Genomic DNA, 72,089 nt, shown 5'->3' on the forward strand with positions numbered 1-72,089 from the left:
ACATGAAGCCGCGAGGAAGGTGCCAAGAGGTGACAGGACGGTGTGAGAGGTGCCACTGGTGTGAGAGGTGCCACTGGCAGCACAGCCCGGGGTGAAGGAGGAGCGGGCGTGCCTTCATGATACCCGCGCCGAGGGCCTTTCACGCCAGATTTATATTTATACTTATATTTATGTTTATATTTCTATTTATGTTTATATTTATTACTTGTGTGTTTACTCGTGCCCCCACACCCCGGCAGCGCTCTCCAGAGCGACTGCGCAGGCACAGCCCCGGCCCCAGCCCGGCTGCCCGGCCGGCACCGCGCCGGTTCCTGCGCCGCGGAGTTTCCGCCGCCGTGTCCTCCGCTGCCCCCGCGCCGCGCCCCGGTCACCAGGCGCGTTTCCATGAGCCGCCTATAAACAACATGGCGGCGGCGGCGGTGGCCCCTCTTCCCGCCCGCGGTCTGTAGGTGGCGCGGCCGCCGAGGGGACGCCCGGGCGGTGGGTCCGGCGCCGCCGCCTCAGCTGCGCCGCGTTCCGCGCTCCCCCTCCTCGGCGGGGCCGCGGCGGGGGCGGCCGGCCTGCGCTCCGCTCCGCCCCGCCGTGCGGGGGTGTCTGGGCGCTCGGGAGCAGCTCGGCTGCTGCAGTGCCGCGGCGGCGCTGAGGGTGCCCGGGGGGGCTCCTCGGAGGAGCAGAGGAGGGCGCGGAGTTTCGGGTGCCGGCGGCAGCTGAGGGGCGGCCGGGATCGGGACCATGTCGCTGCAGAGCCCGCCAGCGGCCACGGCCGCCGCAGAGCTGCCCCCCGGCCCCGGCAAGGGGCTCCCGCCGGGCGCGGAGCTGAGCCAGGGCAGCACCGCGCCCCCGTCAGCCCAGGAGGGCGGCGAGGAGGAGGAAGGAGAGGAAGAAGGGGAGAAGGAAAAGGAGCGAGAGAAATTGCCGCCCATCCCGTCGGCGTCCACCGCGGCTGCCGGGGTAGGTCCCGTCAGCGCCCGGGCAGCCGCCCCCGGGACCGGACCGGGGACCAGGACCGGCTGTACCGCTCCATGTTCGTTTGCTGTGTTTGCCGCTTTATTTGGGAAGGGAGAGGGAAGGGAGGAAGCATCGTGTTCGTTTTCTTTCATGTTCTTTTCCGTTGAGAGGCTTTCATTCAAGTTTCTTAAAAATAACAAGTGCATCTGTAAGCAGTGACATAATGAAGCTATAAATTCTCCATCCGCTTATAGTTCTTTAACATTTTACAACGGTCTGCTCCGGGGGGTTAGTCATGACTGAGGGTTTGCAGCACTGGTGAGTGTTCATTAAGGGTTCTCGGGGGTGGAGGGTTTGAGCGCAATACACTTAATGGCAAGAGAGTTAGATGAGAAATAGTTCTGTATTTTTAACTTTTTCTTAAGAAGTCTTCCGGTTTTTACTTTGTGTTGAAGCAACGATGACAGAACAGAACGTTTTGATGAAATCATGAATGAGTTAGCGCGGGTAAAAAACTGGGAGAAGGGTATTTGCCAGAAAAATTTCATTTCAGAAGCCTCCTTTGAGATTTTTAATTAAAATGAAGTTGTCATTTTCTTTATGTTTTGTAACATTGTATGGTCAGCAGAAAATTTTCCTGGCATGAGTTGAATATCTTACGTAGCTTGATGTTAAAACTTGGGACAAGTTACTTCAGTCCAACAGCAGAGCAAAAACATTACTAATCCTCTAGTTAAGTAATACACTTATGAGATTTTAGTTCAACAGTTTTGATAAGTATCCGACTTACTAGAAATTAGCATTTTACATGATTGAATGTTAAAAGATTGAGCATATAATATTTATGAATGTCAGGAAATAGTTGTAATGTTGAACTAAGTAATCATATGCAAACTACAAACTCCTTGGAGCAATTCTGCCAATTTTTTGTTTTGTCTAAATGTTCCAATCTTCTGAAAGACTTTCAGCTTTGCAAATTTGTCAGAATGTGGAAGACTGTGTTTGTTCTTGTGATTCAAATACCAGTGTGGTGGGACAAGTCTGTAATGGACAAGTGCCCAGGAGTTATTTTTACCTTTGAAAATCTCCAGACTTTGTATGGCAAATACCAGTCCTTTCGAATAAAGATACAAGTGATGGCGTAAAATGTGTCAGGCTCAGCTCAGCCAATGAAAAATGTGTGCACCTGGACAGCCATGGAGAATCCCAACTGCCTTAAAGAATCAGAAGAACTTCCTTGTGGTGAACGTCCTTCATGTACCTCTGAACCGCTGCCCACAGGCACAAGTTCTCTAAGTTGACCTGCTGCAGAGGAGCTCAGATCTGGCTGGATGTCACTGCTTCTCAAATGCAGGGCAGGGCTTGAATTTACAAAGAGCTGTATATGGGGTTCGATAGTATGTTACAGAGAGGGAGAGAGTTTTGTGGAGAGATGTTAGAGACAATTCCATAGGCCTGGGTTTCTCTGTAGCAGAATGCCAGTTTTGATTGAAATACACCAAACAGGGGATGCTGGTATGGTTTTGCAAGATCTTTGAGTTGCTGTAAAGAGGGTATTGGACCCTTGATCTGCTAAGTCCCAGTTGTGACCAGCTGACGCATCTAATTCCAGGGGTTAGTGAAGTATGTTGTGACATTCATCTTACATAACATGATTTTAATACAAATTCTTGAATTAAAAATTCTAATGGAATAGCTGAAAATGAGTTGCTTAATGCTTGTTTGATTTCTTTCTTTTATTTCTAAGGAACATTGTGGAGATTAAATTAGTCCATGAATAAATTAACTTAATCTTGCAAGGAGTTCAGGCTTTTCTTATGGTCCAAATGGTGATTAGAAATAATGCACAAGGGGTGATGGTTTGGATATCAGTATTCAGATTCTGAAAAGAAACTCGTGGGAAGGTAAATATCTTGCTCCCTAGTAAGCTGGAACAAACAGAGATTTCTTGGAGCAAAACCAGTCCAAAGTTACACCTTTCAAGCTATGAATGGAAGGGGAAATCCTGCTTCTTGTGTAGGCTGTTGCATTGTCAGTTGCCTTTTGGTAATGAGTGTCCTCCATGTCTTCTTGCACAGGGAATAAAATCTTTTAGTTTTCACTAGTCTTTGCTTGCCACATACATATGGCTTTTAGGTAAGCAATGTTAGGGCTAACATAGGATTTTCAAGAAACATCTCTAGATGATCTTTTGCCTCTTCCCAGAGGGCGGTCTGTATGTGCTCTTCGCAAACAGTTTGACTTGTTTTCACCATTTAATTTCACTTCAATAATGAAAATCACAGATTTATAAAATATAATGCTAGTACCTCTCCAGTCTTACGAAGGGTGTAATGTTTTGGAAAACTTCCACTAAGAAGCCAACAGAGTTGTGGATTATTAATATGCTCTTAAAACAGGACTAAAGATGACTTTGATCCACTTACTCCCTCTAATCATACTCAGTCCTTATGGTGGGGAGGGGGTAGGGGAGTGCATGTTCAGTTTTCTGATGGCAGTATGTGTGTAGGCTCAGAAGCTCAGTGACCTCCTACAAAATTTTGTAAGTATGACATGGTGCTGTGCTCCTGTCCTAGATTACGCCCCAGGAGTTGTTAGAGTTCCTCATTAATGAGCATGAAGTTGCCCAGTATTCCTCCAGAGCCTTCCAATGAAGCTTTTGTCCATTTGTTTGTCCATATGTTTGTCTTTGTTAGAACTGCACTTGAAGCAGGATGATGGAGTTACAGCATGTGCAATTTTTGTTCTTTATGATCACTTCTGAGGGAGGTGGCATTAAGAAGAAAGTTTTAAAATAACTGTTCACCTGTAGTATTTTAGTGGCATTGCTGGAGTAAAACCTAGAAAGCTAAGTTGGTCAAGAAGGGTGTCACAATAATTTATTTCATAAATCTCCTTTTCTCAATTATCTGTGCTATCTATTCCCTATTCATCATAATTTGGCTAGTCTGAGCTTCAGAGGTTTTCTGCCTGGAACATACATTTTGTGACAGAGCAGATTGACCTCAGATCTGGATTTGTTTAAAAGTTCTTTTTCAGTCAATGATCTTTGTTCAGGGTCTGCTTTTCTCCAGTCACGTGCCAGGTGATTTTTTAAGAAGCGTCTTTGTGATATTTCAAAGATTGTAGAACAAAAGAAAAAGTTAATGCGAAAATTACTGTGGTAGTTACATTTTAGTTTTGAATGTTTGTTTCGTACAAGGAATTTGGAACTAGAAATTGAAACTTGGAATTTTTAAAGCTAGATGTCCTGCTGATTGTTCAAGTTTGTTATGTACTGAGTTATAAGCCATGGAAAAATAGCTGTTTGTGCCACAGTTATTTAAAATTCCTGGCAGTGTTCTGGGTTGTGCACACTGTGGTGTGGTAGGTTTATGGGCTGTTATTACCCTCCTGGTGGTATTTCAGGATGTTGTGGTGGAAGTGAAGTTCTTTCCTCAGAACTCTGGCTACGTGTTGTAGCGGAAAGGGAAATGTACTGGCTTAAAAATTTTGATAGGATGCTAATTATTCTAGGGGTTTTATTCTCATTATGGGAATTAAAGTTTTGATTTTCATGGAAACATTTTTTTCCAGCTGAGAGCAGAGATGCCAGATATCAAACAAATGAGTCTTTAGGTTCGGTGAGGCTGAAAATCATGATGTGCAGGAAGAGTGTGTATCTTTTTTTAGGTTGACCTACCTTTTCCTGATATCAACTGATGACTTGGAGCTGATATGAAAATTAAAATCTTCATCATTTGACTTCTATCATCTTAGGCAAACCCCTTAACACATCCATACTTGGCAAATTCAAGAGTAAATAACTATATCTAATAGCACCGAGTGTAAAACAGACTAACTAGCGCAGTCTTTTGGAAGTCTGTTGTGTGATTTCACTTCTGTTCATTGTTAAAACACATTAGTACACAACACTTCTTAGCAGAGACTTGTGGTACTCAAGTAGAGTTCCTTTTAGTGTTCCTTTTAGCATTTGTGTTAACAAATGTTTGTTGGTTAGCCTTTCTTATGTAGCAGCAGATGCTGACAATTGGAATCATTTGGGAGTTTTACCCAGGTAGTCAGTATTTAAGTTTTATTAGCAAGTTAGAATTTTTGGCTCTGCATTTCAAGTCTTGGGAAATTTTTCAAGAATACTTCAGTATATTAGGGTTATTTGGAAAAAGGAGTATGTGGCACTTTCATCTGTTTAAACTGAGTTGGATGTAGGGAGGAATATAAGAGGAGTTAGACATTTGGATACAGACAGTTTGAATATTGTCAGCATTCTAATTGTGTTGTGTTTTCCTCACAGTAATCCAAGGATATCTTCACATCCTGCAAATTAATACTTGAGGTTTTTTAATGTAATGAAAAGGAATTTGATGGTGTATCTCCTGATTTAATTTGAAACAAAATTGCAGAATCATTACTTATGTCTCATTTAGTTTTTACCTCTCTGATTTCAAGATAAAAGGTATTTAAGAGAATTCTGTGTAATACCTCACTAGTAAGATTACTCTTGCAGTAATGTATTAGCCCTTTATAGCATATTGTCATCTTAATTACAGGGGTTGGAGGGAGGAGCCAAAAATCAGTTTTCCACTTTCAGCAATTTCATCACAACTATCAACCAAAAGAAAGAAGGCATCGGAAACAGAAATTCACCTACACAACTTGTTATACCCAACATCAAAACCGGTAAGAGAATAAAAGCTCTGTGTTACTTGGTTACCAAGGTAAGAAGGTGCTCAGTTTTCTGCCAATATTTGTATTGGCAGAAACTAGAAATCTAGTTTTCATTAAATTATGCTGTGTTGTACATTGTACAGGCAGGCGGTGATATATATGATAGTCCATCCTCAGTAGAGGTTGTGTCATAGAGACAAGTTGGAGAAGAGAAAAACAAATAGACCTGGAGGATGAAATAATCATCTGAAGTTAAAGAAAGTTACCGATTCAGTAGTCTATCTGCAGAGACTCTTTGTCTAACTGCAATCAGGCAGTGTCTCTAGAAATTGTGTCAGAATTTTGGAGAACATTTTTCAGTTGCCATCTGAATATTTTGCCTTTCTCGGATAACGTTATTTTCCTCAGAAACTAAAAGTGACCTCCTATCAATATTAACTACTCAGCTGCTAGCCTCTATACCAGAAACATGCATGCTGTTCATTCAGACTCCAAGCTGCTGTCTTTCATTATTTAAGCCTTAATTGTTTCCTGTCCAGCTTCTCTCTGAATAGTTACTTAGTACAATCTTAGGTTACAATATAAAAGCCTGATGCTTAATAAAATTTAGAACAAAGTAAAATTAATATTGGGTCAAGCAATGTGAAAAATGCAGTACCCTCTTGCAGAATTCATTTCACTAAGCAGAGGAAATATGCTCCTCTCCTGCCCGCCTGCCTTTTTTTTTTTTTTTTTTTTGTACCTGGCAAAAATGGTGAACTGTAAACACCTTTCTGTTGAAGTGCCCTCAGTTTTGCTGCACATAATACTGTCCCAGTTTTAATTATTGCCTCATAAGTACTTAGTTGTTAATTTTCACCCCACTAATGCATGGCAGTATAGTCAAGGATATATTCTTGAAACAGAGCTCAGTGTGTAAAATTGAACAGATATTCTGGTAGTTTCAGGATCAGAGTAACTTGCTTATATAAAAACAGATTATTTTTAGCAACAGTGCAAGGTGACTATTTTGAGTCAGTATTGTATAGAATAAGTAACAATTGAAACAGATGTCTCAGTTAAAAATGCTGCTTTTTCTCTGGTAATCAGGAATAATGCTTAGTTGGTGTTTTGGCATGTGTTTGTTTATAAATATATATATATATATATTTTTATCTATACATGTACTCTCTCTCTGAGCACATGTAGATATATATATATGGGCATATACTGGTAATACTTTAGTCTTTAGTTAAAGGATGTTAATTGCACTGAAAACAAAAGTATGGAAGAGGTAACACATGAAATACAACATGAAAGCCAGGGAGATGTTTGCTACATAGCTGGCCCATGTAACAGGTCTTCTAATGTAACAATGGTCTGGTATGAAATTTATATATTAAATAGATTTATATAGTTTTTTTCTAATGTTACAAGTACAAGTAAGTTTTGTTTGCTTTAACTTGAAAATTTTTATCTGCCAGCAGCTGTGTTGATCACCGTGAAATTAACTGCTGTTCTAAATTCATTTACTCTGAGCTTCCCTGTGCTACTCAATTCTGCTTTGTATCAATGAGATTTTCTTCCCCAGAGTTTTTGATCATTCCTTAACCAGCCATGCATTGCTGAATCTTTTTACTTGACGTAACTGGGCAAGAAGCCAGAATGATTGTTTTTTCTCATAATATTGTGTTATTACTGCTTATCAACTAAATAAGTAAAGTTTCAAGTTTCTCCTGGATGACACTTGTGACGGATCTTAATTAGTACTCTTGACTGGCAAATGAGCAAATAAATCTATTTACAAATCAACTTGAATGATGACAAAACATATTGAAGTTAACCCTATTTGTTAAACATATTATTAAAAATCAATTTTAGCATATCTAAATTAAACTGCATATATTTCAAAGAAAACTGCATGGATTGCAGGGTGCAGCTTAGCACCTGCAGCCTCAGTTTGCTGAAATGAGAAACAGTTTCTGTCAGCAAATGTGAAAAGAATATTTTCCTCATTTCAGTGTATTCAGCTGGTTATAAATCAGTAGGTTATAATTCAGCAGGTTATAACTCAATTTTAAAATCCATTTAAAATTGAGAAGATAGAATGAGACAAATGAAAATGGCTTGTTATTCTCAGCATATAAAAATAAGACAAAGTCTTAGTTTCTTTGAAGTCAGTCCATCCTGCCTTCAGGAAATGATGCACAATAGCAGAGCACTTACGTGGCGGGATTGTTTGGCAGCTTGGCTTGAATTACTTTAGTATGTTTGTCCACATGGGTTTTTTTTTAATTACTACTTTTCTTTTCAAATAGCTTTAAATTCCAGCTGTGAATATCCATATCTGTAGTTGATGCCATACTCAGGGGATTGAGGGCAGTTCTGATCTGTTATCCCATGAATGGTGACTGAGTTAAGTCACAATGACAGTTTCTCTGTCATTAGCATGAGTGAAAAGAATCTGCTTTTGGGATGTGGGGATTTTGTTAGCATCTGTTTCCCTGCTGTGATAAATGGAGTAGGGAGCAGAGTAGTGATACTACTTTGATGTGTAGTTAATTTTTTAAAAAAACACCTCTTGGAAAAGGCTTAGAGAGCTCTTAGACATAAGGATCCTTCATAGAGGATTTCTGTTAAATATGTTTGACTTTTGAGGACAGTTTTATTTTATGTAGTGTCTTTTATCCCAAACATATGTCACAATTCATATAAATGCTTTTAAAAATGTGCAGTATAAATCAGATTAAAAAAGCACTTTGAGGATATTTGTCATAAAATGAGTGTTGGAAATGCCCTGGAAATTTTTTTTCATGTTTTGGATGGATTTACCTTAGCTGGCTACCAGACGCACCCTGAGCTGCTGCTCCCCATCCTCAACAGGACATGGGGAGAAAATAAGATAAAAAAGCTCATGGGTTGAGATAAAGACAGGGAATCCACTTTCCAATTAGTGTCATAAGCAGAGCAGATTTGAGGATATTAATTTACTGTCAGTTAAACAAAACAAACCCAAAACTCAAAATACCTTCCTCTGCCCTGACCACCCATGCCTCCTTGTTCCCAGTCTCAACTTCCCTCCTTTTTTCCCCGCTCTACTGCCTTCTTTCCTCCAAGTGGCACAGAGGAGTGAGGAATGGGAATTGCAGTCAGCTCATAACTTGAACTCTGCTACCCTTTCCTCCTCACTCTGCTCCCCTGCTCCAGCATGGGGACTCTCCCATGGGATACAGTCTTTCACAGACTTCTCCAACATGAGTCCTTTCCATGAGTTGCAGTTTTTGAAGAACTGCTCAAATGTGGGCCATTTCCATTAGGAATTACGTGTTCCAGCGTGGGTCCCCAATGGGCCAGAATTCCTGCCAGCAGCTGCTCAGGCATGGGCTCTCCATAGGCTGCAGGGGGATCTCTGCTCCACAGTGGTGCGGCAGAGAGATAACCTGCTTCACTGTGGTCTTCACTGGCTGCAGAGGAATCTCTGCTCCAGACCCTGGAGCATCTCCTCCTCCTCCTCCTCCTTTTCTGCTCATCTGCGTGTCTGAAGGGGAGTTTGTTTGTTTGTTTGTTTTTAATCCCTCCTCTCTCAGCTGCTGTGCAGTGTTTTTTATCCTTTCTTAAATATATTATCATAGGGATGCTACCAGTGTCAATGATGGGCTCAGTCAGCTTTGGCCCATGGTAGGTATGTTTTGGAACTGATTGTGTCTGATATACAAGCAGCCCGATTTCTCCTCTAACAGCAGCTGCACTGTTGCCTAATCTTGCCTCGCTAACTCGATACTATGTTCTCAGATCGAATAGAAAGTATGGAGTAAAATAGAAAGACCTTGGTAAAGCACTGCTAGTGCTAGAATGGCAGCCAAATTTTTTGAGGAAATGTTTAAAGATGCTACTGTTTCACGAATTCTCTGTAAGACAAAAAAGTTTGCCTTTCCCATTTAATTTATTGGAGGAGTTCTTTAAGGAGGCAGTAGATGATCCGCAGTCAGCTCTAGATAAAATTATATGTCACGGTGTAGAAAAATGGACTGAAGTCTTGTCCTTGTATGACAGTTGGACTTTGGTGTGGTTGTGCTTGAGATTTTTCATAGCTGTAGGAAACACCATTGTTGCAGTTTGTATATTACAGTATTTAAAATCTATATTGTAAATACAATAGGGGGCAACATTGCTATTTCTTTCAATTAGTCAAAGTTTCCATCATGTCTGGGAGGTGCAAATGGTAAGAAAAATCCTTGTTTAAAGATGTAGGATCAAACACTGTGTTTTCTTTTTTTTTCCTAGTTCCTATACATCTGCATTTTACTAACTAAATATTTATGGATATGATTGCATTGTATTTATTCTTCTTTACCTTTTTTTAGTGAGAGACCTACCACCTATTTGCCTCGACGTACGGCAAAAGCAGCGCATGTCTATAGATTCGTTACCCCAAGAACCGAAAGCACCATTTCCTCCTGAACCTTCCCTTCCCATTCGAACCAAAACTGTGAAAGATTTTCAGTAAGTTATACTGGTGTTCTTAAAAGTGTACTTTCTTTCTTTCTTTGGACTTTTTTTTCATTTTGACCTAGTTCATACATTTGATTTTGTTAATGTCAAATGAGGAAGCAGTTGAGTAAGACTGACAGGAGTTTGGTTGTGATGGTGGAATCAATAACTCTGTAGCTGTGAAAATTATCAATTTTTTTTTTTTTACCTTGAAGTGTTGTTCCATGCAGAAAATGGCAAAACATATACTTTAGAGTTAGAAGTTCAATGGGTGTTTAGTTTTGGAAAAAAATATGTGTGGCTTATTGTAGGCTGTAAAATCCCTTGCATTCTTAGGTATTTTGTTTATACTACCAATTATTTCTCTTTTCCACGTTTGAAATTTTGTGCATTCAGTGAAGAAAAGGAATGCTTTTTGATTGTCCGGTGTGTATTTTGGTGGGAAAGGCAAGCGGTGTAAAGGAGAATTTGAAAAGTCGAGGAACTTGTCACTGACAACTGAGCCACTTTTCTCTGGTCTCCACTTGAGCATTGAGTCATTGACCACAGGTCTTTGACTGCGACCATCCAGCCAATTCCTTAGCCACCAAGTGGTCCACCCATCAAATCCATGTCTGTCCAGTTTAGAGACAAGGATATCATGCAGGACAGTGTTAAATCATAGAATCAAAATCACAGAATAAACTAGGTTGGAAAAGACCTGAGATCATTGCGTCCAACCTAATATAGGTTTGTGTTGGAGGAGACCTTTAAAGTTCATCTAGTCCAACCTTCTTGCAATAAGCAGGGACATCTTCAACTAAATCAGGTTGCTCAGAGCCCTCTCCCAGCTGATTTTGAATGTTTCCAGGGGTGGGGCATCCAGCTCCTCTCTGGGTAACTTGTGGAAGTGTTTCACCGCCCTCATTGTAAAAAACTACTTCTTATACCTAATCTAAATTGACCCTCCTGCATTTTAAAACCGTTACCCCTTGTCCTGTCCCTTTTAATCCTCTGCTGTGAGCCCCTACTACCCTTCCATTGCCCCTCTCCCATGACTGCCATCCACCAGGAACGTCTAGGTTCTTCTTTATTGGATCTGACAGCTGCTCCCTACACTGAGCTGGGTTTTGGTTTCCCCATGCTGAGACTTTCTTGGACAGTCTACTGCAAAGCAAGAGGAAGGGGCTTCCAGGGGAAGGCCTTGAACAAGCCCAGGTAGATGATATCAGTCATACTTCCATCATCCACCACCACTGTAACCCTATTGTAGAAGGCAACCACATTTGTCAGGCACAATTTGCCTGTAGTGAAGCCATGTGGGCTGTCACCAGTGACCACTTTGTCATGTGCCTAAGATAGTTTTATTTGAAATATTTGAAGAGAAATAAAATTTTGCAGAAATGGTAATGAATGTAATTGGTTTAGGAGCCTTTATACTTAAATAAATTAGTCTGAGAAATTTTATCTCGTGTTAGTGTAGCTTCAGCATAATTTTGTTCTGCTAATTATTTGTCTTAACATACTGAACTGTGACATTGTGAATTAACATTTTGAATAAAAGACATTGCTCAGGTGTATCAAACACAAACTATGCTTTTGTTCTCTTATAATACCATGATCTTTAAATGACAAGGAAGATGTTAGAAAGATACTGATATTATACTTGTCTGTCTTCTAAGTGTGCTTAGTGAGAAAAGCTTAGAGTTTCAGTGCATTCTAGAGTCTTAAGTGGCTGAAAAGATCAGACTCTTATATTACCAGTATTTTAATGTATTTAATTTTCTTTCTAGGGATGATGTGGAAAAGTCTAAGGCATCGGGAGATTGGAAAGCTGTACATTATTTTTATTCTACAACATTTGATTCTTTTCTGGAGATAAATGCTGCATTTAAGGTAGAAAATAAATCATAATACTATTTAGTAATTACAGTGCTTTGCATCTTCAAAATGATCATTTTGTCACAATCTCGCTTGCCTTTGATAGACAATCTGTTACTGTATTTCTTCATTGATTCCAGTTTAAGCAACTATATTTCAAGTTTATGTGGAGCTTTAAAATTCCAGTATGTAATTTGTTTTGTGACACTATGACTGTGTAGATACTTTCTACACAAATTACAGTTTTAAAACACCCAAACTAATGCAGCTAATGTGGAGACCCAGGCAAATCTGGAAACAGAAATTCTCTGTCCCTAAAAAAGGGTGTGATATGGGCTCTAGTAGAGCTGTTCATGTGTTATGATGGCATGCTTGGTTTTCCTTGAGAAATAGCTATATTTGTGTTTCTTAATTCATGCTAAATTATTATTTCCTGCCTATTATAGAGCAAACTATGCTTATGATATTTCATATGGACAATAGGGCCTGAACCTAGACAAATAACCTGTGACTTTTAATTACTTGACAAATATATTGAATGCTTAAAAGGTCATTGCTTTTGTCTGATGATGGATCCACAACAAAGATAAAAGATGAAAGTTCGATGTAATTCATTATTTGAAGCCCTCTTACATTTTTAAAATAGAATGGCAAGGTAATGGAATTACCTGAATATTACCAATGTGTCAGAGTACTGTTGTTTTGCTTCGTTTTTCACGTATTAATTACAGAAACCTGTATTCTTTTGTTTTGATAAGGAAAATAGTTATATATGTTTTCTTAAACTGTTAGAATTATCTTTTTCAAGGATAGATAAAATATTTGAAATATTTCAAACCCAAAATGCTTCATGTATTACCTAACTTACAGAAAGATACCAGTTCTCCATTTAATACCATTGAGGACTCTGGAATCGATGCAAAATTTGTGGATGTTGTCTATGATGCCTTATTAAATACTGTAAGTAGAAGAAAATAATTCATGTTTTAAAACTTAACAATTATTTCAGTGAAGAAATATGCTAAGAAGCAATTTATACCAAAAGTTTTTCTCAGATATGCATGATTTCTGAAGAATCTCTCAAAACACACTTAAAACAATCCCATGAGAATTTGCCATAGACTCATGAAAGCTGCTCTAATAAAAGAGGAGGAAATTTTTCCTACTTGTAAAGCACAATTTATATTGTGGTAGATCTTAAAGGCCACTTTCAAGTTATAACATGACTTGTGGTAGGACACTGCATGGTGGGAAATAAAGAAAATGTGAGGATGGGGATAGCAAAAAGTAAATACTGTGCCTAGTAAACAAAAGGCAGAAGTAATTTAGACATTATATTTACAGTTTTTACGTTAAAGTGTTGAAAGCCACAATTGGCACAACCTCAGGCCTCAGCTAGTAATCTGTGAGGAAGATACTTAGGACCTCAGCATCATAACACAAAAGATTTCTTCGCTGTCTTGAATCACAAGCAAAACAAACTAATTTTTTCTTACGCTATCTTGTATTGAACATGTATAGTTACTTCAGATTTGATTTTTCCTCTCCTTTTTCCATAGCCTCAAGATGTTCAGAAGTCAGTCTTAAAAGGAATAATTAATGGTCTGCTACAAGAATGGACAGGGTAATTATAACAAATGTTTGCATTAGTGCTGTGTCAGCACTTAAAACTGATGTTTTGTCTTCATCGTTTTAGACAAAGAAAGAAAATGTTGTCATGCAACTTATTTGATGCATAAGAACTTAATTCTTTTTGCATGGCAAATCTGCCGACATACATCTTTAACTCTGTCAGCTGACATTTAACCTTTGGGAGGCAGATCTAGACGCAGCCATACGTTCCTTCACCAAATCTCAGCTGCTTGTTCCCAGGGCATTCCTTTGGACATCTGATTTGGGAGATGAGTTAAGGAATTTATTTAGGGTAAAACTTGTTGTCCACCCCCCAACAGCAACTAGGGTAACTCCCTGATTTGAAGTTTACTTCACAATACCGTTTTTGTGTGGCAGCAGCATAGGAAGAGCAGTGCAGGATGCAGAAGGGGATAGCCCAAAAGTAGTTTTTCTGGGAGATGACAACATGATGATGAGTTCTTAGCATGAAGTAATAGAAGTGAGAATGCAAAGTTAATTCATAAAAAGATACAGCAAGAGACAGTGCCTTGTTGTGACTCACTTGTGATGCAAGTCTTGGCTATTCCTTTCTCCATTTTATGCCACTTTTTCTGTGCTGTTGCTGCATGGGTGCTTTTGGTTATGTGAAAGCCTTGATAAATGGCAAGACATACAGAGGCTGCAGTGGTAGAAGTGTATGGAGAATTCTTGCAGGAGACATCAAAGATGGGGCAAATAAACTCATCTGTGGTGTGACTCAAGATAGACAATAGCATGGAATTACCTCTTTGATCAGAATTGAAGAATAATAGGTTCTCCACTTTTTGGCCTTCTCTCGTGTTATGCTACAAAAAACAGATGATAAAACAGTCTACTGCCTTTAGGGAGTTGTCAGAATCTGTAAATGTCCTTTTCAATTACTGAGAGCAGTGAAGATTCTTAAATATGGTATTCTGTACTTATTGACCAAGCAAAATAAAATTGTGCTGGATTTTATGACTCTTAGTGTGTGTAAATGATGCATACATATGGTTCTGTTTGTTATTTTATTCATTCATAGGCCACGAACAAAAGATGATCTTAGAGCATACTGTATACTTTTACAGGTAAGAAAAATAGTCTTTTTGTTTAAAAATGTCTCTGCTTAATTTATAATCTATAAACCAGTATACTATGCAAACAAGATAATTTGTATAGCTGACATACTTCACATCTATGGAAGAAGTGTAGGGAATGCATGATGGGAGTGGGACCTTGATGGAAGATAGTTGATGGGGAAAGGTTGCATAGACTAAAACTATGAACTAACAGTTAGACAGGTAATTGTTTCCTGTTATTTTGTGGGTTGAAAGAACAAATGTTTTACCATGTTATTTGTTCTTATTTCATCCTTATTCCCAGATTTGCTTTATTGGTATGCTGTAACTGAAAGTTTCAGTAGATATACTTTCTGATATTGCTGTAACTTTCTCCAGTGTTGCATTTTAAGCAGACTTTCTTCAGTTTATCTAACTGGCTGCATTGTCTGATTTTTGTCTGAGTTCACCTATTATCTTTGTTACTGTAGGTGATTTGCGTTTGCAGCAGATTTCCCCTTTAAATTTTGCCAATGTAGGTAACACCTCTCCACACAAGGAGCGGTTTCTACTGTTATTTGACAATATCAGATAGTAATTTAATTTTTTGAGACAATGGTTTTCTTCTTCGGGGTGGTATACTAGCTGTGAATTACAAGGGCTATCTCCTGCTGAAATGTGGGAATGTGTGAACTCAGACAAGAGGGACTGACATGCAGAGAGACAGAAGCTACAAGAATCATTTTACTGAGATGAAAAGCCCATCACTCAGAGAAGTGTAATTTATGTGCTACAATGTAAAGGATAATCCAGAAAAATACATTGGTTACTGCCTTTGGGCTACCTATGGGCTTTCTTTTGAAAAAAAAAAAATCATACTTTTACAATATAGCAATTATATATTTCTTATTGGGCTAGAAATTGCAAGTCAATTTTTCCCATAGTTTTACCTCTGTCACAGCTATTTTTGTGAATTCCTTTCCTGTGTAATTGAATTGTATTGGCAACAACAAACATAAGAAAAAATCCTAATGACTTTTCTTCTTTTATGCAGTTTATTAACCTAACACATTTTTTTAATCTTTTTCAGAATCCTCAATTTAGTAACACTTCTACTTATGTCATCTATGCTCACTTGCTAAGACAGATAGCAGCCTTAACAGAAGCTGACCATCATTTCCTAGTGCACTGGTCTAAAAAGTAAAAAAAAAAAAAAAAAAAGAATTTTAAAAAAAATTAAAAATTCCATTTTTAGGATTACAATTGTTATTGTATTTCCATTGATGTTGACTGTTTATAAATTATATGAAATTTAATTTAATTGACTAAAAAGATTGTTTTTGTTGTTTTCAAAGTACATATGGACATAGTCCACTAAGTGATACTGATTTATAGATGCAATATGTATGTAATGTATAAAAATTAATATCTTTCTGCAAAAAAGCCATAATTGGAAAAAAACTTGCCTAAGTTATTCTTCCATAAGACATGCAAAATAACTTGTGTGTAAATTTTTAGTTACATGTTTATATGGTATTATTAAAACAAACATATTTATGATCTTTGTTTAAATAAAGTTTTATCTTGCATAATTTGCAAAAGATATTGTAATGTTACTGTATTGTGTGAAAACTACAAATGAATTAGAGTCCTTGCTTCATAGTGTAATAGAGGTGGTGAGAGAGTGTGGTTAGGGCATTAGATTTGTAATTAATTGAAATAACTCTAATAGCACCTCACTAATAAAGTCATATGGGAGTTACTGCCCAAAGAGCAGCTTCCAAGTTGGTATGCAGATTGCTCTCCTTGTACTGACTGTGCAAAAAGTTCAGTTTGGGGTAAAAAAAAAAAGTTCAACCATATTTGCAATTCCCTTATCTCCTAGGGAACCTGTTAGTAAAAGGTTTTATTTTCTGCAAGGATGGAAATTTGGTAAAATATGATTTAATTTGAACTGGTGTTTACAAATAAGGTTTGCACTCTTGGTTAAGGATGCAATAGGCATATCAAAACATCTCTTAGAAATGGAAACCATTAAAATACGAGAGATCTTGTTTAGAAAAGGATATTTTAACATACCTACACATGTATTGTTGTGCTATTATGGAAGTGGTGCAACATGTAATTTAAAATGTGCACTTGTCACAAGCACTTGAAGTACTTTTCCTCTTTTTTCAATAGGACCAAGTATCTCAAAATAAAAAAATCAGAATTCCTCAGTATTCAGAGTATGGAGTGAAATAGATAAGGCATTTTGTTTACTAGAAGTCAAGAAGAGATAATGATTCTATTGCTCTTTTTTGTTTGTTTTTTTTTTTTACAGAGCAATAGTTAGGGGCACACTGAAGAGAATTACCGTGTGTCAATATTTAAAAGCACTCTTCTTCAAACTTTGTATTTCAAATTGTGTTTTTATGTATAGGACAAAAGCATGTTTTTGAAAAAATAACACTGAAATCTGATAGCGTAAACTCTAGTGTAGACAGTGATCACATGAGAGTAAGTGCAGCATGTCTATTTTAGGATTTCACAGAGGAGGTTCAAGCAGGTGGTGGACAGGTTACTGCAATTCATTTCTTTACGTCTGTTTCCTGCAAAACCTGAAGAGTTTCCGCCTATGGTGAAATGTAACTGGTGGATTCCATCAGCAACAAAAGTCCTGGCTTTATTTAGTAGGTATTTTTCTTGAACTCTGTATGCATATGTATGTTTATATATGTATGTTTGTGTGCATATATAATGTTTGAATATATATATATATATAGATGTCGAAATATATTTAGAGAGAGAGGGAGAGAGAGCGGATAGTTTATGCTGCTCCTCTTCTGGGGGAGACTGACATTGATGGTGGCACAGTACAAACTACAATAAAGGTAGTAAGCAACAAAGAAAGTCTTCTGTTGCTTTCCAGTAGATGATAATTGCTATGCATCATTTTCCTGTGACAAAAACTGAAGATCATTCAAACAGAAATCCACAGAAGTAACCAATGGTTAAGGTTTCCCTTAGATTTGTAAAAGAAATGTCTAAAATTTGTAATTGCCAGAATTTCATCTGTAACTGGCCTACCCCCACAGAACTATTTAGCATCCAAAGGAATTTAGGCAATGCATGTGCTTCTTAAATCCAAAACAACAGCGTAAAAAAAGTAAATTTGTGCTCAGTTCAACATAAAGCACAGCATATTTGACCACTGCAAATTCAAACCTTCTCCTCAACTCATGCCAAATAGTTTGGTGATTAGAGCATATACTTTCTCCTTTCTAGGAGAAAATAAAGACACCAAATTAAAATTAAGATTGGAATTAAGATGCTTTCACTCTCAACACTTTTACTTAAAAGCATTCTGCACAATCCCACCTGTCCAGAATTAGGCACATAAGCACACCAAGATGCGTGTTTTCTAGTCATCTATGAAAGAATTGCCAGTTCCTTAGTTCTGGAAAAAGAACTACTTAGTAAATCAAAAAACACTACTTTGTGTCTGACTGACCAAAATTAAACTATGTTGAAGTGCAAATAGAGAAAACTTACTAGCTGTTTGACATTATATGAATGTTACACAGTGAGATAGCTTAAATGTGAATTAGTTCTCTTCATTTAGTCGAGTACTTAATTTATGTACACGTGAATCCAGATGGTATAGTAGTTCCCTGAGGAAATATGTATATCTCTGCATACTATGTTTTATGCCTCTCCCTTTCCATGCCTTTTGCAAAAGGCATCGAGCACAAACAGGTAATTTTTAACTGGAAAGCATGTAGATGTTCTAGCCATAGCTGCATTTGAAATTAGGTGGCTTTCTTAAACATTTTCATTTAACAAACTGTGTTTTCATCGATTTCAGCAGAACATAATGTCCTTTATCTGTGAAACCTCAATTTAGTGTATGTCAGTAAGGGAGCTCGAGTCAAACTGAGGTTCCCTTGTCATAAGTGGGCTGACCTAAGGATTTACTATTTTCTACAGCAATTAATATGCTGTCATAACATGTTATGTTATAGTGTAATTCTGTAGCTAAGACTGAGCTAAGTTCTGCTGCTAAATTATTTGTTTGTTAGTATTAGTTTATTACTATTATTTTAGACTTAGCCTAAAGTTTCTGACTTCACTGGTGCCCATGATGCCGAGAAATGAGTGCTGAATCCAGGCACTGTTTTAAAAGACTATTATGTTTTCTTTGTAGATGCTGCAAATAGTCTGATCAGTCCTCCTATTATTTCATATACGGATTTCTATAATTCTACACTTGATCATATTGATCTTATGGAAGAATATCATAACTGGCAATGCTATGGGAATTCTCACAGGTAAGAGGAATAGCTGGTTGTTTCTTTTTAAGTAGTATTTCAAAACACTGTATCTAACGCTATGCGTATCAATATTAAATATAGTGGAGATATATATATATTGTGTGTGTGTGTATATGGTATACATACCATTTATGTGTATATATATCCACATTAAATACTGTATTTTATTGGACAAGCATAGCATAGCTATTACTTGTTATACTTCCTACTGCATGGATGTTAGATTGACTGGAATAAATCTCATTCTGCCTTTGCAAACTGGAGAAAAGATCTAAAATATAGATGATAATAAAATAACTTTATTAATTATGGGCATAGACTTTTAATTGTGTCTTACTACAAACATGTTTTAGCCTCCAATACATTCATAGACAGTGATAATGTGTGCATACTTACCACTTAATGATGAAAATTTATGTAATTATATGTATATATGTGGCTCCAATCATGTTTGTTCCAGTGAAATCAATTGTACTATTTTTGTTGCCTGAAAATAAACACACAAGTTAAATCTTTGGACTCAAAGCTTGCAAAGGTATTTCTCCCCTCGTGAGAGGCAGCCCAGAAGTATGATTTAGAATCATCCAGAGAAATAGACATTTCATCTTTTTGCTGAAGTTCAAAATCTTATTAACATTTTCTTAATAAAAATGGTTTTTTGCCTAGCTGTATTTTTCAGCATATCACTGTGTATCACTCAGTCTTTACAGCTTGAATCACAAGATCAATTAAAATTTCCCCATATCTTGAGACTTTTCAGTAAGCTAATTTAAGACATCAGCCCTCTAAATGTAGCTTTTTGTTTATTGTGTATGCACTTTTCCGTGCCTTTAGCAGCAGTTGGGGAAAACTTGGAGACCATAATGTGTTCCACTAAAGCAGCTATTTCAGGTTAGGCTTCTGTCTGATACCTGATACTCTGCTTGGGAAGATAAAAAATCAGCTATTTCATGAAAGGCTTCCACACAAAACCCTCTAAATAAATGGGAACATATTGCTCAAACAAATGAAACAAACCACACAAAACCCAAATAAATAAATGAAACAATTGCTCCAAATCCCATGATACATGATAACAAAACGTGCAGTATGCTTTGCACAGTCTCAGTCAAAGCATTGGTATATGAATACTGCTGAGCTTCAAATGATTTTTTGATATATTTTTTTTTCCATTGGAACCATCTGGCTGTTTTGGCACCCACAACCAATCTTATAAAAGGGCTGTGAGATTTCCACCTGCTCCAGTTCTTTTCAGTTAGCTGGGTCACTGGGAATTATGTCAAAACAAAGTTTACTTGACACATAATTGTTGGAGTAGCTGAAGTTAAGACTAGCTGCTTTATTCTTAAAGTATAAATAATTCTGTTAATTTGTTACAAGGACTTTTTTTTTTTTCAATTTTACATCTTTTGACTCCTTGTTGTTCCACTTAAAACCAAACGGGAAAAAAAACCCAACCTGACAACAGAGGCCGAGTAGGAACAAGTCCTCATCTACCTTCCATGTGGAATATTTTGAAATACATACTTCTTTTAACTAAGTCAACACACTTTGGTAAAATATTTTGGATTAAGATTTACAAGAGACCAGGTGGGCTCTGGTTATTTCGATGTGAACTTCTGCTAGGTGATGTATGAGCTAAATGAACAAAAAAACTTACCAAAATAACCAGTAATTAAAAAATCTTTTACATGGTGAATTCTGAAGTTTTTCAAAATAGTTTTTATTATCTGATTGCAGTGGAATGTGGCTGTGATCTGGTATTTCAGAAGTCTTAAACACATGTAACCCCAGGATAAATCTGAAGGGCCTGTGGAAAACCAGTTCCTTTGAAAATGAGTTCTGTACCTAAGAATGCTGCACTGAGATAGATGTTTTTCTTTTATTTAATAAGAAGATGTTGTTGTTTGCTTTAATTCAATGTAGTAATTAAAATTTTGGTATTTAAAGCAGATGATGACTGTTTTTAGTAGGTCTGTTGATGTTAATAACAAACAATTAAAAATGATCTTTATTTAGGATAAGCATTATTGCAGTTTCTAGCAGTAAATGCAAGTTACAGTTTGTTCTGCTGAATTGAGTATCTATATATACAACACAAAAACCACCAGCAGCTATTTGCAAATTACTGTCAGTGGAGGGAAGGTAGTTACTGAATGGTAATGTAATAATTCACTCCTGTATTCTTAAAAATATATGCTATATGCTAAAAAGGAAATATTTTATATTCTTTTCTCTTGTTGTTAGGTTTTCTTTCTGTCAATACCCATTTATTATTTCTATAGCAGCAAAAAAAGTTATTATTCAAAGGGACTCTGAACAACAGATGATAAGTATTGCACGGGTAAGTCAGCGATAAATGTTTGTGTCTTGTGCCTTGGTATTTTAGTAAGTTTTTTTAGATTTTTGTCATTACAACTTCTAGTATTTTTGTCATTACAACTTCTAGTATTTCAGACTACCCCAAAAAAGAACTTAAGCTATTTTACTATGACTAGTATACAAATGTCCACGCTGGATTTTTTAGTTATTTTATTTTTTTATTTTTATGTGCTTAGTTTCAGGATGCTTATATATACTAGTGTTGTGGAGAAAGTTATAGTAATTTACTTATTCTTTTCCTCTTTTGAGAAACCAGCATGTGCTAGCATGCTAGTTTAACAAGATAAGTAAGGAAGATTAATTCTATGAGAATTTTAGACTGTTTCCTGTTTTATCCTGTGAAGATATGTTGTCATGGAAGACCAAGATTCAGCTGTATACTTTCAAGTCATGGAAGAGGTACTGCTTCTGGGCAGCCTCCTCTGTTTTGAAAGAGGCATTGTCTGCCTCCTTCAGTGTTAATTTTCTACAGGTGCTAGGTGAGACTTTTCCTCAGTGCTCTATGTAGCAGAACTATCCATTCTTGTCTTGCTGGATACACTTTGTGAATAGCTGATTAAAGCACAAACCATTTCCAGAATCTATATTTTCAACAGTTTGGAAGGTTGAAAAAGTTGCTGCACAATTGCCACGTTCTTGTTAAACCTCCTGATAAGTTAGTTCAAATATAGGGAAAATGCTATCTGCAGTAGGAAAGAAATTGCTCTCCATCTCTTAGACGATACTGAAGCAGATATGATGTTAGGGAAATGTCTTTAATGCAAGATACTGAGAACTTCTTACATTTAATAAGTGTGGCACTTGGGTTTTTTAAATGAAGATACTGCATGTATGATGTTTCTTTTTCATTCAAATAGCAAAGCCTTGTGGATAAAGTCTCTCGCCGACAGAAACCTGACATGAATATGTTATTCCTAAATGTGAAAGTGAGGAGGACACACCTTGTTAGTGATTCACTTGATGAGGTAACAAAAAAATGTAAATGATGTGTTGCTGCAGAATAGCTGTTGAACTTAAATTTCAATTTGATAATTCATATTTAAATCTTTCTGCACTAAGAGATTGGGACTATAACTGCATAATACTAAATAAAAAGAACCTAATTACTGTCACAATTGCAGTGCTGCACTATAGATTGTGTTAGACATTCTGAAATTAATTTTCTGTGCTCATACTGCTCCGTGGATAAGCCCATAATGAATATACATGCTTGCATGTGGTATTTTTTTGTGTTTGCAATTTTTGTTTTAAAAATACAGTGCATAATTAGCAGAGTATGTAGGACTTGAGTCCATGATAGGAGCGTGAATAGTAAGTGACTAATCCCTAATGAGTTTGTTCTGTTCTAATTCTCAGAATATTTTTGTTCTTTTCCTTTGCTAACTTCTCCATCCTATAAGAATTATTTTGGGCTTTTTTTTCTTAAATTCTTTTAACAAATTCTTCACATTCTTGAATGAAATTTCTCCTTTTTTAGAAATGAAACAGATGTGTCCATTAAAGTAGGCAATTCTTCAGTATCCTCTGAACCTTGATAATTAACATTATTTAATGAAATCTAGTTCCCTACTTGGCATTGAGAATGGCCTAATCATATTGAAAAATAAGTCCAAGTAGTGAAAACAAGATCAAATAAATTCTGATTACTCATGTCAGAAAATGTCTATTTTGGCCTTGTCTCGTAAGACATAAGAAATATGAGTGGTAATACTGCTTTCTCTCAGACATCAGAGATTTTTTTTTACCGCCCTAATATAACCAAGAGCAACTTCAAAAGTTCTGACAGTCAAAATATTCTCCTATTTATTTTTATTGTTTTCTTCTGCCCATTTCAGAGATGAATAAGAATGTATTATATTATTCATATTCTGAAAAGTATGGGGAGTGGCAGGTGGAGGGGGAAGATGTCTTATTTGTATTTCAGATTTTTAAAAATAATTTGGAAAGGAAGATCACTTCTAATAACTAACTTGTTTCAAATAACATACCTGTAGTTGTAAAATGTTGCAACAGAAATTTACTTGAGCAGCTAATAACATGGAAATTATTTTGGCACATGCGTCTTCCTGACTGATTTAAAAACTTTCTCTGGAGCTGGCCAGTAGTTAATGATTTAAAGAAAAATTGTATAGGGACTTGATCTGAAAGATCACTGTTAATTATGAAAGGCCGTAATCTAATTCTTTGCAGATTTTTGCACCCCTGGATGAAATACTGTCTCCTAGGACAAAGCAATGAAAAGAGCTTTTACCATTGTCTAAAAAAGAGTTGTAAAAAGCAGCTGATACTTGCTTGCAGGTATCTTATGCTAAACTGAATGATGTTCAAATATTGAAAGTTTTAGCTTACCTCCTTATTTCTAAATATTTCCAAATTATGTCTAATTATTTTCTTAATTTCTCATTTCTTCCTGTTAGAATGTCTTCTGTAAAAGGTAAAAAATTTTATAGGTCTAAAATATTCCAGACAGACTCAATTCATTGTATGTAGTATCTCATTAAGTCTGTTTGTACACCACCCAACTTCTTTTCAAGCCTGGAGAGTGACACTATGTGCAAAGTAGTTGATGATGTCAAGTAGTCATAATTGTCTTGCTTCTGTAATTCAATCACTGTTTTAATATAGTTTTGACCTATTAGTAGAACATTCTGCAAATTAATAGCTTAAGCAATGCAAGAGCAATAGAGACAGAGATGTGTTCTCTCTGGTTAGAGGTAGTGATAATATGTTAAATCTCATTTTTCTTCTTCCCTACCTGTTTTGCAATAGCTAGCAAGGAAGAGGGCAGATCTAAAAAAGAAGTTAAAAGTCACATTTGTAGGAGAAGCTGGTCTTGATATGGGTGGCCTGACAAAAGAATGGTTTCTTCTGCTGATTCGCCAGATTTTTCACCCAGATTATGGTGAGTCGTAGTAAATGTTCTTAATTTTTCACCCAGATTATGGTGAGTCGTAGTAAATGTTCTTAAGTACAGCGTGAAACTTTGTTTGGACTCTATGTAAACACTGCTCCAGCCATAATGAAAAAGTTTTTTTTATTATAAACACTGGTTTCAGCACCAATCCAAAACATAGCCTTGTACTAGCTCCTATGAAGGAAATTATCTCAGCCTAAGACAGTGCAATGCTGTAGCGAATATTCAAGTGGATAAGGCCAAATGTATTAGTTTATCATCTACCATCCCTGACTCTTTCCTCTCATGCTGCATTTTCTCTTTTTACACTGCCCTCAGTTTTCTTCATATTGCTGGTTTGGGGAGTTTTCCTGGGTTTTGTAAGTAGCTACATTGGATGCTGTTACTGTGCTCAGTTCTAGCAAACTGCTGACCTCGGTCTCCCGTGTATCGATGGTTTCTGTTGGTGCTGATGGTAGCACTGAGAATATCTGCATGTTCTAGCACTGTTTCTGTGACTAGGATGGGCAGAGGTTATGTCTTACTTGAATCTTTGCCATCATATATTCTGTTTGTGGTATTTGTGTGGCCAGTATTCTTTTGTGGTCTGGGATAATATCAGGAAGGAAAGGTCCAGTCAGTGCAGAGACAGTGTAGGCAGGTGTGAACCTGAATGAAATAGCCTGCCTCTGCTGCTACCAGGACCTGTGAGCCCATAATGAAATTTGCATGCCCAAAAGAAAACAAAAAGAAGATTTTTTTGAGCAAATAGGAGATTGTAAGACACGAATGAGCGGTCATAAACAGGCAGTCCAATCTACTTGGTTTTTATTGTCTACAGAGAGGGAGCTGGGTGGGTTTTATTCCCCACTCTAATATTTGTTAAACCAATCCGCTTTCCTAAACTGGGCATGGATACATTACTGCTGATTTAATGGGTTAAATTGTTTCCAGGCTGGCCTATAAATTAGAAACATTGGTTTCCAGGGACTTGAGTCTAACACCTGATAGTCGTTGGTAGAATGCGAGAGCTTGTCTGCCTTTGCCTGGGAGTGTTCATATCCCTTAAATCCATGGTCCTTTGTTATTTATAGAACTCCTTCTAAAGGTACAGAATTTTAAGTCATCAATATGTCCTCAAATCTGCTGAGATCATTATTTGCCTGTAGCCCTTTTTGTGGTAAAAAGGAGTCTGTGTGGAGACATTACATTCATGATAACAGCCTTAATAGGAAACAATTTATCCTGGAGAAAGTGTTCTGTAAATTGTTCAGAAGAGTAGGGAGGAAAAACATGAATGCAGATTTTGCCTATAATTTATCATAAGAACTAGATGTCCCTGAAACAAGTTGGATTTTCGTTCTTTTTTTTTTAATCAAAATGACTTTGATTTTTTTTTTATTTAAATATTACTTTTCCCCAACTATATCTTCAAACACAGATTGCAGTGAGCTGTTGCATGCAAGATGTCCTTAGAACTACTCAGTGCTTTGGTTTGTACAGGCTGTGGAAACAATCATGAACTGTTGGCCCATTTAATCCCAACAAATTAAAACCAGTCGTCATGTTTCATCCAGTTTAATTCAGCATTGCTGAAGTTAATTTCACTGTTAGTGCACACTTTATCTAGAGTATGTCTTGCTTCTCTGAGCAATACTTCCTAGGCATCTTGAAGCTGTTATCTGCTTTCACTATGTAGGTTTTTATGTTCTGTCACTCTTTAAAACAGAATGTTCCATATCTGATGCAAATAACAGTCAAACTTGTCTATATTCATGATTTCAGTAGGATCTAGCTTGTCATTTAGACCCATGAGTAACTTTTTCAACTTCTCTGATAAAATTTTTTGGCAGCAAATGTGAAACTAACCCCTTTGCTGCTAATGTGTGTGTATAACATAAACGTTTTATGGATTTCTATTCTAAGAAGGTAAAGCTTATGGTATTTGTATTATGGGATTCATGCCAGCATTTCTAAAGACTGTATCTGTTATTGACCTAGAAGAAAGGAAGAAATAAATGATTTTACATTGCAGTAAGAAAATTTCTGGTTAGACTGTTTAATGTTTCTGGCTGTACAGATGCTGAAGTACAGTGAAGAAACAGATTGTACAGAGACAGTGCAGAATATCTAGAGGCCCTGAGGAACATGTTGCCCTGGCACCCAGCAGGGCTGGTGGGCTTGAGCCTGCTTCAGGCTTGGCACTGCCCTTGGTGGTCCTTCCCAAGCACCTGTCTGCAGGCTCCTGCCATGGGTGGGATGAGGGGGCTGAGAACAAGCATGGAGATGTGGGCACACCAAGGAGCACTTCTAAGGCTGCGTGTGTGACAAAGATGAGGCTTTGTTGAAGTTCAGGCTTTGTAACGGTCGTGTTGCTGTTCTGCAGGCATGTTCACCTACCACAAGGACTCACACTGCCATTGGTTCAGCAGCTTTAAATGCGATAACTACTCTGAATTCCGACTGGTTGGAGCTGTATCCTTTCATGTCTGCTACACGGTGCCGAACCACGAGCCATCCCATGAGCTGGCACGGGGGCGAAATAAGGCACTGGCTAAAGCTCCTTCAGAGGTTGTATATGCAACTGTGCTCCATTTTTAATGAATTTTTTTGAATGTCATTCTAGCAAGTGAACTAAAAATAGGAAGAAAATGATGGTGTGTGGGTACATCATACATTTTACAGTCAGAAAATACTAGAATCAAGATCAAACATGCAACCTTTTTTGTATATAAGTTGTAATTTTTAATGAAACCTCTGAGTTTCATTCAGTAAACATCAATGCACCTGTATGCATTAATGCTTCATTGAGGATCAGTTGCTCCCTGTTGATCAGTATGTGGCTTTTTGCACTTTGCCAGTGGAGGTTTGGTTTAATATGTTTAGATTTATTTAAAAGAAATGTTGATATATTGAGCTCTCAGTAGAACTTATTGTGGATTGAAAATATATATGTATACAGTTCTCTTTTTTTTTTTATAGCAATACTTTGGAACAATTTATTGTAGAAATACTTGTATAGGATATTATGAAGAAGATTGTCAAGTGTTCTGTCAATGTGCGTCATATGACCATTTTAACCGCTACTTAATTGTAATGCAAAACTGCATTTTTAAAATATTTTTTCTAAGTTACTAAAATACTAACTATAATAAGGCTATGTTAATTTTGCCCTTAACATTTGACATATATAGCTTATGGGACTTGCTGTATATAATAGCATAGCCTTGGATATTCGTTTCCCACCTTGCTGTTACAAGAAATTACTGAGTCCTCCCATTGTTCCCTGTGATCATAACACGCTTGTAGGCATCTGTGATGTCACATTAGATGACCTGTTTCAGATTATGCCTGTAAGTATTATAGGTTTTTAAGAAGCTAAATTACTGATTTAAAACCTAATTTGTTTATATTTAATGCTTGAGTTATAAACTGTTTGAGAACAGCTTCTTTTTTCAGTACAAGCTGACAAAGTCTCCTTTTCTTCTGCTGAAAACAGAAAATCTCCATGTTTTCTAGCATAGCAGTATTTTTCTATTACTTGAAGTTAGAATACCAAAATCTGATATGATTTTTCTGATACCTATTTTCCGTAGTAAAAATAAAATTGTGACAGTTTATACTGAAATATTAATTAAGCAGTTTTTCTCTGTGCATGCATTTTAAATATACAGCTTTTTCCAACATACTTTCTGTGTAAAGTAATGCTTCTGGCACATCCTTGCAGAGTGCATCACTCAGTTTTGTAGATTCACTAAAGAGTTCTTACTCATATTGTAGGAGTTGGCCCACGGACTAAATGAACTTCTATCCTATGAAGGCAATGTCGAAGAGGATTTTTACTCAACCTTTCAGGTCATTAAATACACAACTGTAAATGGTTCTCAGACTTGTTCAGTACTTTTTACCGATGTTAAAATGGCAATGGAGTGACCTTCTATGGTGTAATTGCTGATTGTTTGTAATATAACTGCACAGGTTTCAAGACCAGTACTTTTCTGGGGCCTCTGGGCATACAGAGGCTGACTCTGTGATGGGGCTTGAAGCTGTTGTTCCCTGACAGTGTAGGTGCCTCCAAATGCTGACTGCCAGGGTCACATAGCCAGCTGCTGGGGCATTTCCAGCTCTTTCTCTGACACCGTCACCTTGCAATCAGTGCCCTGGCTTGCAGAATTCATCTGGCTGCAAGACAATCCCTTTTCTGTCTAACCCAGAAGCTAGTCAGAGCTTCCTTGCTTCCTTAAGACACTCCATCCAGGAAATCTCACTTCGGCAGTAGCTTGTTCAAGTTGTGAGAGTTTTGCCTGACCTTTATGTCTTAACTGCTACTTCACTCAACAAAGTCTTTCTCATTTATTCATTGCTTTAGAACACATACCAGTTAATAAAATTTCAAGTTGGTACTTTTTAGTTCCTAGGTAAGCTACAGCAGAACGAATACCTTCTTAATTGTATTTGCTATTCCTAGATTGTTCTTTGGTATGAAAAGCTCTGTGCCTCCAGAGCCTCCAGAGCAGGTCGGTTTGACATGTGTAAGAGGCTCAATTTTTTTACTTCAAATACTGATTTCTTGAGCAATTTGTTGAAAATTGTAATTTTTAACTTCTAAAACCCCAATAACCCTCAGAATTACAGCATACGGTAAAGAGAGAGACAGGGGAAATACATGGCATAATAAATATCAGATCTATAATTTAGGAGAATATGAATGTATTTTCCAGTACTGACCTTGACTCCTTTTTTTCTCTAGGTTTTTCAGGAAGAATTTGGTGTTATAAAATCTTACAACTTAAAGCCAAATGGAGATAAAATTCCAGTCACAAATCAGAATAGGAAAGGTACCTCAATATATATTAATTGCACGTATTTTGCAGATTAAAGTTTTTTCATTCCTATAAGCCTAGGTTTTCGTTAACAGTGTGAAAATGAAATTACTGTAGTCCTTTCTAGTATGCCTACCAATTTAATGGTATCTAAAATGAAATGCATTCGTTTTTCATAATTCACTACAGTTCAGGAAAGCAGAACAAATAATTGATTAAAATTATTATAATGTAACAAAATAAAATGTTTTTTTCTTTTTTAGAATATGTGCAGCTCTATGTTGATTTTCTTCTCAACAAATCGATCTACAAACAATTTGCAGCTTTTTATTATGGATTTCATAGTGTCTGTGCTTCATATGCATTACTGGTAAGAATAAAGTGAAACATAACTCTTCACTTCTGTTTTAAGTATTTGACAATGACTTATCTAAATTAAACAAATTGTGCTGGTTGATTTTAAGATTTGTAAAGAACATTGATTAATCCATAGGCTTGATTAAGCCAACATAAGTAGAAAAAATTAAGCAGGTAATCAACTGTTCTCTGTAGTGTTCCATTGCAAACAGATAAACCTAACCTGAAGAGCTTTATTTATCAGTATGCATTCACAGACGCTTCACGGGCTCTCTTGTGAATGTTTATGAGGTTTCTCTGTATTCCCTACAGTTATGAACTGCAGAGCAACTATGTCTGTGTGCTCCTGAGTGACTCCTCTGAAAACATCTATTACTTTTTCCAGGAAGAACACTCAGTGAGGTTGAGATTAAACATTCTCTCTTCAGTCCTGTTTGGCTGTTGGAATGACTTTGTCATTTACATCATCCCTTCTGCACTGAGAAAGAAGAGGCAGTTGCAATTTGCATGAGATTTTTTTCAGTGCCTGTGAAATTAGTGAACTATGACACACTTGCAGCAAGGCGAGATGCGACTGACTGCAGGGAAGGTTCTGGAAGGAGAATGAGAATCCACTGAAATGCCATGACATACTGCCATGCAATATTGCAATGTTGTAGTAAATGAATAAGTAGATTCTGCAGGTGCAAGTTTAGTGGTTTATTGTCATAAGTACTTGCTTTACACAGCAGTGGGTACAATTAAGTGCCAGATTCTGTCAGCTACCTACACTGGGACTGGTCAGTGTAAATTAAATTGAAATTGTAACCAAAGTTGGCATCAAGACCCTTCCTCAGAATTTCATCCATACAAACTTAATTTTCTTCCTGACCCATTTGTAATCTAATCAGATGGCAGGCAAGTCAATGTAATAAATGTAAGAATGAAAAAGAGATGAGGTACAAAAGAAATATGCTAGAATATTGTCTAATCCAGTAATTTGCTTTTTACTACCTAAAATAGTAAGAGATTGTTTAAAGTGCTGAGGGATTAATTTTTCTATAATCAGTATATATCCAAGGTAGAGACTTATACTGAATGATATTCTGTTAATTTTTCTAGAATGACAAAATAAAAATTTAATCTTAATATAGTAGCATAATTTCTCATCTAAAAAAAATATATTTTTTCCTTGATTTCTGGCAGCTGCTTCGTCCAGAAGAGGTTGAAATTCTTGTTTGTGGCAGCCCTGAACTGGACATGTCTGCTTTACAGCGAAGTACCCAATACGAGGGCTACCAAAAAACTGATCTTACTATACGGTAGGCTCGTGTTTTTTATTCTAAATACTAAGTTTGAAAACATCATAAAATTTTAACCTTTCACCAATATTTCACCAAAATCTCTTCAAGAATAATCTGAGAATGATTGAATAAAAACCTATTTCCAAATAAAACAAAGATGCTTATTAAATTATCCTAGGTAGGAAGAGTTGAGTCCTTAATGGTGTATATTGCTGAATATCCTTAAAAGGTTCTGACTAGATGGAAGTGGAGATAGTTTAAAAAGAATAGCTTCAAATCCTCCATAAGAAATCTGAGTCTTTATTTTTATTATCCTGTCTTCTAAAAATAGTCTTTTTTTTCCAATTCTCTTTGATACTAAGGACATTTATATTAGTGAGTAGAAAGCATTTATCTTTGGAAGGTGGGTTGGAGTGTCATTTGACAAGATATAATTCCAAAATTAATAAAACATTGTACTTATCAATTCCCTAGGAATTTAACCTTGTATACTGGGATACTACTGATGTCCTATATATTACATTAATTAAATTCTCAGTGACATTCATCATGTAGTACTTGTGGTTGTATTATTATCTTCATACTGTTTTGTCATGATATTTCATCTTGCAACATTTTCTTCTCTCTCTGCCCTGAGCATAGATACTTCTGGGATGTAGTACTTGGATTTTCTCTTGACCTTCAAAAGAAGCTGCTACATTTTGCTACAGGAAGTGATAGAGTACCTGTGGGAGGAATGGCCGATTTGAATTTCAAGATTTCAAAGAGTGAAACATCCACAAATTGGTAAGTACTATTTTTTGATTTTTAAATTTTTTTCATTACAGTGTTTCCCAAGAGACCTTGTTGCTCTTGAATGTCTTTTTAAAGAAGAGCAAACAAATATACGAGAAGAAACTTCATGGAATCCTTTAGTTTGTCTTCAAAATACCCATTTATTGATTGCATTAATTTTACAGGTGACTATCTAGCATAAAATTGTTTCTCAGTCAATGTTTATATTTGAGACCAGTAATTCTTTATTTATAGAGATCCCATTCATGTTTTCAATTCAAATAAATTATTCATTTAATCATTCTTATGTGACAGCTAAACTAATGAAAATATACTTGAATCACCATGATTTTTACTGAATTCTTTGAATTTTATGGCGTTATTTATAGCAACCCCTGCACCTGCAGAAAATACTTGCATTTTCTCTTGACGGTCTAAATAAGAATTTTAACATGTATGGCTGCAAAGATGTAGCATTGCTTTAGGGCCTCTGGGGTATGGCTGATACAGAAATTGCTCAGAAGATATCAGAACAAAGCAGTCTTGCAATTTCATTGTGAGGATTAAATTGTTCATGCCAAGTTCTTATGTTTCTGGTAGTGTTTTATTTTGTATTGAATTGACTTGAGATATTCCACACACTTTCTAGCTAGTATTTTCCTTCTCAGGACTGGAAAAGTCAGTTTAAGTAATTTGGAAAGCTGTATAGAAAAACTTGCTGCTCTGAAAGTCACTGATAAGCGGTAATTACTGACTTTATCTAGATTTCTCAGACATTTAGGGTAATCAAAATACTTAAATAGAATTATAGTTTCAATGTAAAATTTTTTGGGGGTTTTTCATGGAGAGCTGAACTAAATGCATAAACAAAATGAACTTTGGTTTTGTTTTTAAATTCAATTTATCTTGTTACCGAGATATTTCTAATGCTAGTTCCAATGATGTTAAAGGAGCATGAGCATCTGAGGAAAAATGAAAAAAAATCAGTCAACATTCCATCTCTGTTTATGTTTCTTCTGTAAATTGTTCTTTTTCTTAGAAATGAGAAAATGGATTTTGAAATAATGTGCATTTTAAACTGATGTAGGTCTGTTTTGCAAGAGAATTGTCGCTGTCAGACTGCCTGCACAGGGATGAATGGAGATATGTTGCTCACACAATAGGATCAAAGAATATAATAGCAATAAGAATTGGCAAATTAGTGAAAGTTTCTCAACTTTCCAAATTCTGAAGCATGTCACTCCAGTCTGATTGACAGATCTTTGCTAATCTTTTAAAGGGCAGGGAGGGGAAAGTAGCTTGAGTTTCCACATCTAGAGGGTTCAACCCCCTTTCCAGGAGGTTTACCAATGATCATATGCCCTTCAAAACACTGAGGGATTAAATGAAAAGAGAACTAGAGAGCTTTTGAGCCACATAATAAAATTTAAATTGTAAGTGTCCAAGTTTTAGAAATTTTTCAGTGTGTTTTCCGAGTATCAGGTGGAGCTTCAGCTCATTGTCTTTCTCCTCTCTCCCCTCAAGTAATCAGTTGTAGGACCAGGCCATACCCTCAGTGCTGTCCTGCTTGTCACTTGAAAATTTAAAGAGCAAGAAGATCCCTGGCTTCTTTTTAACTGTGGCTCATCAAACTAATCTGTTCTAGTGAGAAGCAGTTTCCAGTGTTTCAGTCAGGCATTCCTTAGTATCTGCAATACATGTATTCAAACTCTCTGCTCAGAAGAAACTTGCAGCTGAAAGTGTCCAGCATTTCAGTTGGCTGAGGGATGTCTGTAAGGATGTATTCTGCCTGGCTGACCTTGAGTTCTGTATCCTCATGTAACTGTGGTTCATCCAGGTTTATCTATACCTAGTGCAGGACCCACCGTCCTTCACGTTGTGCATTCTGACTATACCCACATTTCATGTTTAGAGACGTTATGTGGTACCTGGAGTTTCCAAAACCTGGAAGGAGATGTTTCCAACTTAACAAAAATATAAAGTCAGGGAGTTGCAGGCAAACAGATTCACCTGAGGTGCTTATGACCAATAGCAGTGTTATTTGCAATTAGCAGAACTTGAACTAACATTACGATAAATGTTTCTTTTACCGGGTTTCTTACTTAAGTAATGTTTAACTGAAAATGTGTAGGCAGTTGGCAGTGTTCTGCTTCTATTGCATTATTATTAAGTGTGTTTTGTTGGGTATTTTTAAAATTATTTTAGGTTACCTGTGGCACATACCTGCTTCAACCAGCTTTGCCTCCCTCCTTACAAGAACAAGAAGGAACTGAAGCAAAAGCTGATCATTGGAATTTCAAATGCAGAGGGGTTTGGTCTAGAATAACATTTAATAATCAAAGAACAGCATTTTTATGTAGCATTCACTCTCTTCTGATTGTGCCTTTAAGCTTTTCATTGTTATGTCTCTTGATACCAGTTTTATCTCACTTAGATTATTTTTTTTAATTAAATATGAAGTGTATGTTTTCCCCTGAATGGCAATACATTTACTGCTTGCTTTGTCACAGAAGGTAGCTTTCTTTGTACAAAAAGCTTGTCTCTTTGATAAACAAAACCTAGCTTAGGCAATTTCCAAGTTTTAGTTTTTTCTTGATAGCACTTTATCATTAATCATAATTCCTTTACATCAAGGTTTCCCACTGGGAGATAATATACAGAACATTTCTTTATTAGTTAATCCCAGTGGTAGAATGTTTTCAATTAACATTAATAATAGAGAAATATAGAACATCAGCATGTAGCCATTTTTTCACAAAGGCAAATAGGAATTTTAGTCTTTATAAAATGTATGTAGTTTTATTATTCTGGTTTTCCTTCTTAGTGAAACCAGTTGTCTAAGAAGTATGTAAATAACTGCCTGTGAAGAAATAGGGTTTTGATAGTGCCATTTACTGCTAAAAATTATTTTTTATGAATAAGAGGTTTTAAAGGTTCTATATTCAGTTTTTACACTTGATTGTACAAGAGTGTTAAAAGGTATTTTTTCAGCTTGGGGGGATTCAAGTTCAAGCTACAGGTATTAAGGAACTTGTATGTTCATTCTTTACAGCAAAATAACCAGATCTACTGTAGCATTATAGTAAACAAAACTAGATATTTAAAATAAATTCCACATATGGTGAATTGCTTTCAGGAAGAGGATTAAATCCACAGTTCATGGCAAACTGATATAGTGTATCATGCTAACATTTTTTTAGCAACTCTGTTGAAAGTCTTAAGTAAGCTGTGACAAAAGTGAATACAATAACATTTCAGAAGAATGCTGAAGCTTTCATTAACTTGAAGACCAGCATTTAAAGACAATGTTTTGTGTTTTTCACTGCACAAACTACATGAAACGAATAATTGGTATGTCTGCTCTGAGTTATCAGATTAGGAGCTGGGAAATAAATGGTTCTAAAATACTGATGTAATTGTAAGTCTGGGTTTTATTCATTAAATGGAAAGAATTTATTAGCATGCAGTATAGTATTTTTAAATATGAATAGCTACTGTGTGTTCTATAGATTTTTTTTTCAGCTGAATGAGGCCCAGATCATTCAAGACACTTTGGCATCTGATTTGTCAGCTTTCCCCATTGACTTCTGCTGGGGCATGGATGATTAAATATCTTGTAGTGTCTGTGCTCAGATATTATATTAGTCTTCTTTTCTCTCTTTGTATTATTTACATATAATCAACAGATTAACAAATTATGAACAAATTAATCTGTCTAATTCATAGTTTCAAAGCTGTTGTGGATATTCTTCAATAGCGAAGTGTAAATTTGATTTTATTCTATATCTTTATGAGTTACTGGTGATTTTACTGTTTTATTAAAGCAGAGATAAATATTAGGATATTTTAGAATATTTGGCAATGTATTCTTTGTGCTGTCCTTGAAACCAGTAGTAAAATTTTTGTTGACTTTAACAGAGAACTAAACTGGGTTAGCACAGAGAGTGTTAAAAGCAGCACTGAAAAATTCTGCATTTTACATTGTTTCTCCCAAATGGAGATTTTAAAATAAATTTTAACGTACAGGATTTCAGATGCTAAGAAATAAATGAAACTTTCACCATTGCACTGAATGAACTAGACAGCTTCAAGCAATGTTAAATTTCTAATAACTGAATATGGTTGTAAAGAAATCTGGAAATAAACACTGCCCCCCTTCCCCTCTCTGTAGAATTGGATTCATGGAAGGTTGGCTTATGAATAAATAGCTATACAGTTTATCTGAAAACATGGCAAATTAGCCAAAATATTTTTTTATGGCTCAAGCCCACTTTTAGTAACTATTTATCTATTATTGTTAAAATAAAAGCTTTATCTTCTCATTTTCACTGAATTGCACTTTGCCTTCAGTTTAGTTTTATTTATTGGAACTTTTTTTTATTTAATGTGTAATATTACCTCAGAATTCTAAAAACGCTATTGTATTTGCATCAGTTTTTAAATAAGATTGTCATTCAAAGACATTTTATATATTTCCTGATGTTGATAGATTAAATAGTAAATTTTGTATTTGTTAAATGAAAGCATTGCACTGTATTTATGAAATAAGACTCGGATAATTTTAAAACTTTTCTTCAACGATGTTTTATTGTTCTTTTGTCTTGCCCTGTAGTCCAGCAAATCTTTTTTTATTTCCATTATTGTTTTGTACCATACAAAAGAAATCTGGTTTGTATAAACTTGTTCATTACTAAGTATCTATTTTTATGTATTAAAACTGTGCGGTCATTAAATCAAATATTTCAATTTTTGGCCTCACTTGTTTAATTTCAGATTTCCAAAACTGATCATAATGTGTTTAAGATTATTATCAACTTTTCTGCTTTTGGTTTATTTTTCTTTTAAAAAATTTTCTTAACAGTAACAGTTTGGCTAAAACATTACATGACTCACTAAAAAGAGACTAAGTTTCAACTACCAGACACGCACCAAGAATTATATCTCATAATTATACTCAAAATTACAGGTGTTCTGGTGCATACCAGAGTGTAATAGTGCTGTAAAGTAGCATGGATCCTCAACACGGAGCCAGCAACTGAGGCAGTTTCGCATGGAGAACAGGAGGCTTCGGGGACACCTCATCACAACCTGCCGGTACCTGAAAGGGGCTTATGAAAAGGAGGGAGAGGGAATTTTTATACAGGCACAAGTGATGGCACAAGGGGAAATGACCTCAAACTGAAAGAGAGCGGGTTTGGATGTTAGGAAGAAATTCTTTACTCAGAGGGCGATGAAACCCTGGAAGAGGTTGTCTGGAGAAGTTGTGAATGCCCCGTCCCTGGAATTGTTCAACACCAACCTGGATGGGCCCTGAGGAACCTGATCTAGTGAATGGCATTGCTGCCCACGGCAGGGGAGCTGGAACTAGATGATCTTTAATGTCTCTTCCCAAACAAACCATTCTATGGTTCAGTGATTCTAACTTAATTTCCCTTATTTTTTTTTACTACCTCAATTGCAAGACTATTTTGAGGTGCACAGAGAGACAAAGCCACAAGCTGTTGTATGTTTTATCTTGTGTATTTTTCTGCCTAATTTTAACATTAAAGTCAGGAGGGACAGGTAACAAGAACATCGTGCTTTCTCACCAACATAGGTCCTGATCACAGGACTGTTATCTGACTGGATTCAAGCGTTCTTCTTGTCTTCTTTGTACCATTCAAGCTACCTACAGATGGCAGCAAAGATGAAGATTGAAATAATTTAATTAGAGGTCTGACTCTCCTCTTAACTAGCATTAGTAAGGTGTTGGTACTGGTTGACGTGCTCCAAAGGCAAATGGTATATCCATTGTTATTCTTCATAGCTGTGGCATTTAATATTCTTTTAGAACCCCTCTTTGGAAAAATATCTTAAAGGTTCTTAAAAGCCTCTGTTTTAATGTCCTGACTGTCAGATGATCATGTGTTTTTTCTTCTAGAGCACATAGTTCTCTTCCAATAAATTTGTTTGAGTCAAGTAAGTTTTCGGTGTATTTGTAATTTTTTTTTTCTTCAGGGTCTGTGCTAGTATGGTGAAGTTCCTTGCACTTTTAAATATTCATAGCATATAAGAAAATAATAATGGAACAGCCTGGACTGCCACAGCTGTTTCACTTGTTTTAGAAATGTTCTAATTAATAGTTGGATAGGTTTTGCTGTTAAATTAATGAGCAAAAATGGGCCGCCAGCGATCTGCACCTTTCAAATTGTTAATTAAATTCTTACTGAATTTTTTAAACCCCAGTGGCTTTATGTAAAATACAACAGGTATGGCAAGGGTTCTTATGGTCTGATGTAGATATTCTTAACTGTAGAATGGATATTTGATACAAAAATAATTCCTTATATAAACTACATCTAGGAAAGAACTCTGAGGTCAAGGAAGATGGAGATATTTTGTCTGATCATCTGGTGACATAGTTGCTCATCAGACCCCAGAAGGGTGGAAGAAGTTCACTAAGCTGGGCAGCACTTTAGTTCTGGACTCTTCTGCAGTACTAGAATTAAGTAATACCTATATGTGTAAGAATAGGATATATCAATGAATAAGTTTTATGTTTTAGGAGTTTTGTGTTCTACTACAGCAAGGCTTCATTTACTCTTTTTGGCATCAGTTTAATGATTTGTTACTTGTACTGAGTGATGAATAGACTTTTGATGCAATATTTTCCTCCCATGAGAGTTGTCCTAGATTCTGTAATCTATGATGTTCAAGTTTAATTTATGGGGTTTTTGTTTATTTGGTGCCTTATAACATGATTTCGTATTAACCAGGAGAGATACATTATTCTCACAGAGTCCTTAGTTATCTTTACACCAGAATCTCTGGCAGCTACCATACTATGGATAATAACAATCCAGCCTCCACTAGTCTCTGTAGGCATTACCAGAACAGAACTATTTGTAACTGTGTGTGTGTTATTCAAACCGTCTTGTCAATGGGGGTTTACTCAATGTGCTTTCAATTTCTGCTCTAGCAGAGAGCTTGAACATTAATTTCTTTTGGTATTTATTTTGTGTCAGTAGCCATACTGTGGAAAGCAAGAACTGTGTTTTGTGCCCTGGAAAATCAGTCCAGCTGGATATGAGGTAGCCAAAGCACAGTCATTTTGAAAACAGGGTGGTTTAAACTCAAACACATGGGCCTTGGTTTTGGTTGTCTTCTGGTGAATTAGTGTAACCTCACACACCTTGTTTCCAAGAACTGTGGTGGCAGCATATGTAGTGCTTGGGGGTTTTAATAGTTGCCCTTAATTAGTAGGAAGAAATGGGTAGATGAGCCAGTAACATATACCACACTGAGCAAAGAAGGCACTTAATTTTTCATCTCACTTATCTACTTTACGGAGAGATCTTTTCCCAAATCTTTCTGGATTCCAAGATGGAAAAGTATCCTGCCCAGATTTTAAAACTCCCTGACAAGACATGTTCTGTGATATTAAATACATCATTAATTCTTAAATGTTCATTAATAGAAAAGTTAATTAATCATGGCAGATAAATGTGGCCTGTGTAAAACCGAGATGAGCACAGCAGCAGAAGAGAAAAAATTTACTTTCTTGTAAGAAGTTCAATAGAATGGCTTTTTAGTTGCAGAAATCTAATTTTATTCCCTTAGCTAATGAGGTTTAATTTTTCTAGTGTTTAATTTCTTAAAGAGTTTAAGAACTGAAATTATCTTTCTTTAATTCAATCACCATGTTAGATAAAGGTACATTTGAGTAAACTGTAATATTTTCTTACGTACACCACTGTGTAGTGCCTACTGCATTGTCTAATTCTACTGAAATCAGTAAAATGTTCTACATCAGTATTCCTTTGGAATTCTAACTTTTCTGGCAATTTTTACTGTGAAAGAAGAGCTTTTCCAATCATTAAAAGCACTTGTATTCATTCAAACTGAAGCTTTTAAAGTAAAAACATAATTTGTTTCTATTGCATATAAACAACCTCATTGCATTTTGGTTTGGGTGGTTTTGTTTTAGGACTCAGAATCTATTCAATATCATATTTCTGCATATTGATTGAAATGCATTAAGCTGTCATGTGAAATGGCACATTCTGGAAGGTAAAAACTCACTTCCCAGTAGCTTGTGCTACTGGAAGTTACTGTAAATATATGAAAAGGATTCCAAGGTTAGTAATTTCTTACTTTGCTTTGTTAGTTGCCATATAGGGGTTGAAATCTCCTAACGCATTACAACCAAGCTGTGTTTGAGATACCTGGGGGATGTTTGCTTCATCCTGTTGATCATCTCCTAGCCCATGCTGGCCCAGTTGCTACCACTGATGGGTTTCACATACTTACAGGTGTTTTTAATTGTATTTCTTACATTGGCATATTTAATATGCATTAATTATTCCTTTCAAAAAGTGAACTCAGTTTCTTCAACAGTCTGTAATGCCGGGCAAGAACTCAAAGCTGCAGAACTAAAATCTCAGTGAAATTAGTTTGGAACACTGTTTCATTTTCTTATACTTGATTTTAAGAGTTAAACATCATCCTATAATCAAAGCTGTTGAGGCAACATCAACTCAGCTATGCTGAGAGCTGTGTCTTCTGTTCCTCATTCCCTGTTATTTTGTGTAAACTACTGTAGGCATGTAACCAAAACACGAGAGATATGATAGGAGTAAGTTTTTATGTGAAAGTGATAGTGTTGGAATTTTTTTTCTCTCTTGGCTTGATTTCTCATCCCCATGTGCTACTTGTAGTTGTGTGTGTTTTTCATTTGTAACTATTTGCAATGTGAGCACTGCAGCTGGGAATCTGAAGGTGTAATTGCTTGCATCATTTTTCATATAATTGTTCAAAAGAAAAAAATTACCTGGATTTTTCTTCCCTGTCTTCGGGGCACCAATTGATGCATCAAGGCTTTTCTATTTTATGGTGCAAAGATATTCTCAGTTGATCTTTTGCCCTTGAATTTCTTCTCAGTTTATTTGTTGCTGGCTTTATTAGTTGGTCTTATTAATTATATATGACATAAGCATGGCTGCTATGCTTAATCATACATTCAGTGTAGCATTTTCATGCAGGTGCACTGTGAAGAGGAAATTACTACTTTCATGCAGCACAACCAACCTTGGTTAATTTCTGCTGTCATGACTTACAGCAACAATCTGCATTCTTTGTATAGTTATGCTGCCTTTCACCGTGTTCAAGATCTACCATCATTCATAATAGATAGGTAATTGTGGAATGATAAATGGAAGCTTTCACTTTGAATTTCCCTAGATTAGAAAATCATCCCTTTGGCTATTTGTGGCATTTTTTTTTTCTACTTTTTTTTTTTACTAGACCTCGGGTTTTATTTTGTATTTTCTTGAGTCATAGGGTAACTTAGAGGAATTTAACAGACATTTTAGAACTGAGTTGTCACTTACCCAGGTTAATTATTTGGCTAACTCACTTGCCAATCCTTAGCCTAGCTGCATGCAATGGCAATCCTCTGTTTGCAGCGCATTTGCATAATCAAAGTGATTCTAATATTAAGGAAGAAAACATAGACAAAACTGCTGCAAAAGGATAGTGACGTGTGTCTAGGGTGCAACTTGTAAATGTGTCTGTGCCTCTTGAAAAAAAGGCTGATGGAAAACAATGGTTCAAGGTGGTGGCAGGGGGAAGTGGAGAGAATTGCTATCCTTCATCTCTCATTTCTGGGGAGCTACACAGAAGTTACATATTGAAGATATCCTGTATGGGAGAAAAATTGCTGTGGGATAACACTAGAAGCTTCAGATCAGTCATTGTAACTCAGTCTGCTCTTCCTTTTTGTTGCTATTAGCTTATTATTTGAATTACCTTGGGAATGTTTGCTTTTTTCCCTACTGATCTTGCTGTAGCCCATGCTAGTGACAGGTTTCACATGCTTTGGTAGAATTCAGATTTAAATTGAGAAATCGAGCTCCACTTACAAGATGAGAAAGGAGGCAAGGCTTGCTTGTCTTGGACCATCTGAAATCCCAACTTTTTTGACGACATATAGACAGCTGAAGTGTTAACAGTATCTATCTCAAGTCTGTCTTGGGGGACCCGTTTTTGACCAATCCTGATGGCAATGCTGCTTGGAGACCTTGTTTGCCCAGGTCATATCACAGAGGGCCGCTGCTGCAGAGCCAGTGCAGAGGCTGCAGCTGGGGCTTGGCAGTGCAGCAAGTTTGCTGCAGCCTTTCACTTCAGATCTCTAAATGCTTCTCAGTTTTTCCATTTGGATTCATTAGCACTTGTTGATGTCAGTCAGTCACCGAAGGCTGGATCCCAGCTGAAGCTTGCTGAGAGTCTTGCCTCTGTATTCAGTTTTGATTTCTCAATCTTTTAAAAACAGGTTTTGCTAGAAATTGATAAGTGTAGGTGAGCAAATAAATTTGAAATGTTGGTTTGTTACCAAATTGATAAGATTAGTAGGTCAAATATCAGTAATTTCTTTTGATGGAAATAATTATGGGGGGAAAAAAGCCACAATCTATCTGCCTTTTTTAGGTTTCACTTGTTCATGCTTTTTAGTGTGTGGCCACAGAGCTGTCCTGAAAATGTCATAAATGCAAAACCCTGATGTGCTAAATTTCTGCAATTAGCATTTGTCCTTAATTAGGTCCATGTAGGTATCTCTGTGATTCCTTCACTCAGTTTGAACCCCAGGGTCTTTTCAGCTCTGGGGCCAAAGAAGAAAACCCAGAAGCAGGAGATTCTTGTGTATTGGGTGGATCAAGTACTATCATCAAGTTGTCAGACAGGTGGTTGGTGACTGTTACGAAGTTTTTTAAATCAAGGCAGTTTTGGAAATGTGCAACATTGATATAATTGCTTCATTTGTCTTAATTATTGCAGATTAAATGACAAAACATCTGTACCAAACACCATTTTAGAGCTTTTTATTAATAACAGCTTATCAAACATAAAAGCAGTGATATAAAAAGAATGTGGAAATTTATTGTTAGGATCAGAGCTTCATCACAATTATTGAATATTACTAGTCCAAAGCAGCCAAATAAAATAGTCTCGTGTTATCTTAACATATGGTACATTCCTGGTATTATCTGTCTGTTATATCTTTTAAAACTGGATAACAGCCTTTCCCATCTCCCGCACTGTTTTTTAGCATAGGGAGAATGTGAAGAGAGAACCACAGAAAATACTTTTGTTCATTTTTGTGTATTAAAGGAATTAAAGGACAGGGTTTCTTGGGTTTGTTTAGTTTTGGTGGTTTTATTGGTGGTGTTCCCAGACTGTCCACAAGCAGAGCCACAGCTGTGGGTGAAGGAAATTAAAAACCAAGAGGTAACTCTAGGGTAATGTTCTAGTTTCTAACTGCTCTTGACCTTCAGGTTATCTAGCCAGTAGTGTAAGTGCTTATTTCACTAATCATTTACTTTTGTAGCAAAGGTGTCTGGTTTTTGTAGCAAGATAATAGAGCATCCATAAAGTATAGCTACAGGGATTTGCATACTTGGAGCTATTCAAACTTATAGTAATCGCCCCTTGTGTCTACTGGAGTTTTTTGTTTGATCCAAAATTGCTGATAAAATTTAATGGTTAATTTTGGTTCATGAGCTTTGTGGGGAGAAATATTTGGTTTACAAAGAGAGGAAGGTGTCATGCTTTTCCATTCTTTCCATTCAACACTCAGGTGGTCAGAGCATTTACCAGCAAGGCAGGGAATTGGCATTCCAGTCTTATGAGGGCAGGATATGAACTTGTGTTTGTCTGTAACCCTTGAGTTCCTAAATCTGCGGTTTCCATCAGGCAGAGGGAGGCTGGTCCTCTACTCCAGGTGAGCACACTGAGTCACCCAGAGAGAACTCCCACCATCATACTGAATGAGCTTTAGCTTTTAACTTCTGTGGGTGCTCTTGTTAAACTTCTCCAAGTGGAATAAAAGCTTCATTTCTGATTCAGTGTAAAACATGGCCTTCTACTTCCTCACCTTAGAAAAATAAAATAGCCCCCACTGCAATGTTATCTTGATTTATCTTGAGACCCCACCCAGGGTACTGTGTCGAGGTCTGCAACTCCCAGCACAAGAAAGACATTCACCTATTGGAATGAGTCCAGAGGGGAGACACTAAGTTGATCTCAACTCTGGAACACCTCCTGTGAAGACAGGCTGAAAGAGTTGGGTCTGTTCAACCTGGACAAGAGAAGGCTCCAGGAATACTTATAGCACCTTCCAGTACCTGAAGGGACTGCAAGGGAGCTGGAGAGGGACTTCTGACAAGGATATGTAGTGACAGGACAAGGGGGAATGGCCTTAAGCTGAAGGAGGGAAGGTTAGATTAGATACTAGAGAGAAATTCTTTACTGTGAGGGTGGGAAGGCACTGGAACAGATTGCCCAAGAGAGGTTGTGAACTCCCCATCCCTGGAGGTGTTCAAGGCTGGGCTAAATGGGACTATGAGTGACTAGGTCTACTGGAAGATTTCTCTGCCCATGGCAGAGGGTTTGAAACTAGATGATCTTTTACGTAATTTTCAACCCAAGCCATTCTATGATTTTATATCAATCTTTGTTTTCTGTAAATCTTTTGGTTTGATGGCTAAACCAAAATATTAATCATGCTCAGGAGTCATGCCTGAAATCCTCCCTCCTACTCACAAGGCAGGTGTGATCCAAGGACAGAAGGGGCCGAGAGTGGGAAAGCATTCTGGGAAGTGTGGTAAATCTAACAACTAAAGTACCATTCTTCTTCACATCTCAGTATGCAATTTTCCTGAGCAACATGCAAAAATAACAAGCCAGAAATACCTTACTGGATGAAAATACAGAGAACACTGCGAAAGCCATCATGGCAAATTGTTCAGTTATTACATAGCACTAACTTCTTTTTTACTATCAAACTCAGAAAATTACATGTTTTATCCTAATTTTAATGCTACATTCTTTGGGCTGCATTTAGCTGTTTGTGTAACATCATAAACCTTCAAACAAGGCCTTGCCTGGCCTCTGAAGCACTGAAAGGATTATTTTCTCTGGGGAAACTGCCTTCTCTCTGGGGAACACTGACGTTGGGTCAGGCTTTGAGCTTGATATCATTGTGGGATTTATTTCCTGATGCCAGTTTATTTACAAATATTTTCTTGTGTGAAAGAGACCTTATCACCTATTCTTACTGTTACTTTTTGATATTCCAGTCCATATTCTACACTGTACAGTAATTGTGTGAAGAACTGCAGTTTAAGGCATCCTAAAGTTTAAGCTTCTATTACTTACAGACAGATTTGTAAATGTAATTTTTAGGGGGTATTTGCAGAAACTACACCAGCCAATGAAATTATGGATGCTTTCTAGGCTATTTCTTCTGGAAAAATCTGTTCTGGGTTGCTGATAATTGAAGAAAAAAGTTCAATTGTTTTTTGCAGACTTTCTCAGTAGAAAAATCTTTGCACTTCAAGTGCTGGAGGAGAGCATGCCTATGGCACTTGGAAACCATTGCCATCCCCAAAGAACAGACTATTTTGCACAAAATCACATACAGAATTGAATCCAACATGCTTTTCCTGACTTCTGATTCTCTATTCTACTCATTAGCTGGGTTTTTTCCATGTAGATAAATGAAATATAGACAGTTTTGAAGAATACTGTGTTGAAAAATAAACATCTGGAGTCTCTTGAAACTTTGAATTTTTAATATGCTGAAAAATTCTAAGCTGAAAATAATCCGTTTTGACTATAAAGCTTCAAGCAGTTTTGCAGAGATAGGTGTTGAGAATGCTGTGTCATTTGCATTGTGAAGCATATCCTGTTAAAGTCCTTATTCAAGCTCATGGAAATGCTCACAGATTTCGATAGGCTTTGGATGAATCCCATACTTGCCAACTTGTAAAAATGCTGTCAATACAGATCTCAAGTTTTGACTGTAGAAAATTCAGTTCAAAAACTTGATTGGCAAAGACTTTAATACAACTATTTATATACTCACTAGTTTACAAAATGTGTTCCCCAAACTTAACAACTTCATCATTCTTTTCTTATTTATGCAAATCATAACTTTGTGCATAGAATTACAATCTGCCCCATGAAAAAGCATGTTTGAATCTTTATTTTCTAATATTTTTCCCCTTTATCAAGCTTGGATGTTCTGTGAATGTTTATATCCAACGCATGCAGCATGCCAAAACCATGTAAAGCTGTTATCCCCTCTGTACATTCCTAAATTTCCATATTATTAAGTTACTTCTTACAACACCCTTGAAAGAAAAATACTTCCAGTTCTAAATGAGGAGGAGTTTGTTTTCAGGCAAATAGCATTCCTGTAGGTATTCCACCCTGCCTAGAAGTACTACTGCATCAAATATTATGCATCTTTTTCAAGGAACCTCTCGTTTTTTAATGAATTGATTTTTGTCAAGACAAGGAAAATAGATTGAAATGGGCTTACAACTCTCCAGTCTGCAGGAGGGACCACAATCAGCTGCAGGAACACTGTGGTTCTGAATGTACTATGGAGAAAAAAAGAAAAACAGCATGAGCAATTTTGTGTCTGTTTCCCACAGGTATTTATGCAGCATACATTTTTTACATACATGCTATTCAGTAAGAATGAATAGTACCATAAATTAGCTGCTCCACTTCTATGTTTGGGCTTAACTGTGCCTAATCATATTCCAGTATAACTCCCCTAGCTCCAGATGAAACTCTGCCTGAGGTGAGTTTGATCACTCCCTTACATGACTCTATTCTGTGCAGTTGCCCTGAGGGTGCAGCTGCTGCAGAGGGTACAGACCCAGGCCCTGATCTGCAGGCAGTGCCTTCCATATGAGTGGGCTCTTCCAAAACTGTTGACCACTTCTGAATGTTTAAAGTTTTGAATGATGAGCCTGAATGAATCACAGTCCAGAATTTTAATATTTGAAGTTTCTGCAGGTACATTATATTGGCACATTATATACATTATATTGGTATCTCAGTGTGTGCTTGTATAACTCACCACCTTTAACTTCATCAAATCATATTTTTTAAATACTTCTAATTAAAAAAAAATTATTTCTGCAGTCTAATTTGTTTTTATTTATTTTGAAATAGCTGGGGGGTTGTCCACTAATCACGTGGTCTGTTGCTCTTTTGCCCTCTATTTTAATAAGAGGTGTTTGCCAGTTGTTCTCTAAACTTGTTGAAGAATGTCTGCTCTGTCCGAGGCAAGAAATGCTGTTGATAGGTTGACATGGAGCTCATGTGGGGAGCTTGCTCGAGTCAATGTATGTTGTCAGCATCAAAAGCTATGATTCAGAATGTTAGCAGAAAGATGGCTATTTAAACAAGCAGAGCCATACTCCATCCTAAAGGTGCAAGTTCACACTGGGTAAGAATCTATCCTAAGGCTTTATCTTCACATAATCCTCACTTTAATGCAATGGAGTATTTGCTCAAAAGAGAAACCCCTGAAAGGATTTCATCTGCAGAAATATACCCAGTCTTGCATTATAAATTTTTAAATCATTGTTAAATGTTTTCTTTATCTAAGAGCAATTCACCACCTAATTACCTCTATCTTAAGTATAATTAATGCATTCTTGAATCACAGCATAGCTTCCACTAATGCTGGGGTTTGTGCATTATGGACATCAGACTGCTTAGAGCACAGAGTACCCTAGTGTCTCCCTAAAGCTGGGTTCATAGGCTCTGCCTCCTCTGACCCTGAAGATGGTCTGGTCCATCAGCAAGAGTTTTCTCCTGGTAGAGGTCTGCACCTTCAGTCTCAGTCCCACAGTTTCATAAAACTGTTAATTTAACTTTGTTAAATTGTGAACTGTTGAATTGTGAAAGGTGAACTGTCTCTCATTCAAGTGTGAAATTGCTGATTTTCAGAAGGAAATAATTTAACAATCCACGGGGGAAGGGACTGAGGTGACCCATTATTGCTCCTCCAGGATGGAGCCAAAGCCTATTTGTGAACTGGACTGGATTTGCAGCTGAAGGAACAACCTCTTGTGCCAAGGCTCTCAGCCTGCCCTCTCGGTAACAAGACTCTGTGAGTAGTGTGTTAGAGTGACTTGGCAATCACAGACATGCTTCAGGCAAGTGAAAATACTATTTCAGACTACTCTTACAGCACCTTTCCAATACTCTGACTGTCATGTCTCATTGCAGACCCTTCTCTTAAAATGCAAGCACAGCAGCTTGCAAAGAGATGGAGTATAAAGTGAAAGAAACCAGAGTTTATGTTCTTTTTACCTAAAATTTTTTACTTTGTGTATTTAGGTTTGCATTAAGCCTTGTCCCTGACAGCAACTGCCTCTGAGCCTCCCATGAGCAAAGTGTATTTGGCTGAGCCCACTCCCCAGGGTTCACACACTTCTTTCTGCAGCAGTTGGACTTCTGAGCACAATTAGACAAATGAGGAGGTCAATGGCACATAAGGTAAAATACTGCTTTCTTTCCCTGTGCATTCCCAAGTCTTGTATTGTTACTAGTGCAGTAAGACCATGAGAGATCACAGGATTCAGAAGATTACAAAAGCCAACTTATCTATCAGGTGCCAGGACAAAACAAACAAACAAACAAACAAAAAACAAACAAAACCCCAAACCACTGAATGGAAATGGCTCATCTGCCACATCAGCCACAGCACATTGTAGGGGTCTGCTCATCCCTCTGGTGCCAATTTACTGCTGAAGAGCAAAGAATCAGCATCTCGAGCAGCTGATGGCAAGAGGCAGCACTTCATGCAAATTGTAAGGTCATGGATACAGCAATAACAAGGAAAGGATTTCATTAGCAAGGCCTACTCTGTTTCCCTAAGGCTGGTCATCTTGCTAAATCTGATCTGAAAGCTGTGTATCTGTTGGTAAATTATCCTTTCCTAAGACCTTTTTCAACATCCACAAACTTTCTGCAAAAACCAGACGGGGACGCTGCTTTTTCAAGCTTGCCTCAGGATCAGTATTACAAAAATCAAATAGGAAAGTAATAAAAATACATCTTCTTGGCAAGGTACATCTCCGGGGAAAAGTCATTTAATGCCGAGATTAAGTTCAAAGCTGATACATACATGATAAATTTGGATAATACAATTTTCAAAATTATACCATATTTTAAACTTAGGCTCTGATAAATTTTGTGTGTCTGCTTTCTCTGGGAGATGAGTCTCTTGTGGATCACTGAGATGCCAAAGTCCTTTTTTCCAGCAATTAGACAACGGACGTGGTATGTCAGCCTCGTAGGCTATTAAATTTCCACCTAGTGGGCTATCACATTCACTGGTATTTTGGGATTGACAGCTGGTTACTAATGTCTCTAATACTTTTATCACAGCTGACATTACATGAATAAAGATACAAATCTAGCTCTGAATTTAACTCATTTCATGTTATGAAACATGAATATGTTTGGGGGAACTTAGATGACAATGCGCATTCACATTGCAGGTGTGTTTAATGGGCAATCACCTAAAGATACAAAGGTAATCATCTTTCCCATCTTGCTTCACTTCACTGAAGTGCATTTGCAAGGTAGCAAAAGAATGTTTCATAAAACTATTCAATTAGAACCATAATAATGAATGTTAAAGGTGAGCAATCTCATTCAAATTGAAATATGAAATTGCTGATTTGCAGAAGGAAATAATTTCCCTGGCAATCTTTATGTAAGGTCCAAATGATAATGTAATGCTTTATAAGCGGTCTTTTCAGGCTTGCTGCAGAAGTCTTTAGCAGGAATAAAGGTTTCAATGAAAAGAACAAGTAGTAGTTGTTGGTAAAATTCTGTAGACTTCTCATTATAATTTCTGTTAGATTCTTTTTATGAAATTCTTGCTTTTTTTTTTTTTTTTTGTATTCTGTGAGATTTTTCCATAAAGGAATTACAGTTTTTAGGTTTCTTTCGTGGCTTTTTCTTGTTCTTTTCTTCTTTTCACACACCATTATATACCTTGCAGTTTAAGTGTGAATGATTTGATGGAAAATGAAGGGGGGTTGTGATGAAGGAACTGGCCTGAAGCTCCAGAGATCTGTACCAGGCTTTTGTGCAGAGCACCTGGCTCTGTATCAGGGCTTTTATGGGACCTAGAGCAGGCAGCAGCTAGTACCCAAGTGCAGCCCTGCAGGGCATGGGGAGAAGGACATGGAGTCTGACTCTGGTCTGGGCTTGGTGGCTCCACAGGATCCATCCCTGCTGACCAGGAGGTGCAGCAGCAGTTTCTGTTGAGCCTGGGGACACCAAGATGGTGTGACCAGTGCCCATGTTAGCCCAGGTTTAGGCAGCTTCACCATCATCCCGCCAACCTGCCCAGCTCCTGCTTGGCTGGTGAGCAGACCCACAACTCCTTGCACGTGTCACCTCCAGCACCTGCAGTCACAACACAGCCACACCCACACACCCTCAGTAGAGCATGGGGGTCCCTTTAGCTCTGTCCCTTCCCTGGGAATTCAATCTCAACCACGGCAGTATTCCAGTCACTCTCCATAGCTTTTTCCAAGGCTCCAGTGATGCTCTTCCTATCTCCTTGCAGCTCCCAGGTAACTCCTCCAGATGACACCTGTGTAGATGGAGGCAGCAACAGACCTCTCTCTAATAAGGTAAGTATGATTATTTTGCTTTTGGGTTTAGTACAGCGAACTCATTCCCTGAGCTGCATAGGTTGTGTGTGACACTCCTTTTGCAAACATTGGTGCGCTTTGTTAGGGCGCTGTTTGAAAGCAGATAGCCTACACCCAGAAATTATGGTATGTTGTCAATTTTCTCAAATGAGGCTGCAACAAAATTGTTAATTATTGACCTGACAGTACATCAGATAATCTTCCTGGGCTTCAGTTTCCCACCATGAAAAAGGGTGAGCAGTGCTGAGTTTCAGTAAAAGCTCTGGATACTGAAGGACACCAGACAGTAGAATTAAGATAATTCTGGACTTAGAACAAACATAGCTGAGATTTCAGCTGGGGTAAGAGTGCCTTGATGCCAGAATAAACACTCTAGTTTTACTCTGGCCTTCCTTTGGAAAAACTAGCTGCACACACATAGCTGCCAGCTTCTGTTGGCTGAGCTGACACACTTCTTACACAAACAGATTTAACTCAGACAGTGATTACGACAGACTTTCTTTGCCTTTATATGGTTGTTTCATGTTTCTCTGCATCTAGCTCAGCCTACTCCCAATTATGTCTTCACAGCCTAAGAAACAAGCTTTGTATTTCTGGGCATCCTTTTCAATTTCTTGAAATAGTGTGGCACTGATGCTTGAGGGATGCTAAACCCACGACTTCTAGTCAGTTGTTGAAACCTGATGGCATCAATAAAGAATGATGCTGATAAGTATTAGAGCAGCCCCATTTTCCTCACAAGAAATGTGTTATTCTTGATCACTTTCCCCTAAGATTGATCCATATTCATCTTTTTAAAGAGTGGTCTTAAATAAGCATCTGACTTTGTTTACACATGGAATAATTATTTGACCAAATCTTCACCATATTTTAGCAGAAGGGTGTTCTATTCCCAAGGAAAGTTTGCTCCAGGACATGGGCTAGTAGCATTGCATTAGCAGAATAAGTCTGGAAGCTGGAACACGTATCTCTATGCTATTGACTTTTAGTTTGTACGGTAAGAAAGTGCAGCCTATGTCTCTATATATGATAGCAGGGTTTTGCTACAAACCAGCATTATCCCAGGAGACTGTTTTGTTTCTTCATGGGAAGCTTTGTCCTGAATCTGTGAGAGTTAGTGTAATAATACCACAAACTTGCAGCCAGCCTCAACTTTTGTTATTCCTGGGTCAAAGCAAGATGCTGGGGTGCCAGAGTGTTGCTCAACCTCTTACCAAGTTGCCTTTTGTCTGCCACCACTTCTTGACCGCAAGAGACCTTCTTGCCCTTCAACAGCTGCTAAGGTGTGGTCAGGTTTGCACTGTTTGGCACTTTCTGTGGCCCCAGCACTGCTGCTAGGAATATTAACACCATGAAATTCCATGTTAGTAGTCACAAAGTTCTCTAAAGAGGGTTTAACAGAACCAGAAAACAACACTGGCAAAGGCAGCAAAGGGCAGGCAGGGTCAGGGATGTTTAAGAAACAAAATCCTGGAGATGCTTCAAAAGGAGAAAACTGTGGCCAGAAAAGAGTCCAACTCCTGGGGGCCATTCCTGCTTAGCAGGAGCTCACTTGGACTTTCTATAGTGGCAATTTGTACCAGATTTCTACGCTTTCCATATCCTGGGTGACTAGGGGAAAGAGAAAGAGACATCATGACCCAGAAGCAGTGTGTAGCAGGTTGGCTCAGCCACAAATCAGACTTATCTGCCTGCTGAAAGTGAGGTCATTTTGATACCAAAGATATGGCATAGGTACTTTCAGCTGGCTTTTCTTTGCCTAAAATGGTTGAACATTTGCCTTGGTTCTGCGTTTTCCTTTATTTGAGCAATATTTGTGTCGCAATAAAGAATACGAAATAGATTGTTTGAATAACATAAACCTTATCAACATGTTATCTTTTTGACACATTTAATTAATCCCACACAGAGCTACATTAATCCACTACTGGAATATGACACACTAATTTCTGTCCACACCAATTATGCAGAATGAGGATTTTGGCCACTGAAATGAAAACACCTCATACAATTTTCTTATTCTGAACACTTCAGGAAGAATTGGATAAGGCATTTGCTTTTGGATGGCAAAGAGCCACCTCTGTTCACTTAACCAGGAGGACTAACAGCTCCGATCAAATTCAGAGCCAACAGAGAGACTCTGACTAGTGCACTTCAAAACTCAGGGGTGTATTGAGGGGCTGCATTTGGAAGAGAAGTATCACTCTTAGTGTTTGTGGTGGTGTGGATCCTCTCTGAGTTCGTATTACAGCTGTGTAGCTCTGGGATATAAGTATTCATTGTTTAAATGTAATTGAAAATTTACTATGTGGCGTAACTACCCAGGGTTGGCTTTTGTTCCAGTGTTGGTGGATGAAACCTGTGTGGTTGCATCACATGAACAGGGTTGTATGCAACAACAGGCAGCATTTTGGCTGTTTGCAGATGAGTTTGTGTTTTCTGCATCCCGAAAGTACATCTACTGGTTCACATACCAGCTTTCTGGAAACCTCTGGCCAGCTGACCTCTTGCCTCTTAGCTAAAGAATTTTAATATATCAGCTGTGAGGATTATGTATTTTCCTACATTTGTTATGAATGTTTTAAGCAACGTGCATGCATTTTTCCTAAAAAAAAATCTGTTGGGTTTTGTTGGGTTTTTTTACTGTTCTTAGATTGAATAAAAATGAACAGATTTTTAGGGGACTGAAATGGCAATAGGACTGCCTGTCAGACAATGAGTCCCAAGGTATTTCCATATTTAATAGCTAGTAGGTATGAAGATAGAAAGAAAGTCACTTTGATTTAATTTTTGGCAATACTGTTTTAAAGAAGTTTAACCACTTGTTTAGAGGCCAGTTGCTTGGGGAGGCAGGAGAGGAAGGGAAGACCTCTAGTGCATGACATGGTTTTAGTTCATTAAACTGCAGAGTGTTTACATTTTTATTTGCTAAAGGCAGAAACAGGTCATCTCTTTCAGCTGAGAGCTGCATCCAGGAAAGTGTGTAGAAATACAAAAAGCACAGAGCCAAGGAATGGCTTATGATGTTGCAGCAGAGTCATGTTTCTGGAAGACATTAGTGGGAGAATGTATTCTAAAATTTGTTAAGAAAAAGAAAGTTCTCACAGTTCAGAAGCATTTCCTGTAGTTCACATATGGCACACGGTTTTGTCAGGAGTTGTATTTCTCCCATAACCTGATAAATAATTTTTGCTTTCTGTTGCAGAGGTCACAACAAAAGCTTTTGGCTTTATTGCCATCTCCTTGCATACCAACAGTAGTTCTTTAAGTGTCATATCACAAAACTGGAGTTTACACATGCTACTGAGCCAGGCAGGTGGAAATGAAGCACTGTGTATGTGCTGACACACTTTGGTGGGTACTGTCAGTTTTACTGAAAGCAGAGGTTCTTCATTCTGCTAGAAGTTTGTTTCATGACATCTCCAACACAGAGCAGAGTCTGAAATTTGCTGCAGGGCTTCAGAGATCCCTGTAACATTTTGGTGATGCTTGTGCCTGAGCTAGAGCATTTCATCCTCTCAGTTCTGGGAATGAAGTCAGCATCTAATTATAACTGAAAAAAACCCATAAAGTTGAACCTGTGACACTTATCTCCAGCCTCTAAAATCATGGAAGAGCTTTCACAGCTGACCATCTTTTGAATTAATGATAATTGGATTTAAATGTGATAATACTTGACTTATAGGATATCAGCAGATATCTGTGTCAGACACAACGTGTGTAGATGGGGTAAATACTGATATTCACACTGGCAACAAGTGACGTCTTAAAATATTTACACTAAAGAGAAACTGTCGGGAGGGTCATTTTTTGAAAGGGCAATCTGAGGTGATGTTTTTGAAAAAACAAAGCACAGAACAGTGTTGACGTGCCTCAGGGTTATCTGAGGTGGGTCAGGATGGGGATGGAGATGGGTAGCAAGCATGCACAGCTTCAGCAGCACACAGGAAAGCTGCCAAATGCCAGGACCTTGCTCCTTTTCCTGCAGAAGGAGGATTGGCCTTCAGAAGTTTAGGAAATCCTGCCACAAATGAAGAGAAATGGTTGTACTGAAATTCCAGATGAAACCTCAAATCTGTATACTGGCACAAACTAAACTGAGAAAAATGGACCAAAAAGATGTTCCTAGTGTTTCCCTTCACCTTCCCAGATGCAAAGAAAGGTACGTACAGTGCATATTCAGGCTCCCATTTGTCAAAGTGCTATCTAAACAAGACATTTAAAGCCCAGTATGGACTAAAATTCTCTTTTGCATAGTTGTAGTTGTTCACATCTGGGCTCTGTGGTACTTTCAGCATAAGCTGCATACCCCCAAAAAATGGTACTACTATACTGGAAAAGGAAGGAGAAAAAGAGGGAAGGAGAATACCAGTGCCATCCCAGCTCCAGCAAGGAAATCTAACTGTTTTTGCAAACAACCTTCATTGCTCCAAATTCATCCTAAAAGAGCTGGGACAGAGGTCTAAAAGACTTATTTCAGCAGCACATGCAGATTAAATGAGAAAAGATTCTGCTTTTGATTGCTCAGTCCCATCGTGAAGTCTTCAAATTAGTCCATTAGACAGTTATTAATTAGCATCACTCTAGAGGAAATATCTTTATTTAATAAAACATTAAAAGGGCTTTGGTAACCCCCATTTTAGGTCAACAATCTAGACTAAACTTTTTGCTGAAGTTTTTTGTTGATAGTTTTTGTCTCTTTTTTTTAACTTCAAAGGTGCTCAAAGAGGACAGAATGGTTCAGTGAATTGGATCCAAGAGACATTTCACCATGCTTAAGGCAGATGTTATCAACACGGATCATTTGTATTGGCAGTCCTTCAAAAGTTACTCTCTAACCAAGCTCAAATCAGGTGAGTCCCGTGGAAAACTCCTACTTGATTCTGGCCATGGCTTCAAAGTCTGCAGCCACACAAGCGAGAAGATGACTGTTAAATTTTAACTGACATTACAGCTTCTATTTGATCTATTAAACTTGAATAACCTCTGATTGGTAAATACATATTTTTAAACATCTGCACATTAGCAAACACATGGAGGCTGATCAAAAAAGTTTGTCTCCCCTGGGGTTCGAATGTAGCTTTTTTAGTAAAAATTTGAATGGTTGCATCTTTAATATATTGTAAGAATTTTTTCTACATTGCTTCTACATCATGCTGGTGCAATTTAAAAAATCAGCAAATTTTACAAGTTAGTGAATTTCTTTCCTTCTCCTCTCCTCTTCCATTTCTGCTTCCTCTTCCTCTTCCTCTCCTCTCCTTTTATTTTTTTCATAAGTAGAAGGAATTAAAAAATACATAAAAAACCAACAACAATTCCTTTGTACAAGCTGTGAGATACCCTTTCAACTCTGTGTTGGGCAGCCGACCCACTGTTCAGAAGCCCAGGAAGCTGCTGCAGACTCTGCCAGTCATCAGATTCAGATTTAAAAAAAACAAATGGCAGTGCTTGTTTGCACTTCTTTTACAAAATTAACTCTGCAGGTGAATCACATAAACAAAGCACCAGTCCCGGCAAATAATGTTGGTATTTAATTTACCCACACTGGGTATTCAGAAATTTGCTCATGTGAGAGAGTGAGTTGTGCCCTTTCTGCACTGTCGCACCAGGGTTGCTGCAGCCTCTCCACTTACTTTTGGGGGCCTGGGGAGTCTGGGGGTGGGGAAGAAGGGATCTGAGACTCAATGCAACTGTAACAGTGCATAAAGAACAGAAATGTTCTTTATGTTCGTCTTTGTGTATGTGTATGTGATACTTTTGTTTGGTTTTCTGATAAAGTTGAGTTCAAGGGGTGTGGGGGGGAGGCTGGTGAGGTGCATTGGTCACTTCTGAGCCCTAGTTCTTGCAGATTCAAATGTCTGTTCCAGGCTGCTGCAAGACATTAAAAATGCAGAGATTTGCTTTTGTAGGGAGGTGTATCTGCCACACAGTCTCATCTGAGGGGCAGATCTCTGGCCACACTGATTAGGGTGAAAGGCTGGAGTGACATACATTACAAACAGCATCTTCCCCGACTCTAGAAATGAAAAAAGTACTGGAGGAAGCAAGACATTTTTTATTCTTTTCACATGAGGGAGGCCCCAGCTCAAGTGTAAGGTTTTGCTTATAGGGAAGAAAAGTCAAACACACTTGGTGGCTTTAGCCAACTTAGTTTTACTTCTTTTGTTTTGGAAAGACTCAGCACATATTTAATATGGCTCCATAGAGCTGACAATCCTCTTTCGCTGATATCTCCAGTCTTCCTTCCTGAGCACCAATTTTCTGAAATGCATTGCTTTGTCTAGCCTGTCACTAATTGAACATTAGTTATTCTAAAAACGTCCTCTTTGTGTCTGAAGGGATTTGGTCTGGCTGTGAAAAACATCCTCCAGCTCTCTCTCTTGGTCTGCCACATTGGCCTGCCAGTGCAGAGCCCAGGCTGTCACTACCCAGGCATCCCACAAAAGATGCTGAAAAGCTGTATAACCTTCATTTCTGAAAATTGCCACAGTCAAAGGGAGGGATGGGAAAGATATTCTGCTTTTCATATAAACGGGATGAGCAGCAAACTTGGTGCTGTAACCTGAATGGTTGCAGCACACCATGACTGGACAAAGAGGCTGCACAGACCTAATCGATGTGCTATCTACAAGAAAAATATTTGAACTGAAGTAGGCCTCTTTAGACACTCTGTTAATGTACAACACACTACATGCACTGGCTGCTGTCCCAGTGACACGGCGAACTAGAAAATGCGCCACTCGGATTCACGTGCTCACGTGTTCCAAGCCAGCCTGAAATTCAAAAGTTCTTTGTAAGCTTCAGTCCAGTGCCCATGACACCTGGTCATCCTCTATAGTCAGAAGGAATACACAAATTCATAGGTATTACCAAAGTTTGGCATCGTGGTTACAGTTGTACTTTAGGACATTTCTTAAAAACTTTTTAAAACCGCAGCCTAAGAAATACATCACTACTTTTTCCCTGTGAAGACCAATCCTGCAGGGCACTCCGGGGAGAAATAGGACTTATACAGGGCTCTATTGTGCTATATGTTCTTTTTCAGGGGTATTTTCATTTCTTTAAAGACATATTTATGGAGTTAAAAAAGCATATCCGCTGATCTTCTCGCTGTAAGGTTTTCCTACATGGTGACAAAAAATGTACTTTGCATTTTTTCAGTTTTCTGAGACCAAAAGAATGCAGTGAAAATCATGAGCTGAAAGACGTACCAAGATACTTAAATTCACTGGAACATAGGCCCCATTCAGAAACATGCTTTTATGAACTCTATAAATATACTTTATACAGAATAAACCATTAACTAGGAGACCATTATTAAAAATAACCTAATATAAACACATTGCAGCTTAGACCAGGGATTTTACTGAATTAGTTCCTAGCTGAATATATGCAGTCATAGGATGCTTTATGTTGGGCAGGAACTTAAAGATTATCTCATTCCAACCTCCCTCCCGCAGACAGGAACACCTTCCGCTAGACCAGGTTGCTCAGGGCCCCATTGAACCTGGCCTTGAACACTTCAAGGGATGGGGCATCCACAACTTCTCTAGACAACCTGTTCCAGTGCTTCACTACCCTCACAGTGAATAATATCTAATATCCTAATATCCTAAATATCTAATCTAAACCTATTCTCTTTCAGTTTAAAGCCACTGTCCCTTGTCCTATCACTATATTTAGAATAAAGTGTAATTTGATTTCAAAATTGGTGTTGATGGAGTGTCCACAATAGTGCTTAACAAATTGCTCCAGCAAGTGAGATGGTCAGAACTTTGCAGTTTACTTAAATCATTTATTATCAGCTCCTATTACTTGAATCCTGTTACATGGGTAAGTTTCTGGTCCTTCTATTCTGACAAAGAGTTCTCATATTTCTGATCTCCGTGTAAGTACTGTAGAGTCATGGAGAGGTGGATGTTGGCAGGGACCTCTGGACATTATCAAGTCCAAGTCCTCTTCTCAAAGCTGCTGCATCAAGGGCTGGTGCCCAGGTCTCAGCCTAGTCCAGCTTTGAATACCTCCAAGGGTAGACAATCCAAAATCTCTCTGTGCTTGATTACCCCAAAGTGAAAAAGTGGGTTTTTTTATGATTAAGGGGAATTTCCTGTGTTTCAGTTTTGCCAATTGCCTCTTGTCCTGTCACAGTCCTGTTAGCACAGAGAAGAGTCTGGCTCGTTCTTCTTTACTTCTCACCACAACTATCAGGTATTTATAAACAATAATACAATGTTCAGTTAATTATTCCCTGTGATCTCAAATTGGTTTTAGAATCCATTTCTTTCCACTTCAATGACTACTGCCTAGCTTCTTCCATTTTGGACAAATTCATTCCCATTTGCAAATGTACATTCATCATCCAGCTTGTCAGCACGTGCAGATTGAGTTGTGGTAGTGGGTTGGTCTCTTCACGTTCGCCATTCTTGGTAAATTGTCATAAGTGAATTTTAATTTTTTCTGTGTTTGAGATTTGCTGAAGTGGTTCAAGTGGAGGACCATAGCAAACTCGTTTAGCTCTTGCTCTGAAGTTCATGTTCCTAGCAGTGTAACAAGTGAGAAGACTGGGAATGGGAAAAGGCAGAGGAAGAAGGGACACTGAATGACTGAATTTAGTCAGGGACTTGGAAGTTCATAATAATTTGCAGTCATTTATTGCTCTTATTTGGTAATTCTATACTAAGAGTAGATTTTACTTGCAAGATCTGGCAAAGAGATGGTTACAACTTATTATTACAGCTTTGTTATTCAAAAGAGAGATTAAGATAGAAATTAATTGACAGTCTACCCACAGTTGCACTTTACAATTCATAATGCAGTACACGAACAGGAACAGTCTATTCTATAAACTTGCTCAGGTTCCATAGATCTATAGATTTAGAATAGACAGGCCAGTGACTCAAGGAAATCCTGCTAAAAGATACTGTAGTCATGGCTCACAAAAGCCCACTGAAGTCACGACCAATAAGTATGAGTCACCTCAGTGCGAGCACCGTGCCCCTGATCATGCACTGGGCTCTTATCTGGCTGCTTTCCTGATAGTGGGAACTTGAGAAGTGCCTTACCTCTCAGGAAAGGTGGTAACTGCTAATATGCAATCTTAGGTTGTTGAACTCAGTCTGAACCCAATTTATTTTTACTTCTGCAGAGAGGACATGAATTATCCTTCTGACACCGGATCTGAGTAAGCAGATGCACTCCGCGTGATCGCGCGCGTTCTATTGCGGGAGGCAGCAGCAGGCTCCAGTGCTTCCTCCCAGCACTCTGTTCCTATATATATTGCTGTGTGGCATGGATGTGCTTACATGGTCATGTGGGAAAATGATTGTGTACCCTGGGGAAAAGCGTGTAGGAGTGAATTCTTCTCAGACAGGAGAGAGTCCGCAGGAGTTCACAGCTGAGAACAACCCTCCGTTGATTAGCCACCATTGTAACACTGTTTACAGTGGGTTTCTATGTTGCCTCTGTTTCCCTCTTAAGAAACAAAACTGCATATTTACCATAGAAACTGTCATGAGCTATGTTAAACAGGAGCATACTTTAGAAAAATCACTAATTTTAGAATGATCATAAATATTTATACCAGACAGACCATAAACAGCACCTTAGAGACCATGCTGTGTTTATATAAACCCCTCTTAATTTAGAAAACGTTGATTTGATAGACTGAGGCAGCCATAGCCAACAAATGTGTATTTGAGAAAACTCCTCTATAGACTCCTGTGACCTAAATTTCCTAATTTGTATAGTATTCAGCTTTTGTTTCTGATTAAAACTACTTTTACAAGTTGCCTACCATATATTTTTCTTTTATAACTCTATATTCATCCTAAGTTCTCACGCTACAAAGTTTGCTCAGATGTAGACATTAAGCTGGCAGCAGAGACTGCTCCCAGTCAAGGAGTTTCTTCCCGAGGCCAGGAGTTTCTTGGTGGGCGTAGGCTCCAGGCTGCAAGCTCTGGGCACCAGGGACCATGCAGGGCTGGGTGGGGAGCACACTGCAGCTCCCATCCTCCTGAGCTGCTGCTGTTGCAGGATAAACCAGCTTATTTATTTACAGAAGTCAAAAAAGTATTTGAATTGTGCATGGTTCAAAAGTACTTCCATAACTAAAACTGTTGTTCTGCTGAAAATTGAGCCCAGCAAAGAATGAGTCTGTTTTACAGGTGGATGGGTGACCTGCTCCTGTCACTGCCTGGTCCCACAGATCCAGTAGAAAGCAGGAAACAAACAGACAAAGGAGGAGGGCAGGGCAAATTTTTTTATGGGGCCTTGTACTTGGATTGACTTAGAGTTGTTGAGAAACCATTATGCTAGAAAGATTTCTCTGAAAGTGTTTCTAAAATTTGATCTTGATCTCAGGCCATGTAAATCTCATTATCTGCCCAGAACAGATGATTGTCTCTGGAAATACATTCTGTCATCCACAGGTTATAATTGCAGTTGGAGGCAACTTTCAGATCTTCTTAACTCAAAAAAATATAATTAAATGTTATTTCTGTTCACAAGAAAACAATGCTGCTGACAATCCTTCTATTTCATTTGCAGTTTGCAATGGATTGTGCAGCAGAGTTATCCACTTCAAATCATCTTTTATTATGATGTCCTTTTCTGATTAAAAGGAGGGGTTACTCGCTTCCCTCATCTGTGAGCAGGTTCCAGGCTCTGGGGTATGGGAAATAAGGGAGCTGCTGAGTTTCAGAATCTGCACCCAAACTACTACTGGATTACTCAGTGATAATTAGATCACATTCCCTAATACGAAAGTATTATTTATCTAAAATTTCCCATCCTGATGCAGAAAACAGGAACCAAGTTGACCAAAAATCTTACTAATGAGAAGTTATTTGCCAAGTTGCCATGTCCCATTAACATGGCGCAGTATTTTATACACTTGCATTACTGTACTTTTTTCCCAAGTTTGAGCCCAGTTTTCTGAAATAAAAGCAATTTCATACAAAATGTGAAGGCATGATGTGAGGAACAGCAGCTGAAGGCTCTGGGTGCACAAATACCATTGCTGCATCTAGTTTTAGTGACATGGATTGTGGGAAAGGGCAACTCTTCTAGAAGGATTTGTGAGTTTTTATGATGGGGGCAAAGTGCAACCGAGCTACAGTATGTTCTGCATTTTTTCTCTGATATCCTGATACTCTTATATCCAGATTATGTTGAACTTTCCTTGGCATGCTCTGTGCCTTCATATTGTATTTTAACAACATTCTTAGCAAATTTACTTAGTTAACCCAAATAAAGCCAAACTCCCAAGAATCTGTTGGGTTTGGTGGTTTGCTGAATCTGTGTTTTTATCAGAATGTTTATTTTGGTGCTGTGCCCATCTGCTAGACCTCTCATTACTTTTTAACTTTATTACTCGTTTGTTGCTGCTCTGCACATAAATCATTGATGGCATCACATGAGTTTGACTGCAACTTTTCTAGATATAACTGGTTTATATGGGATAAATTGAAGTCACTGGGTGAAATGATTCTCTGAATTATTCTGAATGAATTCTTCAGAGAATTACCCAGAAAGATGTTTCTCAAGAAGTGATAAGTTCTGCAGAAGCACTTCCTTACATCTAGCCTAAATCTACCCTATTTTAGTTTAAAACCATTACCCCTTGTCCTGTCACAATAGGCCCTGCTAAGAATTCTGTCCCTATCTTTTTTCTAAACCCCTTTTAGGTACTGAAAGGCCACAATAAGGTCTCCCTGGAGCCTTCTCTTTCTCAAGGTGAACAATCTCAACCCTCTTAGCCTTTCCATCCTGTGACGACCCACCTTTACACTCTGAGCCTCTACACGTCCCTGATTATTTTTGTGGATCTCACATCCCTACATCAAGTCCTCTTAACTAACAGCCCTTGAAAGTCAGCTACACAACCCTAAGTCCTGTTGGTGAGATGAGTATTTTGGATGGATGGCTTAGAGGCAACTGAGCTAGTTGCTGCAAAGAAAGATTTCAGCCTGGAGTAATAGTGATGGCTGTCCTCTATCTTACATCCTCTAAGCAATTGTCTCAAGAGACATGGAGAACTTAAGATTCTATGTAGAAATTAGGCTTTCTTATTTGGGAGGCAGAAGATTCTGCTTGTGTGTGGTTTGCAGTTTGAAATCAAGTTGTTGTATTGAGCATAAAAATGAGTACCTTCTGGCAAGCTCTAACATGGGCATGTGGAACTCAAGCCCAGGACAGAGTGTTTTTAATGCAGCTCCAGAAAGAAAACCTCCCACTGAGCACGGCTGGTGGGCTGGGAATAGGGAAGAATGTCTACCACTGACACTTCTGGCATTTCTCCTCAGCTCTTAAATTACTCTTCTTTTTTTTTTTTCTCCAAGGCTCATTTAGTGGTTCTGAGAGTTATGTTATGACCACTAGATCCCAGAAGCATCCAGAGTCCAGAGGGCAGACTGCGAGGCCTTGTAGCCTTCACTTTTCAAAGATTTAAGGCTAGAAATGCATCTGTCTTTTGACTCTGCTAGGGATTAAAATTGTGGTTCCTTCTCATAATCTTAATATCTATGCTTTTAAACCTATGACCTGACCCTGTATATTTTGGGGACTTGATAGTCTTTGTGCTATAAAGTGGCTGGGCAGAAGATACACACCCCCTTTCCCTGCTCTGTTTGTGAAGCCTTATGTAGCCATGGTTCCCAATAGTCTGCCCATCTGCACTGCCCCTGTAGTCCCACATGTCAGTCTGTGACTCAGACTGACCTCAGGAAAGGTCTAGAGGACAAGCTGGATAATCAGAAATGTGGCCAAAGTGCTCTGTGGACCAACTAAGTCTCCCAGTAACTTCAGGGAGACTGTGCTGCTCAAAGCTGCAATAAAGGAGGGCAGCTCCTCCCCTCACTGTGCTCTTCTTATGCTGGGACCAGATCCAGAAGGTGCAAACCTGACTTAGCACACTTTTGGTTCTCTTCAGCCTCCCTGAAAGTCCCTGGGAAGCTACTGGGGGTACAGTCTCTGCCTGAGATATTTCTTCTTCATTACTCAATTCTGCTGTACACTCACTGCTCAATTATCCAGAATAAGGATGAGGTGGGATAACCTAGATAAAGCAAAAGAATTGTGATATAAAAAATATGTAAATGAGGCTATTAGAACGTACTGTGTGTTCACCTTTGCCATCAGCTCTCTAAAAAGATAAAAGTAGATGAAGCTGTGTTTTAGGTGAGCATAAAATACTTTCTGTTATGAAGGCATAATAAAGGCAGCACCTGAAAGCAGGGCCTGATTAATCCATGACTTGGGTAAGTGTATATATATTTCAGATGATGTTTCATTTTTAAATTAAAAAGAAAACCCTGTTCATTGAAAATGAAGCTGGAACATTGTGGCATCTTCTTGGAAATTTGGTAGTCATGTCCTTATGGAACTCTCTAGTGAAACAAATTTATGAATATATATTTTGCTACATCAGCATCACTGACATCAGAGCAACACATGACTATGCTTTATTTCTTATTAGGGAAAAATATTTTTTGGCATCTTGACTACATTTAAACAAGGTTTAGATACACGTTTCAGTGTAGACTGTGCTTCTAGCCATTGTTAAATGCTCAATAAATCTATCCATATTTGGGAAAAAATGTAACTTATTACACCTAAGAACTGTATAGGAACTCTGCAAAACTGTATACAGAAATTAGCTGTGTTTTTTCTGGAAAAGGCAAATACTGTATACATTTCTGAGAGGGAATCTGCCATTTTCTCCATGAAAATCAGTTTCCTCCAAGTGCGTACAAGTTAACCATTAATCCCTTTATCTCTGCTTCAAGTATTATCAGGGGCATCTGGCAACCTTACTATGCATCCACCTTTCTTTTGAAAGTGAAGGAAGAACCAGAGGTCAAACAACAGGCCCCTTGTTGAAATCCAGTGGAAACTTCATTGCACTGAGGTCCAGATCCAGAAAGGAACTTTAGTATCCAAATCCCTCTGCTCCCCTGATTCCCATTTAGCTGCTGCTAAAGCCCACAGGCAGATGCTGTCTATAGCAGCTTCAGATTCTGTTAGCATTTCACAATTGCCTAGTTCTGGGAGTGCCTGCCCCAAAGGTATCTCAGTTGTGAGAAACCTCAATCCTGTTGCAGGTACGTGGAGGAATACATTCCCCCTGGACATCTTCAGGAATTGCTTGTGCATTTTATCCAAGAGCAATTTAAAAATATTTAAGTGTTCATAGGGCAGGGCAAGACAGGTTGATACTTTAAACAGCGTTAAGACATATTCATTTTTTTATTATATGCAAGGAAGTTTTCTTTTTATGTTGCACAATGGAATATCCTGAAAAAGTTGTTTCCAAGCATTTTCTCTTAGATCTGGAGGGAACATTAGCTCATGGGCAGGAGATGCTCCTAGAAGATATTTTTCAATTTTTCTTGGATGTGAAATGGAATCAAACTGGATGCCTTCCATTGGGGGTAGCTAGTGACAATCCAGAAATGAGAGTGGCTGCACGAGCTCCCTCAGCTTATGCTCCACCTGGCAAATTTGCCATCTAAATTATCCACCATTCTGTGTGGTCTCAGTGAAGTGCTAACACTGAACTGCTGGTGGGGGCATTGACTGGCTTTGTGCACTACGGATGCTTCTCACAGTATGCAGTGCCTGCAATTTGTCAGAGTCCTGGAGGACGGAAACATACTGAGCAGAAAACTCAGTAACTCCATGTGCTTGCAAAAGGCAGCGTTTGCACTTCAGTCCTTAAGAGGCAAAGAGGGAGGAAACAGTGGGGTTATCAGAGCCAAGCTACCAAAAACCCATTTCCATTTAATCTTAGTCTCTCTCTATTGTCCTTTTATCCATCTTTCTCTTTCTTTTATTTAACAGAAATGGGAATCTTAAAAGGAGATATGTAGGTTTTAATTCAGAATTTTAAGGAAAAAAATCAAAAGAGGGGAAAAAACCAAAAGCATCAAGGCATTTGGCAGCACTGATTTAAGAAAAATTTTTGAAGTACAATTAAATAAAATGTAAAATAAGTTATTGAGAGGAGCAAGACTTGACACACATTTTCATATTGGCTAACCTGAATGGTTTCTATAATCATCTAGCTTTCCCAGAGATATTCCTGAAATGTCTTGTTTCCCGTTAGGAAGAGCACAAGCAGTCTCAATTCTGACCGTAAGGAAAAGTTGTTGGATGTTCAAGACCCAGTTACAGTCTTAGCAGCCTTCATGTCTGCTCTCAGATCTGACTCCCCCTGCGCGGCCACAGCACTCTCATTCCACTCGCATCTTTCCCTACTTGGCATTCAGACGGTCTCTTCTGCTTACATTAAAAGCCCAGCACTTGCATTCTGAGATGTCTTCAAAATCTTGTCAGTCTTAAAGTGAATATTTGCAGAATATAACATCTTTATACTAAGCAAACAAATAATGAAATGCAATTTTGTAAAATTTGAACCTCTATAAAATATACTGGTTTTATTAGCATCTGTAAATGCTGTTCAGGGTATTACACAAAACATATTTACGAGACAAGGAAAGATTATCCACTTGGCCTCACAAAGCACTGTGAGGACAGCATGTCATTGCTGTAAAATACTTGTAGGCAAAATATGTTAAGCATTGCATTCTTTAAGCCACAAACTACAAGTTTCTTGTTCTCATGCTGACCCTTTACTGATTCGTCTCATATAAAATATCACGTAATTACCAGGCTCTGTTTGGAAGGGTAGACCAGAAGGGGAATATCCTGTACACAGGGTTAGAGTGCTGGCAGGGCTGTACAGGAATCCTGCAGACTTACATGTCCTGCAGAACAATCTACTCTGTGCAGCTCAGTCCAGTGATGGTTCCCCCTCTGCCCCATAAAGAGCTACTCCCAGCCTTACAGTTTTAAAAAGAAATCAGAAATAGTTACATTTTGGAAGAAATTACTTGGACTTTAGTTTGCTAATTGCTGTAATTTATAACACTAACTAAGCCAATCACACAACTAGCTGCAGTTCCTTTTATGGTATTGGTATGCAGTGCTGTTTTGCTCTTGTTTTAATGGATGTTGCAACATAACCCCATGGTGGATTCATTATATAAATCATATCACTTTTGATCCGACAGTAGATTTTAACTCTGCTAGACTGACATCAGGATGGCACATCTCTGTGACACCTGACTGGTCATCTGCCTCCAGCTCCTTCAGAGCAAGCAGAGTAAGCCAGAAACACATGAGAACTGGCAGTGATTAAAAGGGCAGAACAACTGGAGAATAAGGTTTAATTGCTAGTGCCTTACTTGTGCCAGGATAATACTACGTGCACTGACTCATCAGATTCAAATGATTTCTAACTACAGGGCTGTGTTTTGAGAGAATCGAGAGAAGAACGTTTGACAGTTGACAATGGGAAATTGCTCACAGCACGTAGGCACTATCCCTGCCCTTCCATAGTGCTTCAATTTTCAGTCTAAATATAATGGGATAGGGTATTTCAGACTACTCCAGAAAGCCTTTAGGATAGATATCTATATAATGGCCTGCGACTGTGAAGTGGACCTGATGACTCAGGTATGATGATTTTCCACTGTGATATTGCTACTAAAAGTGTTCTGATAAATCGCTTTCAACTCCTTTACCACTGTCTTTCCTACAGATGACATCTAATTATTGTTGATTCACACTAGCACATACAGCCTGTGAATTCCAGGCAGGGCAGAAGGTGAGAATAGCTTCACTGCAAGTCTGGGAATTGGAGATGCATGAAGAGAAAACTTGCAAGAAGTCCAAGAACAGAGGAAAGTATGATGACAGAATTACTGTGTTGCCTGACCAACAAAGCTGAGAGCTATCTGAGAGAAATCTTAACTATTTACTGCGTGTTCAGTGTAGAGTCAGAAATTCAGCCGGAAATAAAAAAAGAGCTCCTTCTACTTCAGAAGCAGTCTTTGCACTAAGAATATATTCGTTAATTGTGTTTGAAATATTCAAGCCTGCAGAAACATGAAAATGGGTGAAATGGTTTACATCAGCCACACCTCCATCTCCTACTCCACTCCTCCCTAAACAAAATTCAAATTTGATTTGTATCTCTGGCCTTTGCTGAATGAAGGAGTAGAACACCTGTGAAAGAAGTGAGGGATAAAAATATGTGTATTTCTCAGTTATGTTTCCAAATCAGTGAAATTAGCTGGAGGCTCTCAGCACTCATCTCCCCATCACTGGTCCATCTGTCAAATGTAGGAGTAAAATAGATGTCTAAGAGGAAGCAGATGCTGGAAGTACGACTATTTCAGTGTCTCCTTAGAGCAAAGAAAGCACTGAGCAGAAGCACTGAGCTGCAGCCCAGCCATCCCTTACCCAGCCATCCCCTTAACCCTGTGTTTGGAGCTGACTGAGCTCTTCTTGGCAGCCAGCATGGGAAGTGAGGAGCTGCGGCAAGCATTAACGACCGGATGGTGGAAAATATCCAGGGACTTCAGTCCATGTTCTGTCCTTTTCCACTTCTGTGCTTCTTGCCAGTAAGACAGTCACACATTTTCCAATTTTATTGAAGGACAGAGACAATTTGCACCATTATGTGAAGGGAAATCCAAACTGTCTAGGAAACCATGCAGGCTTATGGTGTTGAAAAGGAATGCCCTTTGGAGAACAAAAGATGCTTGAATATAAGGAGCCAAAGTCCAGCAGGACTGGCATTAGTGTAGGAGGAATTGCCCTACAGACACTTCTTCCTTACCAGTGTAGCCGCAAAACCAGCAAATTCATAGTAACATCAAAAGTTATTTGCAGGGGGCCAGAACTCATAATCAATTGGGAAAAAATACCTTCCAAACCACTGTGCAGATTTATCTCCATAAAGGCACATAAATAAATCCTTACATAAATTACTGTAGGAGCTGCATTCTGTTCTGCACAAACTTGTGACTCAGAGCAGGAAAAGCAAGAAGTTGCTCTGACAAAAATTGAAACCGTAAATGAAAAAAAATCCACCACTGTCTCAAGATTTTTTTAAACCTGTGGCAAATGTCCCTCTGCCACCTAAGTCTCAGGTTAAGTACCTATGAATTACACTGCTCTATTTACCAAAAGAACAGTACAAAAATAAAGTTAAAATACTAGGAATTTATTCTGGTTTCTAGTCATGCAAGAGTGGTGTGGCAGCCCTGACGTCTGAGAATATCCTTCAAAAATGTCATGAGAGACCATTTTTATAAGTACTGCTTTGATAGCTAAGCCCTGAGGGTTTAAAAAGTACTCGGTAAACAAGACAAATTGGAAAACAGGTAGAATGGTGTCTGGAAAATGTCTGTAGGCCACTTCAGAAAGCAAGCGCTAGAGCTGTTAATTAGAGCAGAAAAAAACCCACACTTCTTGTTCTCTTTATTGTTTTAAGTAAAGATTTTTAGTTTTGTACAACAGGAACATTCAGTGAAAATCATTGGTTTTTACTATTTTCTCAAACCACTTGATTGCTAACAACTGCAGATATTAATTAAGCTGTAGTCCAATCCTTTACCTGGCCTGTAGACAAAACACTCTCCTCTTGTCTCCTGAAATAACACTTCAACACGTTTCCTTGCCAGCAGTGAGCATTTGATAGGGCCATGATCCACAGCTTCCCTCTCCTCCGGTTGCTCCTGTAGCTCCAGAGGGACTTCTGCCTCTGTCCCATCTGCCATGGGCTCTCTTCTCACACTGCAGCTGCATCCCCTGGGACCTTCTGGCTTTATGTGCAGGTCAAGGACTATTTTTTCTGTTGCTAATCTGAAAACAGGAGGTGACAAATACGCTTTACATTTTTAATTCTTCACGTCAGCAATGCCACTCATTACATCCCAGAGCTGAGAATGCTTTGAAAAGGCTCCCAAGAGGTATAAGCAAACACCAGGGGGGTTAATATAATCCATATGGAAAGGAAGAGGGGGAAATACTTTACATTTGGAATTCACTCTGCTCTTGCTGCCCTAACATAATAATTAACTATAAATATATGTCTTTGCCTAATTATTCCTTGTAAAGACATTGCTGCAATATGTTCACCAATGGCTGAGGAAGGCATTAGTACATACCTCTGAACAATAGTTCCTAAAGCTGCCTTCTTTAAGGAGCTTTTAGCCCAGGGAAGGTGATTGTTGTTTAAAGTGACTGCATAAACCTCTCTTTGTGATTCTGTGATTGACACCCTTCTTTGATTCTGTGATTATCTCCTCATCACTACCATGCTGACAGAAAGTAATTCTTTCCTGTACTACCACAAGAGACAAGAAGGACTACAGAGTGAACAGCTTCTCCTGAACTTGGCTCAGGCGCATGCCCTGGTCATCCTCCCTGAGCTGGCAGGAGTAAGATGTGAGCTCTAATAACCAGCTAGCAAGATGAGATCTTGGAAACACATTTCATCCCTCTCTTTTTCCCCCTCCTGATTAATGGCTGAAGTGTGAGAAGCAGCACAACCTCCTCTGTCAGTTGAGACTATGACTAGATGAGACCTTAACCTGCTCATGCCCAGTGTGTACACTCGTAGCATTTGTATGACATTTTATACTTAAGAAGAAGCATATTTTTCACTGGCTAGAATAAAATGCAATGTTATTTATGTAACTGATGTTGAGAATAATAATATAATACTTGACATTTGCAATCCACTGAAAACAAAAAAATACTGTTTTTCTAATTACTAGCTAGAATGAATATCAGAGTTGAGTTCTTCAGTATGCATCTGCTCATGGATTTTGAAATAGAGGAGCAGACTCTTCACTCATACTCATCACTGAGTTATTGCCTGATGGCTCTCTCTTCCAGCTGAGTAGAAGCACTCTGTACCTATACCCACAACTGTTACTCCAGCACAGGCCCAGCTGCTTCTTCAGTGGTGACTTGACCTTATGCTTTCACATGAGTCAATGCAAAAAGTTGAGCAACTGGTCCCAGTACACCCAGGATGCAAAGATAGGGGCCTGTGAAACACCCCTTTTGTTTTTCTCCAACATGGTAAAGGTTTGATTTGGAAGGGAAGGAATGTAATTCAGTTATTTATCAAGTAACCACCCATTTTCTCAGGTGCTGCTAGTGCAGCCCTAACCCCCCACCCCCAGGCTGACATCAGGCCTGAAGGAGATTTGCTTTAGCAATAACACCTGTCTCTAAAGCATCATTTCCACCTCTTTCTAGTGGGAGTGTTCCTAGCTCTTGTCCTTAGGACCTATGAGTGGTCCTAACCTTCCTATCTCAATTGCTGGGGTCTTCTTTCCATGGGCAGACTTATCCTGTATACTGAGATTATATAATGCCTTGGTGTCCTTCCTGAACAAAAATAATGGCAGACCTCTGAAAGTGATATTGTTCAGAAATTCAGATACCCACGGTCTTTTGGAAGACTATGGCAGGTAAGAAAGGAGGATTTTATAGCCTGATAGAAAAATAAGAAACTCTAGGGCTGGGCAGTTAACATTTCCTGAATTCCCAATGCAGTGCAAAGGGAAATGCTTTTGGTGGTGCAGCTGCTGAGGTGATAGTTACAGACACAGAGACCATAGGTTGGTTCTGACTGTGGAAAGCTGTCTCTTCCAAGGCAAGTGGAGGAGAAAATGTTAGGAGGTCTTCCATCACTCACCTTTGCTAGATGGAGAGTTTGAAGAGTATCAATATTTGACATATGACTGTCACCTGAACACAGAAATTATCTTCTAACTCTACCTATCCAACTCTGCAGCTCCTGTGTGTTTCTGCACTGTACCAGTGTGTGGCCTGATCTTCTTACAGGTAGAGGAGGGGTGACTGGTAATGGTTGTGGCTGAACTCCGAGTTTATGGACAGATCTGTTTTCCTGGGGTCAGTGGATTTGCTATGGTGCTCAGAGCCAAGTCAAAGATGTCTGTGCTGTACCACAACATTCTTGACACCTGACCTGATGGACCTCCAGAGTGTAATTAGCTTTAAATTGAGAACAATAGCTGGGTGTTTTGCTCGGTTGGTTTTTTTGCTTTTTTTGGTGTGTTGTAGTTTTATGTTGGAGCATTGGCGGGTGGGGGGTTGTATATCACTATAAATTCTATTGTAACTGTTGGGCTCAAGTAAGGCAGCTGGATGCCTTGAGAACCTGTGTGTCTCCTGGTTCAATGTCAAATTAGCTCCAGGCAGGAAAAATTGGAGGGAGATTGTGAGTGGGAAAGCAGGAGAAAAAGACAAAGCCTTGTGAAGAAAAATATTTAAAACCCACAAACATACAAACCCAAAAGTCCACACCCAAAAAACCCACCTCATCCTGACCTTTCCCTGGTTTCAGTTAATGACACTTGGTGCATGCTCTGGATTAATCTGTAAAATATTTTCTCAAAGTGATATCAGTAAGAGACATTTTGGGGAAAAAAAAAAAAAAGAGATACCTGCTTTTTGGCATTATAACTTCACAGATTTGACTTTATGGTTAACTATAGTTGTGTGTGTGATTCAGGGATGAGTGGACTATTTAGGGCATGAGTTTTGCTGTGTGAAGGTTTTTGTGTTGTTTTACCATTTCTGCAAGGGAGGGGAATTGCCATGTCACTCCCATTGCAGCCAAGTGTGTAGCAACAGACACTTTTGTAATAAACACAAGCCATAATTTGTGTCAGTAAAGGAAACAAATGGAAAACAAATGAGTTCATGTAACCTCAGGAAAGAAGGAAACAAATGGATTTTAGAACTTAATTGCACCCCCATAAAGACATAAAACAGACCATCACCTTCCATGCTCTCCTAGACATCAATTATAGCCGAACTAGGTCAGGTCAATAGAACGCTGGCGTCTTTTGTCGAGAAATATATGAATTTATAACTTGTTGTAGAGATAACAAATTAGTCTTAGCTGTAAAAAGAAACACATGTTGAATACCTGGAATAGCGATGTAAAATGTGTATGTATGTGATGTAATGAACATGTATGCGATGTCTGAAATAAGTACCAGACACATACACTGTATCGGGGTAGCAGGTCTTGGAGCTAGATTCCCCTGTCACCCAGTGCTGCTTGCTTCTACTATGTAATAAGTTCCAATTTGGAAACTTATTATACCTTGAGACTCTGTTTCTCACACTTTCATCTTTATCCTAAAAGTAAGGTGCTGCAAAAGCATATAAAATACTATGATGACCTGAAATATAAAGAGATAGCTGAGATATTTCCCC

The 72,089-nt window shown here is 38.1% G+C and overlaps 1 protein-coding gene across 1 annotated transcript; it reads left to right on the forward strand.

Moving 5' to 3' along the window:
* The first annotated feature begins 373 nt into the window (after positions 1-373).
* HECTD2 (HECT domain E3 ubiquitin protein ligase 2) lies at positions 374-36,207 on the forward strand. Its single transcript, XM_027717831.2, has 21 exons — positions 374-951; positions 5,499-5,628; positions 9,960-10,098; positions 11,859-11,961; positions 12,817-12,906; positions 13,506-13,570; positions 14,621-14,666; positions 15,727-15,836; positions 17,160-17,308; positions 18,823-18,946; positions 21,197-21,293; positions 22,189-22,296; positions 24,101-24,233; positions 26,611-26,699; positions 27,419-27,577; positions 28,005-28,079; positions 28,975-29,062; positions 29,311-29,417; positions 30,590-30,705; positions 31,330-31,473; positions 33,667-36,207. The coding sequence occupies exons 1-21, from the start codon at positions 733-735 to the stop codon at positions 33,785-33,787; spliced, it is 2,412 nt and encodes an 803-aa protein (XP_027573632.1). The 5' UTR covers positions 374-732; the 3' UTR covers positions 33,788-36,207.
* The last annotated feature ends 35,882 nt before the right edge of the window (positions 36,208-72,089 follow it).

The sequence above is a fragment of the Pipra filicauda genome, unplaced genomic scaffold, assembly GCF_003945595.2.
Source record: "Pipra filicauda isolate LSUMZ 115617 unplaced genomic scaffold, ASM394559v2 scaffold190_size1978887_pilon, whole genome shotgun sequence".
In the NCBI taxonomy this organism is placed as follows: Eukaryota; Metazoa; Chordata; class Aves; order Passeriformes; family Pipridae; genus Pipra; species Pipra filicauda.

What these genes read in the sequence shown, in the direction of transcription:
- HECTD2 (XM_027717831.2), top strand. Translation starts at nt 733, where the DNA reads ATGTCGCTGCAGAGCCCGCCAGCGGCCACGGCCGCCGCAGAGCTGCCC. An exon ending in AGATAAATGCTGCATTTAAG is followed by an intron (nt 11,962 to 12,816) that starts GTAGAAAATAAA and finishes CCTAACTTACAG; the next exon opens with AAAGATACCAGTTCTCCATT. An exon ending in AAAACTGATCTTACTATACG is followed by an intron (nt 30,706 to 31,329) that starts GTAGGCTCGTGT and finishes CCCTGAGCATAG; the next exon opens with ATACTTCTGGGATGTAGTAC.